This window comes from Indicator indicator, chromosome 6, assembly GCF_027791375.1.
Source record: "Indicator indicator isolate 239-I01 chromosome 6, UM_Iind_1.1, whole genome shotgun sequence".
NCBI classification, from domain to species: domain Eukaryota; kingdom Metazoa; phylum Chordata; class Aves; order Piciformes; family Indicatoridae; genus Indicator; species Indicator indicator.
Window position 1 is genome coordinate 17,787,176 of NC_072015.1, and position 72,089 is coordinate 17,859,264.

Here is a 72,089-nt window from a genome sequence, read left to right on the forward strand (position 1 = left end):
TGATGTGATAAAATTACTACAATGGATTATCTGTAATAATCAATTACTACTGCTTCCATAAAAATATACTAATTATACTAATGGATATACTAATATGCTTCCATCAAAAATATACTGAGCATCAGAGAATCCAGGGCAGGTTTGCATAGGCTTGATACAATAAAGCACCTAGTTACAGTATTCTACTAGCAGTTTCATGACTCCGTCGTTCATTCTAGCAGTTGTAAATTCAAACTATATTGAGTTGCTAATATATTCTTCACATGATTTGACCACTGGGTGATTCAGTTTTATACATGAAAAATGGGATTTAAAGTATCTTATTTGAATTAAGTGTCAATCTGTAATTCCAGTAATTCTTACATCTGTATCCTAAATTAGTTCCCTAAAGGTAGATGTGCAGCCTAATGTGTTTTAAGTTGGGGAACAAACAAGCAAACATTCATGAAATCTGGATTTCTGTTGTCATTCCTAATTCCTCAAAGCTGAGCAAGCTCTGAGCTTTTTTCTCACACAAAGGTAGCAGCACTAAGAAGAGTTGCCTTTCTTTGCCAAAAGTGTTAGAACATTTTGTGATGAACAGCTATGACAAGCATATGGTGAACGAATGTAATTAATATTAATTTGGTCAAAAGACTACTTGGAGATGCAGTTCAATATGTAGGAAAATCTAGGTCTCCATTGAGGGATTTTTTCCCCCATCTAGGAAATCTCATAAATAAAATATAATTTATTTTTACTTATAATTAATTTAAGAAAAGCAATACTATGATTAACATAGTACCACAATGAAAAATTCAAATAAACCAAAAAAGTTAAGGACATTGTAGTTATTGGATACTCACAATATTGTTGCACACTCACAATAATATACCATAATATAATAATAAATAGATCTGAGGAGTTTTATCTCAGTTTTGATGAAAAACATTGCATTCTAAATCATTTTTCCTGAGGGCATTGTCATTCAGTAAATATTCAGTCTTACTAAAATTTTGAGGATACTTCAGTGTTGATGAAAGTTGTGTCCTTTTCCATCAAATAGAAGATGCAAACTCAAATCAGATCTTCAGATCTCAGGGTTAGTAATCAGTGCAACATGTGTGGGAACACACTGGATGAAGGAATGATCCATCAGTCATCAGTGTGTGATGGTTTGAAACTGTCTTTTTTAATTTTTCTTTGCAAAGTTCAAACAGAGAAAGTGAAGGAGTGTAAATAAGTCACTATTGGGTGTAAGAAAGCAAAATACTGATTGTTCTAAGCACTTCCATTGGATAGATAGAAATGTTTAAGAACTATTACCCAAAACAAAGTGGGGCACTCTGCACACTCTGCATTCTGCAGTCGGGGCAGTTGCTGGGCTGTCTGGCTGCTGTTTTCTTCTTCTCTTCTGGCAGAAGATAACACGAGTCGAGTGACAGTGTGAGGCTAGATGTATGAATGAGTATTCACTACCATGCTGCCATCATGCCAACTTCAAAGTGAAAGTGCTGGCTGGAGCAGGGTACCATGGGGCTTGAAGCTCACATTGTAACATAAGAGGCTTCCTGTTTCTGATTACTGATTCTGTTTTCTGGATTTGGGGTGTTGGTCTTTGCCACTGGGTTTGGGAGGTGAGGCAGTTGTTTTATCACTGGCTTCTGCTGCTCTTTCTGCTTTTTGCTGTGCTTTTTCTGTGAAATAAGCTAAGGTAATTGTATGTTGTATTATCTTAATTAAACTCTTTATCTCAACCACAGGACTTTTTAGTGTGTTACTTTCTCTCCGATGTTTTGGTGGGGTTGGCTATCCAGGAGTGCAGAAGGGTTGACATAATGAGAATAGAGATAACAAGAAGATTCAATTAAGGTTCATTAAAAGAATTTTGTATATGTTGGTTGTTTTTCCTTTGTCCTGTGGTATGTTCATCATGTTGACATGTTCACTTTCCAGGGGTGGCTGGGGCTGATGTGCTGTGTCCTGGCCCTGGTTACATTACACAAAATCTTATGTACTTGTACTGTGTGTTCTCTTTCTGGTGGTGCTTATCACCTTAGGGAAATGGAGTAGTGTTATCAAATTTTATTTACCTTATATTTGCTTTGATATGTTCACCATAGTAAGGTGTTCAAGACATTCACTTTTCTGGTTACATTACATAAGACATTATACATGTACTCCATGTGTCCTCTGTGGTGCTGTTTGTCACCTTGGGGAAATGGCTTAAAGGCTATGGTGATACCGTGCTGTTTAACCTTTCCCGATTCCCTGAGTAGCAAGCTACATATATGTGGCTATCCAGCCCCAGTGTATGAAGAATACAGGGCAATTCTGGAATGTAACCCTTATGAACAGTGAATTCTACTTAGTTTAATGCTTTCATCTCAGATGACTGCATTGTAAGAACTGTTGAGTTTTGGTTGTGGAGGTTTTATGTTTGTTTATTTATTTTGTGGGGTTTTGGTGTGGGTTTTTTGTTGTTTGGATTTTTTTGAGTGTCAAACATGCCTTGGTTTTATTTTTCCTTCTTTTCCTTAATTAGATGCCTGCTTGTATGTAGAAATAAATTATCTCTCCTGTCTTGATAACAGTTTACACATAACATGTGTAACTTCAAAGTGTCACAAAATAATATGTGTCAATGGTCAATAAAAAGTTATTCTTTTCCTACAAGCCTTTCTTTCAATAACTTATTCCCAATGAGTTTTTTGCACATTCTTTCACAGTCAGACATGCATCTCTAAGTAAAGAGAGAATTTGGGAAGTAGTCGTGCACCTTTTCATGTGTCATCTCCTGTAAAGTCAGAAATTAGTCATCTTTGCAGAATTAGACCTGAAAACTACATCAGTAATAACAAGCTTGTAAACTGGATTAAGACTGTATGACTGGACAGATTGATTACATTGCCTGAAATGTCATATATACAGGAAAAAAATTAAATTTAGTATCAGGATCCAGCAACAACAGCTACTGTTTTAAAACTTGTTAAAAGAAACTAATTATGAAATCTTGTAAAAAGAGTACAGTTTTTGTAGTTGGCATGTTTGTTCATGTTTGTTTGGTTTGTTCTTTTTTTTTTTTGCCCTAGAAAACCAAACTTTCCTCAAAATCTAATATGGACAGAATGTCTACACAGTGCCTTATGGAAAACAGCTTTCCTGGGACATCTAATTTTTTCTGTAGGCCAAACTTTAGGCTGTATTATAACTTCTATAGTGCAGTGCTTGCCTTTCTGGATGAAGAGACCAGACTGAATCCTGGAATATGTCTCAGGTGAGAACCACGCCAAAAGGTGGGCTCCAGGCCCAAGGTACATGCACAGAACTGTTGACTCACCACATCAAAAACACTGAGTACAAACTACAAGTAATTTGGGTAACACCCTTCAGTACTTTTCTCACTACTTTTGTAAAATGAGAAGTGGCTTGACCAGCTTTTTTCACTCTTCAAAGTTGCACACCAAAATAATTATCAACAGATGGAACTACATTTCTCTTCAGGTGTTTTCTCTAACAGGAAAGGACACTTAGCTTAGCACTAGGTGTTAGGGGACATCAGGTATCAAGAATGAATTATTTTCTATAAAGAACTACAACCACTCATGAATTTTTAATTTAAATACTGTAAATACAGTTACATGTTCAATATTTTAATTTTTTAAAAATCAACTCAACAAGTAGAAATTTATGTAAACTAGTAATAATAAATTCTATGAGAAAATCTTACATATCTTTGAAAATGGAAGAAAACAGTACTACATGGAAGAACTGTTGAAAAGCCAAAAATTTTTCATGTTAGTAACAAATATGGCAAGTCAAAACATGGTTAAATATGTTTCATTGACATTTGTCTATAGTAAAATAATAAAAAAGATTCTCTGAAATAAAATAAACATATTATTTTAATCCCTGGATTTCCTTAACATTCTTGTGTAAGTTTCCTTCAGTTACTGGTCATGTATTAGCTCCAACCCATTTAGATAAACATAAGCAGCAGCCAATTCTGATATCCTCAGAGGTTCTTCTCACCTTTTAATTTTTTTTTTTTAAGTTCTGTATAAAAAGTTCTGTAAAGAAATTTAGCTTTAAACATAGACTCCAGGATATATCATATTTTAAATTGCAAAACTATAAAAGCTTAAGCACAGCATAGGAAAAATGCCTGGAAATACATTATTTAACAAAATGCGCAGTTATAAGTGAATAGTATTTCCTGATAATAATGTCATACTAAAATTCTAGATCCTTGAGTTTCAGATAGATTATAAATCACCATCTTTTTATGTATACGTATCAACTATATGGGCTGCCTAGGTGTTCCTCTGCTCCCTATATACTAGCTGAAGTTAACATGCTTGTCTTTTCAATGAGAGCATATAGAAAATATTAGATATAGGCAGCCCAGGTGTTCCTCTGCTCACTACTAGCTGAAATTAACATACTTGTCTTTTCTATGAGAGCATATAGAAAATATTAGATAGAGGCAGTATATTTTAAACTCCTTATAAGCAACAATCTACTGTTTTTCAACTCCTGACAATAATGCCAAAATGTAGTGTTTTACATTCCTCAAAATAAAATGTAACTACAGGTAAACTGACCAAGATGTATCCACAGACAAGGAGAGGAGATTAATTCAAATAACTCATCATGATTTTTTTCAGGGAATGAACACAGCAATCTGGAAGCAGCAAAGTCTGCCCCCTGCAGCTAAATCACACAAATCCCATAATTTCTCATATTTGAAGCTACAAGAAATTTATGGTGATGTCAGCATAGATATATGCTTACATATGCTGATATACACTAGAGATACCACCACAGGAACGATATCATATTCACTATCAGACACTCAGAAAGATAGGAGATACTATTTAAGCAGGCTTATTGGTATCTGCACACACATCTAAAAAGTCTGTGACAAAAAGAAATAATTTAAGAGCCCTGGAAGCTTGTGTCTGGACAAAGACAGATGCATTTAGAGAAAACACTGGAGAGTGATAACCACTTTCCTGGAGAAGGATAATTTTTCTGCTCTTCTTTGTGTGTAGATAGGTATATAGAGAAAGCTAGATTTTAATGTTACATGAACAAGTGAAAATAGAAAACCTAGGCTGAGAAAGAAAATACTTGAAATACTTTTTACCATTTATCTTTCAACTAGCACATAATGTGCTTTGCCATGAAACACATTTGTTACTCAAAGAACCTCTGCCTTTGCTAGTCCAGGAAAAGTTGTACCCTTCAGCATATGGCTGTTCCCCAAAAGTCTTTGCTAAAGGAAAAAAAGAATCCTTTCATTTTTTTCCAGATGAGTTTGATATGAACTTAATGATGTTTATTGACCTCCGGTGCTTCTTTTCATGTGCCAGCTCTGCACCTCATTTGACCTCAGGCTTGCAGAAACTAATTAAATAAGAGCACACAGGCAACTTAAAAGCTCAGGAGAGCCAAGACAGATAAAAAAACCCCAATTTCTCCACTTTTTGTCCTATTTCTTCCATAGGCGTTCTATATTCTTAGTAAAATCTACAGATTGTCCTAGTTAATAAGATCATCTGGGATCAATTACAACCAGGCATCATGGTTCTTTACCATATTTGAGAATGAGATAGCTGTATATATCTGTAGAAAATGAATATTGGCATTCACCTTAACATTTTAGTCTTGCATCATTTTCATATATACTTATTTGGAGGGCCTTCAGTTCCCTATGTTTCTCCTGAAGGGGACAATTAGGGAGGCAAATCAGCTTGCATAGAGTAGTTCTCCATTAAAAAAAAAAAAAAAAGGCACTTTATTCTACATATGTTGTTAAGAACCCCACCAACTGATCACAGACACAGAAGTCTGTGTAGCAGGCATCTTTGTTTCCTCATCTTCTGCTTGCAGCTGCTAGAAACACAATTAATTTGCACATCCCTGGTCTAATGCACTGGGCTTTGTGTATTTCAGAGTATACAGAATTACAGAATCACAGAATATATCTAGTTGGAAGAGATCTCCAGTATCATCCAGTCCAACCCTCAGCCCACCATGTCCGTAAGCATCAGGTCCGCATGCTGCTCAAACACCCTGAGGGATGGTGACTCCACCACTGCCCTGGGCAGTGCCCTTTGTGCCCTACTTCTTCCTTTCAGTGAAGTATTTCCTAATACCCAGCCTAAACCTCCCCTGGTGCAGCTTGTAACCATTTCCTCTGTTCCTGTTGCTTGTCATCAAGGAGAAGAGACTGCCCCCTCCTCCCTCCAACCCCCTTCAGGTAGCTGTAGAGAGCAATAAGGTCTCCTCTCAGCCTCCTCTTCCCTAGACTGAACTATCCCAGCTCCTTCAGATGCTCCTCATAGGTCATGTGCTCCAGGCCCTTCACAAACCTCAGTGCCCTTCTCTGGACACGCTCCAGCACCTCAGTGTCCTTCCTGTAGTGAGGGGCCCAGAACTGAACACAATAGTCAAGGTGTGGCCTCATCAGTGCTGAGAACAGGGGGATGATCACCTTTCTATTGCTGCTGGCCACAGTGTTCCTAATACAAGCCAGGATGTCACTGGCTTTCTTGGCCACCTGGACACACTGCTGACTCAGATTCAGTCGACTATCAATCAATAGCACCAGATCCCTCTCAAAGTCGTGGCTTTCCAACCACACATTCCCAAGTCTGTAGATTATCATGAAGTGGTTGTGACCCAGAAAGTGACCCGGACTTGAAAGTGTCTCTTGAAATGTATCAGATGGTGGATATTATCCCAACAGCTGTAAATATTTCTGCAATTGTACAACTGACTATCCATACAGGTAGGTATCTGAACCACTGGAAAGGCCTAAGAATTGGCTATAAATAATTTCCTTGAATTAGCTGAACAGCAGAGGCTGACTTACAATATTTTCTCACTTGTTATACAGGTGGTAGAACCATAGAATATTTTGGATTGGGAAGGACCTTTAAAGGTCATCTACTCCAATCCCCCTGCAGTCAGCAGGGACATCTTGAACAACATCAGGTTGCTTGGGGCCCCATCCAACCTGACCTTGAGCGTTTCCACCTCTCTGGGAAACTTGTGCCAGTGTTTCACCACTCTCACTACAAAATATTTCTTCCTTACAAGTAGTCTAAATCTACTCTCCCTTTAATTTAAAATCATTACCCCTCCCCTTGTCCTGTCACAACAGGTCCTACTAAAATGACTGTCCCCATCTTTCTAATAACCCCCCTTTAAACACTGGGAAGTTGCAATAAAGTCTCCCCAGAGTCTTCTCTTTTCAGACTGAACAACCCCAACTATCTCAGTGTTTCTTCATCACTCTGATCATTTCCATGGCTATCCCCTGGAACCACTCCAATCGGTCCATGTATTTCTTGTGCTGAGGACCTGAACTGGACTCAGTACTGCAGATGGGATCTCAGCAGAGTGAGTAGAAGGTGAGAATTAACTCCCTTGACCTGCTTAGACTATGCTTTGTTAGATACAGTTCACAATTTGGTTGTCCTTCCAGGACACATTGCCAGCTCATATCTCTATTTTCATCTATTAGTACCTCAAAGTCTTTCTCTGCAGGGCTGCTCTAAATACCTTCATCCCCCAACTGTGAGTGATACCAGGTCTTGCTTTGACCCATGAGGTTCACACAGTTCCACCTCTGAAACTTTTTCTATCCTTCAAGTGTGTCAACTGCACCACTCAGCTTGGTTTGGTCTGCAGACTTGGCTGAAGGAGCACTCAACCCACTATGTCATTGATTAAGGTACTAAACAGCACTGGTCCCAGTAACAGTGTACATGGGAAAATGTTACCTGTTGGAATACATCCAATTCCCCAGACTGAATGAATTAAGAATAGGCTATCCTACTACAAAACTACTTACTATAAATGCATTAGTTTTGGAGTGTCAGGATGAAAATGTTGTCAGTCCCAAACAGTCTTCTATTGTACAAGAAATCCATTCGGTCATACACATTGTCTACTTTTAATCCTCTGCTTGGAAGCTGCAATATCTCCCTTAGAGCCAGCAGGTGGAGAAAAGCTTCCATTAAAAACAAAAACAAGTGAGAAAAGACAAGTTCAGCAGCAATTGAGGGAACACAGCTGCACTTTCGAAATCTATTCCTTCCTCACAAACAAAAAAAAACTTTAACAGTCTTAGTTTCCTGGGTAACCTCGGGGTGGAGGGGGGGAGGGGGGAGGAAGTAGTAGAGACCGGAGGACGTAAAAGATAGGCATCATTTCAAGTTCATCTTCACAAAATAAGAAATATCAGCTTTGATAGGATTCAGAAATTTAGATTTTTTAATTTTTTTTTTCTACACAATAGCTTGGATATGACACTCCCATTTCCACCCCATGGCTTCTAATGATTTAGTAAGATACCAGAGTATTTAATTTTTTTTTTTTTTAAGAATGCATATCCTGGCCTGTCCTAGTTATTGTAGTTGGCACATAATACTTTTCTTGATCTCTTGTGCTAAATACAAGCATGGAGATGGATACTAGGGAATACAAGCATTCACACAATCAGTACTGAGGAAGCCTGTTCAGAAAACAGCCTGCAGCTGACACACATTGCTGGAGCACATAGACTCAAGCTGATTAAAGATGCTGAGACAGCCAGTGGAAACTCCCTTCCCACATTTCTTTATCTAGTGTCTTTCTAGAAGAAAAGCCACAGTGTACTGGAATAGAATTGCATTTAACATGTACACAAAACTGTAAATGTAAATCAATACCAGTCACATTCTGTTACATAAAATTAAATTTCTTGCCCTTCGTAATCACACCATCCACTAATATCCATCTGTCTCAAAAACATGGGGACAGATTCTGAAAAAACTCTGGATGAAGAGGGGCTATAAACCAAGTCAAAAGCAGAACTGTGTGCTGGTTTTATTTGCAAATTTATATGCATTTAATTTTTGGTCATTTTCAGAGCATGAATGGAATTGAAATATAGAAAGAAAATATCCATATCCTTCGGCAAAGCAGATCCATGTATTTCAACACAGCACTACATGTAAAAACAGGACTTGGCCAATAAAGTGGACTAATATGTTGGTAAAGCTGGTGATTATATACAAGATCTCTAGATAACTATCAATCTTAAGAGTTCCAGCATTAACTAGAATTACCATTTCTATTGTGGTTTTTTCAACTGTATCCTATATTTGGAAGATAAAGATTCAAGTAAAAAAAAAATTGAGTATTGTTATACCTTTAGTATATCACAGAAACAGTCAAATGGAGATTTAAATTAAAACAATGAAAATTGCAAAGAAGTAGGGAATAATAATTAAAATTATTATTTAAAGAACATCTTTTAACTAGAGAACTTTTGGGTTTTTTTTTCAGATAGGCACAGGTACCAACATCCAGCTATAGCTGTGCCATCTCCAGCCTTTCAGATGGAGATCAAATTTCTCCCCTAAATTTTTCTGCATATTTAGTACAACTCAGCCTTGTGTACTGGCAAATTTAGCTGAATCCACAAAAGAATCTGGCTTAACCACTCACTGATATAGTTCCTGGAGATACAGTTCCTACAAGATGTGTAGTTTTAACAGTGTTCATCCACAGTTAAAAGATGTTTCACAATCAGTACTTAGTCATAGTATGCATTTTAATGCCCCGGGTACTCAAAAAACAATTGTGAAATACCCAAAATCCTTAGAAATTTATACAATGCAATTGCTTTTAGAAAAACAAGCAACCAGATTTCTAGGGAGTACAAGAGAGCTGCTCAACTGGTGCTGCTTTTAAGTCTCACATAGCAGATTTTCATTTCACAAATCAAAAAGCTCATTAAGATGCATTAAGGTGCATTTTATTTGTAGGAAATAAAAGGCACCTAACATGCAGACTTTCTCTACAAAGCTTCAGATCAGCTAAGATTATTCAGAGATGAAACTATCTGTGATGCCTTACCTTCCATGTTATTTCAGCAATTTGAGGAGTTTCTGACATGCTTATGACTACAGAGATCTGTAAACCTTCCACTGTGTGCTCTATGTCAGTGTCTGCAGCAAGTGGTGCTGAAGGAAGGCTATATTTGGTATATCTGCAATGCCTTGGTAACCTAGGGGACCAACCATTCCACAATTTAGAAGTCCAGCTGAAACTTTAATGTATTTTGTATAGGCAGGTGCAGGCAGAAATAAGCATAATTAAGCCTGTGCCTTGAACAAACTTGTCAGGGTGGCTGTAATCTAGAAGCCCAAGACAGCCAGGAACTACATCTGAATTCATGAGCCCTGTCATGGCCATGGACTATACATCTTACACCAGCTGTCAGCCAGGTCTGTGGTTTTCTTCTGATGTGTCCCCAAGTAGACATGCTTTCAAATCGTGAATTAGAGGCGTTGATCACATAACAGATAGCTCCTTTCTAGGTAAAAGATTCTCAGCAGTACTGAGATTTAATTGGTTTATGTATTTTTGTGGTTTTTTTTTCTAAATATAGAGAAAATAAACCTTAGCTTCTGTAAAGTTACCATAGCAACTGTAAGGTATTATGGCACTTATCTGAGACCAAACAAAGGAATACAGTATTTTCTATGTATAAAACTAATGTTCGAATAATCTTTTACATATGAAAATAACTTTTTTTTTTTTTTTAACCTGTTTTACAGGTGACCATTCAGTGGAAATAAATGAGCAAAAACTTCATAAAATACTGTTAGAATCACACAAGCATGGAATTATTTAAGGTGGAAAAGACTTAATGATTATCAAGTGCTAGCAGAGTCATGAAGTGCTAGCAAGGGGTCTCAATTTCATGCCCTGAAGCAAGCCAAGGATGAAGCATTTGGACACCCAAGGGAATCAAGGGGATTCACCTAAGAGGGTGCCACAGCCAGCCCAGCTGAAGTGCCTCTATGCAAATGCACACAGCTTGGGCAACAAACAGGACAAATTAAGAGCTACTGTGCTGCTGGAATGCTATGACATAGTGCCTATTACTGAAACTTGGTGGGATGATTCCCATGACTGAACGTAGGGATAGATGGGTACAAGCTCTTTAGGAAGGACAGGCAGGGTGGGAGGGGAGGAGGTGTTGCTCTCTGTATCAGTGACCAGCTGGAATCAGTGGAGTTCCACCTGAGGAAGGATGATGAGCTGTTTGAGAGTGTATGGCTAAAGATTAAAGGGAAGACAGGGAAAGGTGATGTTACTGTAGGCATCTGCTAAAGGCCACCTGACCAGCAGAACCAAGCAGATGAGGCCCTCCACAGGCAAATAGAAGTGGCTTCATGTGCACAAGCCCTGGTCCTCGTGGGGGATTTCAACCACCCTGACATCTGCTGCAGGGACAACTCAGCTAGGTACCAGCATTCCAGGATGTTCCTGGAATGCATAGATGACAACTTCCTCCTCCAAATGGTAGAGGAACCAACGAGAAAAGATGCTATGCTGGACCTTGTTCTCACCAATAGGGCAGGGCTAGTGACCAATGTGAGCCTCAGAAATAACATTGGGTGCAGTGACCATGAAGCAATAGAATTTCAGATCCTCAGGGCAACTAGGAGGATGTATCCCAGGCTTAAAACCCTGGATTTTAGGCATGCAGACTTTGATCGCTTCAGGGATCTGCTTGACAAAGTATTGTGGGACAAAGCCCTAGAGGGAAAAGGGGCCCAGGAGAGCTGGTCAGTGTTCAAGGATCACCTTCTTTGTGCCCAGGAGTAAAGTATCCCCACAAAGAGGAAAGCAGGAAAGAATGCTAGGAGACCTGTCAGTACCTGTTCCAAGCATTAATAATCTAATATGTAGTCAGATCTTGCTTTTCCACGTCAAACACCTGTCTCTGTGGTGGTGATAGAGGGTGATAGGGTTCTTTTAATGAGGATAAACAAGAAGGAACAAAGAGAGTCACCACCATGGATCCAGTGACATCTTACAGGTCCTACGAGTTTTTCTTCTGCCTTATCTTGGTGGGGGAAGCTTCCAAACTTCTAGCAGTTGCTTTTGCAGTTTTATAGCCTTTCCAATACCAAAAGTGGTCACAATTCCTTAACTGGTTGACATAGTTACATAGCACATTAGACTTTCTCAATCACCATCCTGAAGCTTTTTTGCATGCTGTCTGGCTCTAAATTGCACCTCTCCTGGTCATATATGGGGACTCTTTCCATCTGAGGACTCTTTAATAACCAACTGTTCCATAACCCCTGGGTGCAATTGCACAGTAAGTGCCAGCTTGCATTACAACACTCTTGAACGTGGAACTTGCAGTTTTGCACAGTAAGCTCTAGTTTGCACTACAAGAACTTGCTGCTTTTTCAGGTTATCAGTTGTCATAGTTGCAGAGCAAAACTTAGAACAAGACATCCTGTTCATCCATTTTGGTTGCTATCATCGTAGAACAATATTGAGACAAATATGTTGGTTCGGTTCTCCCCAACAAACCTAACTGGAAATAACTTTTTTCTTCTCTAACTCCGTCATGCAAATCAAATGCAGTTCCTACTAATGATTCATCCTAAGAAATTAAACTACTATAAATTGTATTGATTTTAGCAGCAGCGATTACATGTATCCAAACTAGCTAGGACTGTAGGAAAACAAAACAAAACAAAATAAACCCAAAACAAAAACAAACTCCACAAAAGCAAAACCAGCAACAACAAAAGCAACAACACAAACAAAACACACAAACCAAACCAAACCTAAAGATTTATGTCAATGATTAATTACTATTTCACTCTAATTGCTTTACCAGCAATTTATCTTCTTAAGCTTTAATTTTTCCAATAGAGTGATTTCCCTTTCAATTCCAAAGCTACCTGTCTACACAGAAATTTTAATCAGCTTGAAGAACATGCACAGGAGAAATTAAGGGGAAAATTAAATGACAGTTTCACATAATTTCCAGCCTATTCAGATGAATAAAAATCTATTAGTAATAAAGCCAGAAGATACACTTCTGGTATTCAGAAACATGTCCAAGCTTCCTTTACCAGAGATAATAAATAAAGACAGACATACATGGAGAATTAAAGATACACGAAATGAAGTGATAATATTATGAAAAACGGGAACAAAATTTGAGGCACTTAGCCCTTTAGATAATAGGAAAAGACAACTTCACTTTACATACAAATTTGGAATAATTGCTCATGGTTAACAGTTAGATGATAAAATACACTAAAGAACTTGTCTGGTTTCTAATGAAATCAGTTGGCTATTCTGCAAGCCATGCTGCATCCTAAGACCACAACAGTTAAAATAACACTACTGAAGTATTACTTATGCACCTTTTCTTACTAGAATTTATTACTGTTGAGGAAGGTGTGATGAGTGTAGTTTTAAATCTGGAGAAGGTATTGGTGATGCTTGGGTTGCTTGAACCAAGAAATATACAGTAGAAAGAGAAATAATAGCCATCTCAAAATGAGAGGCCAAACTATACAGAGAAAACTTGCAAAGCCTCTTGGAGATGTAGCTTGGTTTTAGTGATGTCTCATGTCTCACTCAAATTTCATTCTTACAATATATTGATGCAATTAATACTTTTCTGCATTAATTTTAGCCCAGGTTTGCTAAGAGAGGAGTTATGCTCCAATTAAATATCACCTACCATTTTTTCTGCTACCTTGTTTGAAGTCTCGAGTTACACTTCTGAGTCTTGTCAGAGGCTTAAAGGGTAGTCTGCTGTTGGCCTCAGATGCACCAAAACCATGTGATACAGTCAGACTTTTCATTGGATATCATTTACATGAAGTCTTTTCTCCCTTTATGATTAATTTGGTCTATAATTAATGTTTGACATTTTTAAAATTAATACTATAATTGAAGAGATATATAACCATTCTGCTGCATATCTGACTCCATAATTAATTTTCAGCATTTTTAATTCCCTGTAATTAACTGATTTATTACATTATCTGTTTATAAGCCTAACTTATTCACTTCATTAATAATTTTCTACTTTAAAAAGTTTTACACATTGCTCCTCTGCATAATTATTTCAAGATTCAATCAGTTTTGGGTATTTTTTTATCAATCTCAATAGAATAATTTCCCAGAGGACTTGGTTGCTGTACCACTCCAGCTACTAAATTCTTTCATTCCTGCTATTCCCTTAATTTAATTATATTCTCATACTTGCAACACTTTACTTCTTCCCAGATTTAGAACTTTCAGATTCTTGCATTATTCAATAGCAGGATTCCTAATGAAGCAATCCTATCACACCCACAAAAATCTGCTTTTACCAGACTCTCTCCAGATGTACTCCTCCACAAGATAGTCCTTACCCACTCCAGGTATGAAAGATTTCTTCTTTGCTACATTTCTATGTTCATATTCTATATTCATAAATGACCAAAACTTTTATCTCCTTTCTACAAAACACAGCCATCAGTTTTGTAGGCTCTTTGTTCCCTCCCTTGAATTTTTATGTTGAATAAATTCCCAAAGCTTGCATCTGTGAATATACAAAAGAACCCACAAGAAGCCTCATATAAAACACCATATTACAAATATTAGAATCATAGAATTATTTATATATATTGCTTATATATAAAGCCATGGTGGATTTTTTGATTCTGTACCCCCAAATCCTTCTCCACAGGACTGTTTTCAATCCCATCATTCCTCGGATGATATTGATAATAAGGATTACCTTAACCCAGGTGCAAGGCTTTGCTAGTGGCCTTCTAGTACCTGAAGACCAGCCTACAAGAAGGCTGGAGAAGGACTGTTTACAAAGGCCTGTAGTGATAGGATGAGGGGCAATGGTTTTAAAATAGAGAAGAACAGATTTAGATTGGATGTTAGGAATAATCTCTTTGCTATCTGGGTGATGGAACGCTGAAACTGCTTGCCCAGGGAGGCAGTTGAGGCCCCATCCCTGGAGACACTGTAGATTAGGCTCAACAAGGCTCTGAGCAAGCTGATCTAGTAGAGGATACCCCTGCTCACTGCAAGGGGGCTGGACTAGATGATCTCAGGTTGGACAAGATGACCTTTGGAGGTTCCTTCCAACCCAAACCATTCTATGACCTGAAAACTTGCTGAGGGTGCACTGGATCCCTCTATGTCATTGATGAAGATATTGAACAGTACTAGTCCCAGCATGGACCCTTGAGAGACACCACTTGCCATGGATCTCTATCTGGAAATCAAGCCATTAAATACAACTCTCTGGATCTGACCACCCAACAAATTCTTTATCCACCAAACAGTCCATGCATCAAATCCCTATCTCTCCAATTTACAGAGAAGGATGTTATGGGGGATCATGTACTGAGGTGTGTCTATTTTAAGAGTCTAGTCAATCTTGCTTCTACACTACACAAAGAGAAGTATTTCCAAAAGCGCAGGGAAAGAAAAACCAGCACACAACATGAAAAGCCTTTAAAAATGTTCTGACTAGCTTTGCTACAAGCATCTTCCCTGGCCTGCAGTAGAGTCACTCATTTTGGAACCTAATGCTCTGACACATAAAAGACATAATTCATGTGAATGAAGAATGCAAATTCTACTTGAAATACACTTTCCTAAATCTTGCAATTGCTTCCTCATAGAGAATGCAGAATGCTGGTTCAGAAAAGATTAAGCAGCTCCTCTAGCCTACTAATTCTTATGCTGATTACTAGGGGTAAATTCTCACTGTTGCAGTTTGCTTTAAAAAATCCTTGTACTTTGAAGAGATACCTAATAATCTTCTCTTCATGCATGCATATAGACCACTGAATGAAGAGCATAATATCTTGCATTTGGTTTATAAAATATAATCAAACTTGCAAACACTGTGTGTGTGCTTACAGAAGAAGGACAAATACAAATAGCCTTAACATCATAGCAGCTGACAGTTTTATTAGTTGTAAGGAAGACATTTGAAACAAGCAAACATTAAAAACTACTAGTACATTAGTGTTTAACATTATAAGGAGAGTCTGTTTACAAAGGCCTGCAGTAACAGGATGAGGGGCAATGGCTTTAAGCTGGAGAAGAGCAGATCTAGATTGGATGGTAGGAAAAAATTCTTTACTATGAGGGTAGTAGAACACTGGAACAAGTTGCCCAGGGAGAGGGTTGAGGCCCTGGAAATATTCAACGTGAGGCTCAACGAGGCCCTGGGCCACCTGGTTTAGTTGGGGATGTCCATCCCATCTGTGGGGAGATTGGACTAGATGACCTTTGGAGGTCCCTTCCAGCCCAGCCCGTTCCATGATTCTTAGAAAAATGACATATACCTGACAGCATGTATTTTGGGCAGGACCTCAGTTCCTGCTTGTGAGTTTTCTTCATGTTCTTGAAGAAATTCCTTACCTGCACTGTTCTTCAGACGCCACCTCTAAAAAGCAGCTAATATAATTCCACCCTCCCCCTCCTTTTTTTTTTTTTTTTCCTGGTTTTCTTCCCCCTGTATTGTTTGGCTCACCAACATCTAAACTTCTGTGATTTTTGTATCGATTGGCAAATCAATTATTGCAGGAACTGACCTGTGATCATCTAAATATCACCTTTCTCTTCTACATGCTCAGAGCACAAAGAAACTCTAGCTTCCTGCAAACGCTTCATTACTATAGCACTTTGCAGGCTTTTTTAGATTAACAGAACAATATTTTAACTGTTTTTCATATTTAACAGATTCTAAACCACAAAGTTGTAAGACAGCCACGCAAACAAACAAAAAACAAACCACAGAAGGTTTTCTTATCTATAGGAAATACTGTGCATAGTATAGGCTGCTAATGCAGGAGCCAGGTATTGGTTTAGAGAACACTTTTTCTTCAGAACGTTTTTAACTTTTCTTAATGTGAGATAGCTATAAAGCAGCTTATTTCAATATTTTCTTGAAAATCATTTTATTTCTAATAGAAGACTCTGATATGGGATACAAATCAAAACCCACAGCTAACAAGTGAATAGGTGTCCATGTATTGGGACTAAAATCCTTTTCATTCTTGTAAATAACCAATCCTCTACAGATAAGGCAGAACTAGATCTTTTAGGGAAAAGGCACATATATTTTCATACTGTAAGTTGTTGCATTTCTTTTTTCTGTCTTTGATTTTTAAAGCCAGAAATATACACAGAAATTGGTTGGCTTTGAATAAATTCCAAAGTTTTGTGCGTGGGGTTGTTTTGGTTGTTGTGGGATTTTTTTGGTTTTGTTTTGGTTTGGTTTGGTTTTGTTATTTTTATTACTGTTTTGTTTGGGGTTTTGGTTTTTTTTTTGCTGTTGTTGTCTTTGGTGGGGGAGGGTTGGTTGGTTGGGTTTAGTTTTTTGGTTTTTTTTTCCTTTGTTTTGCCTTTTTTTTTTTTTTTGTAAGAGGCTAAAAAATCTCATTTAGGCCTTTAGCTAATAAAATGTTCATATTGTCACAACAGCTTATGGATCAATTTAGTGACTACTACAGAAATTATCACTAAAGCAATTATAAAGCCATTAAGAATAAAAAAAAAGACTTTGTTGGAAGCATTACTAATTCTCAAAACATTGCAAGGTTTTCAATGGAATATCTTCTAAATTTAATCAATTTAATCACAATCCAACAGAACAAAACCAAACAAAACTTCTAAGATCAATTCTGCAGGCAGAAAAATTAAATCACTACCACAATCAAATCCACATTGGGAGACAGGAAATAAATGTGCTAGTCCAATAGCCATAAAAATTTGTTTGAAGAAGTTCATTGAATAAAACTTTTCTGTTTATGGTAAAATTTCAGACAGATTTTCTCTTCAAACAAACCCTTCTAGTCAAAACAGTTATCTTTGGTGGTTCAAATTGTAACTTGATAGTTTTCCTGTTCTGGCTGCTGCTTTATGTTTCCAGGTTTGGGGTGTTGGTCTTTTTCGCAGGGCATATTGCAGTTCAGGGATAAGAGAGGTCTGTGTCTTCTGCTGCTTCTGCATTTTACTGCACTTTATGCAAATAGGGTAAGGTAACTGTGCATCTGATCATCACTACTTTTGATTCAGGCATTTGTGGGATTTTTCTCCTTTTTTTCCCCTTTTTCCCCTTTTGTCTCCAAATTGATGCTTTCTCTTACAACAGGTACAAAGTTTACAATTACGGTTCACTGACAAATACGAGAGAAAAAGGAAGCAACAGGTTTGGTCAGCCATTTAGTTGGCAAGAAATGGTAGCACAGGTGTGGATATCCAGTCCAGTTTTCCAGTCTTGTGGATAATCACTAGATTTATTTCTCTAAACATATAAACATGTATTTCAGCACAGAAAAAGGGAGGAGCATAAGCCTGTATTAGCCTGTATTAGCACTAACTAATGACTTCAGTTGTTACGGCATTCCACTGCATGACACTAAAATTCAGAAATAAAAGTGATCTAAGCAAAGGTTTAATTTCAAAATTATATTTAAAAATAATATAGATACCTAATTCCAAAATACAGTTTTTTACAAAAATCATAATTTTATACTACAGCTGCTTTGCTTTGTCACAAACATGCTTTTCACACTGAGCAAACACTTGTGAAGTTCCTCATACTATAATATATCATTGTACAGAGAGACTTGGAGAGTATAGTTGTTCATTTACTTATTTACACAAGTAAAGAAAGAAGGCTATAAATTAGTAATGATGGATGTATTCTATATCCTGATATACATTACATAAGAAGCAGTTATGTAATGGACAGTCTCCATAACCTGACAGAATGAGGTCAGAGTTTGAACTTACTGTATTCTTGCCATTGAAGCCATGCACATAATTTGAACTCCAGAAGTTTCAGTAAGATCAAACCAGCAGGTCAACCCTTTGTTTACTTTGTTTTTTGTTATAAAATATATGCATTTGAAATGAGAATTTACCAATTGCTATATAACAGAGCAATAAATACTATTGGATTAAGAACAATACCTGAATCATCTACAGAATTACATCTGAGTCAAGGTGAGAAAGAACTTTCTCACCAAAATAATCTTAAAAATAAAAATCCCCAATTGTTGTTTCCTTCATACCAACTACTCAGTACAAAAACACCCATGCATTACAGATCATTTCCAAATAATGCAAGAATCAATACCTAACACAGACACCTAAAGTAATTATAAACTTGGATATAGATTAGCCAAAAAGAGAAGCTGTATTTACTATCTTAGTTTTCTTCACAATCTGTGAATATGCAAGTATGGACACCTAAAGTCACCACTGCCAGCCGCAGCCCCTGCTATCAGTAAGTAAAATTAGAAATGTAAGGAATATTTCCTTAGAATTAAACAAGTGCCAGTAAATGAAAGTTGCTGTGATAGCAAGATCACTAACATCGAAATTTTAAATACAGTGTAGGTATTCTAAGATCCATAGCTCTGTCAAATGCACTTCCTTCCCAGCCTACTCATACTGATTTCTTGAAATAAATGACACAGCTAACTTGTGTGCAGCTCTTGCCTCTATAAATTATTCAACTGTTACAGTAAATAATTAGTGTTGTACCCCTTTATTATAAGGGGAATATATTTTTCTACTCCTTATCAATACCTCTGGAGGCAGATAATGAGGTGAAATATGCAGCCCATGTTATTATTGCCAATATTTAAGTCTCAGACATGATACTTGCCTCATAATACTTTGCAGCCCCTGGGACTGTGAGAATAATTATTTTTTGTGGGGATTATTATTTTGTGAGGATCATTTCTGTTCAAAATATTTCTACAGTATTAAACACAAAGGTAGATTTCTTAAATACCAAACCTCACAAGGTCAGCCCTCCATTTGTGACATCAGACCACACTCTGTCGAGAGCTGCTTTATGAAGAGAAAGAAGAATCTTCCTCCAATTGTAGAAATACCTTTAGTACTGCATAAGCCAGCAAGAACAGGCTGGAACTTGATTTTTCTGCCCTAAGTTACCCAAGTTAAAACATGCTTTCCTAGTGGGACACTGCTGCTCTACACTGCATCTATGTGCATCTTATGAAGAGTGACTGAAGGAGTTAGGGCTGTTTAGTTTGAAAAACAGGAGGCTGAGGGGAGACCTCATTGCTCTCTACAACTACCTGAAAGGTGATTGTGGAGAGGCTGGTGCTGGTCTCTTCTCACAGGTAATTAGTGCTAGAAGAAGAGGGAATGGCCTCAAGCTGTGACTGGGTAGGTTTAGAATGGACATTAGGAAAAAAAAATTCACAGAAAGAGTGGTCAGGCGTTGGAATGTGCTGCCCAGGGAGGTGGTTGAGTCACCAACCCTGGATGTGTTTAAAGGGCATTTGGCTGTGGTGCTTGGGGATATGGTTTAGAGGTGAACATTGTAGAGTAGGGTTCTGGGTTGGACTTGGTGATCCCGAGGGTCTTTTCCAACCTGAATGTTTCTGTGATTCTGTTATTCTGTGATGACACAAAAATAAGTGGGGAAGTTGACAACCCAGAAGGGAGAGCTACCCTCCAGGAAGATCTTGACAGGCTGGTCGAGTGGGCAAGAAGGAACTGTATGATTTTAATGAGGCCAAGTGTAGGGCCTTGCAACTGGGAACACATAACCCAAGAATGCAGCTTAGATTGGGAGCCACCTGGCTTGGGAGCAGCACTGTGAGGAGGGATCTGGGGGTCTTGGTGGCTTAACATGAGTGAAGAGTGTGCTGTGGTGGCCAAGAAAGCCAGCAGGATGCTGAGCTGCATTAATAAGGGTATTGCAAGCAGGGATAAAGACATCATTCTCTCACATTACTCAGCACTGGTCAGACAGCACCTCGAGTATTGTATACTGTTTTGGTCCCTGCTATGCAAAGATGTGGACAGGCTTGAAAGGGTCCAGAGAAAGGCCACAAGAATGATCAGAGGACTGGAAGACCTGTTCTATGAAAGAGGGCTGAGAGAACTGGGTTTGTTTAGCCTTGAGAAGAGAAGGCATGGGGGAGACCTCATAACCATGTACAAGTATACAAAAGGCAGCTCTCATGAGGAGGGAGACTCCCTTTTACAAAAAGTCATATAGTATAGACAAGGGCTAATGTGTAGAAGTTGCTACTGGGGAGATTCAGACTGGATGCCAGAAAAAAAAAAAATCACCATTAGAAAATATTAGGCATTGGAATAAACTCCCAAGAGAGGCAGACTCCCTAGATTACACTGCTTCAAGGCCCAGCTTGACAGGGTGCTGGGCTATCTCATTTATACTATATCCTTACCCTGAAAGCCTGGATCTTTGAGGACCCTTCCAACCCCGTATTCTATGAATCTATGAACATATGAATCTGTCCCTTTTTTTTTTTTAATGTATTTGGTTTGAGAGCATCCCATCATAAAGTTACTTACTGTAAATGTACTATAACTTTAGTCACATTGCAAAGAATTTAAGTAGATTATTTCTTCTTGGGGTGACATCTTTACAAAGATACTGGGAAAGGATTTCCTCATGTCTTTCAATCTTCCTCTCACTGTATTAATCATTTGTCTTCACTTGTAGCCATAAGAAATGTATACACCAAGGAAAATATGCATCAATATGCAAAATAAATGAGCGTAACAGATATGTGAACCACTCAAGAACTCCATGGGGTCGTTTATCTCTGTGCTGAACCCATATTTGTGGAAATTCCAGCTTCACAGAAATAGTATGTCCTCTGTGAAAACATATCTGGTCAACACACTGCTGAAAAGACTGTTTTCAGGGAGCAATAAGAAACAGCTGCGAAAGAAAGAACTACAAAACTAATTTAAAGCCTGTCGTTAGCATTCTGGGTACATTATATCAGAAACAGCACAGCACATATCTGCAATCCTTACTCATTAGGATAGATATTTGCAAGCCCAGTTGAACAAAATTGCACATCTGAAACTTTCATGAACTAACTGAGAGAGAGGTCAGACAACATTTTACAGCATTAAAGAGGACTGAAACTACAATGGTTCAGAGAGCCACTGCTTTGTCTCGTTTTGGTAGAGGGAGCTTGCCTTCAAAAGTCTACATTGCAAAGCTCTTGATCTGGAGTACTCCCTGAATTAACACTTGAAGCACTTTCATATCTGTGATTTTGTAACTCAGATGGCTTTTTGTCTCCTCTCATGGGATAACACTACTCCTTCAAATTCATACTGCCCATCACACTTCCCATCCCTTAGACCATCTGTCCCTACATCTGCTACTACCCATGCATCAGCTGAAAAGCCACTGCTCAGACTTCTCTCCCTTCTGGCTCCTCTTACAGCCAACAGATCACCAGTAATTACTTCTTAGACCAAAAGTACATACAGTGGTCAATAGACAAGATGATCTAACAGAAGTTACTATGCTTACCCACACTTCGCCTTGATTAGAAAATGAACTCAAGTCTCTGTAGAAACTCTTCCAAATACATAATGACTTCTGAACATGCGTGGGCAATGTGTATTTATGCCACTCATAGAAAAAAGTGACAAAAAAATCCAATCAGTTAGAAACAAATGCAGTCTCTCCAAGGAGTCATTCTCTGTATACATCACACTATATTAAAACTACAGAGCAAGATACTGTTCTTTTTCTGAATTAAAACCAGGTTGAATTACCTCAGAAATTAATAAATATGCATTGCATAATACAAGCCTTCCTAGAAGAGGTTTGGTTCCTTTGTTAAAAATGCTGGAAATGTGAGTAAGGTAAAGAAGATAGCTACACAAAAGGAAACAGCTCATAGGAAAAATGCTTTCAGTGTTGCCTCATAGGTCTGGTGACAGAATTTCAGTTATGAATTTTCACAAGTGGTCAGTAAATGGCATGTTTCTAACACCCTGCCACTGAGACTGTGAGTTTCAGGTTCCTGAAATGCTAAATACTCATTGCTATATCTGAGGTTAATGAGTGATAGACTTTAAAAGCAAAAAGTGGAATAAAATTAAAAGTACTCTAGAAATTAATGCCTTCATAGTCCTGAATCACCCTGAAGGTATATGATTTGCTTCTGTGTTAAAGTCAACAGAACTGATTGCCACAAGTCCAAAAGATTAATGGAACCCTGCAAGCTGCTGGAGTAGCAGGTATTGTATGTCCTGTTTGCCCAGCTGGCACTCTGAAGCCCTCTGCAATCATTGATAAGAATAAGGCACTCACCTCACTTCAGAAAGATAGGTGAGTAAGACACTGCTGCAAAGAACTGTGTCTGTGCACACACGCACATGCATGAAAAACAGGCCTCGTTTGATGGGAATGTCAAACAATTAAAACACATTCTTGTAATAGAACAGAGGTTGTTACAGGGAGGCAACTTTTCAACTTAGCAGAAAAGCATTTTTCAACTAAAAAAGTAGAATTCACAGGGAACAACAATTACAGACCATGACTGCAGTATCTAATCTCTGTTTAAGAAGGTCAGACATGAATTTTTGCATTTGACTATACTGAGAATATCTTCTCTGTGCTAAACAACCCCAGGTCCCTCAGTCATTTCTCATAAAACTTGTGCTTTAGACCCTTCACCAACTTTGTTGACCTTCTTTGGACACACTCCAGCATATCAGTGTCTTTCTCATAGTGAGGAGCCCAAAACTGAACAATGCTGAACACAGAATTCGAGGTGCAGCCTCACCAGTTCTAAGTAGAGGAGGACAGTCTTTTCCCTACTCCTGCTGGCTACAGGATTTCTGATACAAGCCAGGATGTTATTTGCCTTCTTGGTCACCTGGGCACACTGCTGGCTCATATTCAGCCAGCTGTCAACCAACACCCTCAGGTCACGTTCTGCCAGGCAGTCTTTCCAGCCACTCTTCTCCAAGCCTATAACATTGCATGGAGTTGTTTTGACCCAAGTACAGGACTTGGTACTTGGTCTTGTTGACCGTTATACTATTGACCTTGGTCCATTGATCCAGCCTGTCCAGATCCTCCCCCTCTACTCTGCCCTGGTGAGACCTCACCTGGAGTATTGCATCGAGTTTTGGGCTCCCCAGTTCAAGAGGGACAGGGATCTACTCAAGAGAGTCCAACAGAGGGCTACCAAGATGATGAAGGGATTGGAGTACATGCCCTATGAGGAAAGGCTGAGAGACCTGGGGTTGTTCATTCTGGAGAAGAGAAGAGTAAGAGGGGATTTAAAAAATGTTCATAAATATCTGAGGGCTAGGTATCAAGAAGGAGGGGACAGACTTTTCTTCTTTGAACCCTGTGATAGGACAAGGGGCAATGGATATAAACTACAGCACAGGAGGTTCCACCTCAATATGAGGAGGAACTTTGTTACTTGTGGGAGTCACAGAGCACTGGAACAGGCTCCCCAGAGAGGTGTGGAGTCTCCTTCTCTGAAGACTTTCAAAACCCATCTGGATGATTTCGTGTACAACCTGTGCTAGATTCTATGGTCCTGCTCTGGCAGGGGGGTTGAACTCGATGATCTCCTGAGGTCCCTTCCAACCCCTAACATTCTGTGATCCTTCCATATAGCCTCCCTTCCCTCAAGCAGATCAACACTCCCACCCATCTTGGTGTCATGTGCAAATACACTGAGGGAGCCCTCAAACTCCTTGTCCAGATTATTGATAAAGATACTAGAGAGAACTGAGCCCAATTGAGTCTGGGGGAGATCACTTGTGAATAGATACCAAAAGGTATTTGTATTGAACAGGGGGAAAAAAGGGGTTAAAAACATTCTGAATTTTTATGTCAGAGAAACAAAAATCTTTAATCAATGCTTTCATTTCTCCTCTTACAAGTGTAAACATAAAATATTGGGACAGCAAATTAGAATGCAATTGATAAACCCAGTTCTTTCCTCACCAGTATAATCTCAGAGATTTCAGAAGAAATCACTTTAATTGCCAACAACAGAATCAGAAATTCTGAAGCGAAGCACAGACTTAAAAGCATTTAGATCTTGTACTTCTCCATGTTCATCCATTATGTATAATACAAAGTGACACTGTGAGCCAGAAAAGGAGCTTCTTTCACCTTCTGCCCTACCATGCTTATATCCCCAGGCACTCTGCTGAGTCACTGTTCTTCCCAACCTACGTAGGCAATTTCAAGCCCTGCCTTCGGGTAGGCGACATCCCCCTCCTTTGATTCAAGTCTTCTGTTTTTTCTTCTCCTTTGCATTTGAATTTTCTTTCTATAACCTCATCAGGCCCAATATCTTGATATCACAGTTTGTAAATATTTTGAGAGACATTCCTCAACCCCTACCAGAACTATGGCTCACAGCTCTTGTGTGCCAGCCAGAACCATGCTTTTTCTTTCAACAGCAACTGAAAAACTGGAAGAAGGCATGTTCCTTAAATCTGATAACTTGCATGACCACATAGCATGATAGTCAATGGCTGTTGAAGCAAAAGCATTAAAAAGTAATCAATTTCCTGTGTTCAAAGAGGTAAAAAGATATTCTTATCATGGTATTATAAAACAACTATCAGCTGTTCCATGAGGGAGGAGGGCCCCACTGGGGAGGCTCACCCCACTGTATTACTGACTACAGTTGTTGATTTGATTTTAATAATTGATGTCTGAAAACACAATCTTGCAGCTAAGAGGTATGATTTTCTGACATTGCCTAGCAACCTGTACAAATATAGAACTGCAGATGCAAAACTACTGACCTTTCTTTCATGGTTGCTTTCCAGTGCTTATTACTTCTCTCCTAAACAGCAAAACCCAACCAACCAACCAACCAAACCCCAACCAAACCAAACCAAACCAAACCAAACCAAACCAAACCAAACCAAACCAAACCGAACCAAATCAAACCAAACCAACAACAAAAAACCCCAAGCAACCAACCAACAAAAAACCCCCACAAACAAACAAACAAACAAAAAATCCCAACAAACTAAAAACAGAAAAGGGATTTCAAGGACTGAACTCTTCAGTGTATATCTAACATTTCAGATAAGAAATTAATAATAATACCTTTGCTTAACAGAAAAGGAAAAACTGTTTTATTTTCCTGAGTTTAAAATATCACAGACTGGATATTGTCTCACTGAGCTTTCAACATGTACAGAATGGTCACTCACCCTATAATATCTGCAGCTCTTAGGAGTAGCTGTCCATGCAGATTCCTTTCCTAGTGCCTATGTACAGCATGTGGAAGGATTATTTTTCAGACCAAGAGTATCCATTGAATCTATTCTGGCATTTAAGAACACCTGTACTCAGCCTTAGGGATTGGGTTGAGCTACTCATTTCTTCTCTTGGTAAAGAAGAAATAGGATTATTCAGCAAATGGAAAGATTAGATTTAAAATCATAGAATCACAGAATGGTCCAGGCTGGAAGGTCATCTAGTCTGACCTCCCTGCAGTCAACAGAGACATCCCTAACTAGACCAGGCTGCCCAGGGGTTCGTCCAGTCTTACCTTGAATATCTCCAGGGAAGGGGCCTCAACCACCTACCTGGGCAACCTGTTCCAGTGTTCCACCACCCTCATAGTAAAGAACTTCTTTCTGATATCCAGTCTAAATCTGCCCTTCTCTAGTTTGAAGCCATTGCCCCTTGTCCTACACTGCACTGTAAACAATCTCTCCTCATCCCTCCTGTAGGCCCCCTTCAGGTACTGGAAGGCTGCTATAAGGTGTCCCCAGAGCCTCCTCTTCTCGAAGCTGAACCACCCCAGCTCCCTCAGCCAAGACCAGGCTGCAAGTTATTGAAGCAATATCAAGTATAAGGGAAATTTTCATTTATTCTTGTCATAAATTAAAAGGATTTTCATGTGTGTGTTTGGCAGCTAGACATGTGGAGGAAGGGGACCAGTGGGGCTAGGAGGGGAGATCTGGCACAAAGATGTCTTGTCACTGGTAATAATATTTCTGGTTTTCCCTTACCCATTTTGTACATACAGAATGCATAGAAACAAATTTAATTTGAGAGCCAAGGTAAAAGTTTTATTCAATTCTTTATCACAACGCCTTTGAGCATTAAACATATGCAAAAACATAGTATATAATGGCTTCCTAGCCAGGTCATATAATTCTGCAACAAGAATAATAATTAGCCTTGAGTGTAGTTTGAGAAGTCTGTAAGCAAAGGAAAATAAGTGTTACAAAGTGCACGTGTATGCAAGGAATGACACCAGGCTATGTTCCTTAAACATTTGTGCAGCTGCTATTACCTTTCAGGGTGGGAAAAAACATATGTGAAGATCTTCCTCTCACCAAAATCCTGGATCTGATTAGAAGTATGTTTATGCTGCAGACTTTTCAGAAGTAATTGCAGTGTGAGGCAATTGTCTAATTTGTACTCTTTTGCAGCAGACAGAAATACAAACTAGCACAGAGGAGCTTCAACACAACACAGAGAATAATATAGTCATATTTTCTCTACCAGAAAGTTAGAAATGCTATGTAAAAAGTTACTACTATAAAAAATCAACCAACCAAACAAAAAAGACCCCTGAGTTTTCTCACTATTTCCTTGTATTTTTCCATCCTCCATGAAAACTAAGGAATAGAAGCCACATATGTAATCTAACCTAGAACATGCCAAGAACTCTAACAACCTCTTTCTTACCTCTTCCTAGTTTTGCAGGTATTTGTTGTAACTGACATCGCACCTATCTTGAACTATTAGCAACAGAATTGAATAATATTTTGTTTAATATTTTGTTAATTAACAATAGTCCTTAATTTCTGCCTTTCTTTACTTTAGACTCTTCATGTTTATTTTATTCTATAGTCTTTACTATTCCAAGACAAAATTTATTCAAGCATGATTGAATTGGTAAAAAAAAGATTCCTGAAAAGACTTTAAAAAACAAAAGTAAACAAAAATTCATTTTATGCTGTACTTTGAATTATTTCACTATAAGATTTTTTGCTTTTCCAAAACATGGATAAGAAAAATTGAAAATTCCTTGTGATGTTGTACAGTGATGGTTTCTTTGTTTATGTATTTGTAGGACATGATAAATCTGGCTAATTAAATAATTATTTTAAATTACTCCAGGATTTGTGAAAAGGCTCTTTATTGGTACTTGAACCAAAAATCTCAAATCCAAAGACAGATTTTATTTTTTTTTTTTACATCAGGATATGGCAAGATGTATATTTTCCTTTCCAGCCTTTCTATCCTAAACAGGCTAAGCTGTAAAGTCGCTGACACGATTTCAGAACTCTACATCATAATGGTCCTCTTCTAAGCATGCCTTTGAATTAAGGCATACACTACAAGAGCACTATAGGAGTCCTGGGACTGTAGAAGCAGCACTTTAGCAGCATGTTGCCCATATTCTCATGCTGTGAAAATATTCATAGCAGCTCCATGAAAGTCCCTGGGCTGCTGGTATGGCATCTGTTCACAATCAACAAAGCCTTGGATATTGTGCATGAATCTGTTTTCCATTCATCACCTGCCTTTTTACAAATACAGGACTTCTTTTGCAACAGAAGGAATTTTTTATCTAGGTTTTTTTCATGTCTATACACAAACACACTCATTTTAAAATATGTATCTTTATCTTATTATCAGATACTTATCAGGCTTCAGATAGTCTCAGAACAAATAAGGACTCTTAGGCTTAGATGTCATCCATATGCAAAAATGTATACATACTTCAAAACACATTAAAAATAAATCATAATCTTGGAACAAATTGCCTTTCATCCAGCATAACTGAGTCACTAACGTCCCTCTTCTCCAAGATGTAATTACATGTCAATTCACAGTTCAAAACAGATGAACTGAACTTGACATTTACCATCTCAGACCTTGACCAATGCTGAAGGGTATTGATTTGATACACAAATTCAGCTCTTAGTTCCTGCTATTATCAGACAGATATGTAGACCCATCAGCTTCAGTAGCATATTTATTCCCAACGAACAACTTTAACAAGAATTGTCCCATGGTGCTACTTGAGCTGAGTATATCATTTACTACAAATCATTCGGTTGTATTTGTGTTTGGATGTGCTTACTTTATTGATTAGGCCCACTTTATGGGATGGTTGAGGCAGGACTACAGTCAGCTGACTGCATTACAAACCCTCTAACTCTCTTCTAAGGTCTCTTATGAGTAAAAGCAACCTGGAGCAAGCTAATCCATCTCCTCCAAACATGTGACTTGAGCACAACTGACATGGCTGTGTGTATGCCAGGATCACCTCCACACAGACAGGATGGAGGCAAACAGGACAAGTCTGGTTTCCTCTCCTGGGAAGAGCCTCAAAACAATTTAAAAATACTTTAAATATTATCTTGAAATGAAATGAAATGAAATAATGAAATGAAATTAAATGAAATGAAATTAAATGAAATGAAAATGGGTGGCTGCACATATTTTTTTCGCTGATTGTAGAGCTGTAGAATAAAAAGGCTTCACAGGTAAAAAACCCAACATCTACACACCCATATACACATGATGCACACAAGTATATGCATACATATGTTCCAGTACCTGAAGGGGGCCTACAGGAAAGCTGGAGGAAATTTTTTAACGGCCCATGGTGACAGGACAAGGGGCGACAGTTTTAAACTAGAGAAAGGTAAATATTAGGAAGAAGTTCTGTCTGGTGAGACACTGAAATGGGTTGCCTGGAGAACTTGTGGACACCTCACCTCTGGAAGTGTTTTAAGACAAGACTGCATGAGACTTTGAGCAACCTGGATTGGTAGGAGATGTTCCTGTCCATGGCAGGGCGTTTGGAACTAGATGATCATTAAGGTCCCTTCCAACTCAACCCATTCTATGATTCTGTGAAACACAGAATTGGAATCAAAGATTGTCCAGCCTAACCCTTGACCCAGCACTGAAGGGTCAACACTAAACCATGTCCCTAAGTGCCAGGTCCACAAGCTGCTTGAACAGCCCCAGGGATGGTGACTCCGCCACTGCCGTGGGCAGACCATTCCAGTGTTTGATAACCCTCTCAGTGAAGAAGTACTTCCTAATAACCTAAACCTCTCCCGACACAGCTTGCAACCATTTCCCCTAGTCCTATAACTTGCCCTTAAGAAGATACTGGCCCCCTTCTTGCTCCAACTTCCCTTCAGGTAATTGTAGAGTGATAAGGTCTCCCCTCAGCCTCTTACTCCCCCAACTGAACAACCCCAGCTCCGTCAGATGCTCTTCATAGGTCATGTACTCCAGGCCCTTCAAGAGCCTCATTGTCCTTCTCTGGACCTCAATATCCTTCCTATAGTGAGGGCCCAGAACTAACCACAGTACTCAAGGTGTGACCCCACCAGTGCTGAGTATACAGGGAGACGATCACGTCCCTGTTCCTGCTGGCCACTGTTTCTAATACAAGCCAGAATGCCACTGGCTTTCTTGGCCACATAGGCCCACTGTTGACTCACATTCAGTCAGTTATCAACCAGTATCCCCAGGATCCTCTCCAAGCTGCAGCTTTCCAAACACACATCCCCAAGACTGTAGTTTACCATGGGGTTGTTTAGGCACAGGTGGAGGACCCAGCACTTGGCTCTGCTAAACCTCATAAAATTGGCCTTGGCCCATCAGTTCAACCTGTCCAAATCCCACTGTAAAGCTTCCCTACCCTCCAGCACATCAACAAAGCCACCCAGCTTGGTGTCATCTGCAGACTTAGTGAGGGTATATGTAGTATATTAAGGGCACAGACTCCCCAAGATATCAATGACGACCTGAAGACATCTGTAGATAGCTCAGAAATTATTAGAATCAGAATCATAGAATCATAGAATCAGTCAGGGTTGGAAGGGACCACAAGGATCATCTAGTTCCAACCCCCCTACCAAGGGCAGGGACACCTCACACTACATCAGGCTGGCCAGAGCCTCATCCAGCCTCGCCTTAAACACCTCCAGGGATGGGGCCTCAACCACCTCCCTGGACAACCCATTCCAGGCTCTCACCACTCTCATGGTGAAGAACTTCTTCCTCAAATCCAGCTTGAATCTCCCCACTTCCAGCATTACTCCATTCCCCCTAGTCTTATCACTACCTGATATCCTAAAAAGTCCTCCCCAGCTTTCTTGTAGGCCCCCTTCAGATACTGGAAGGCCACAATAAGGTCACCTTGGAGCCTTCTCTTCTCCAGACTGAACAGCCCCAACTCCTTCAGTCTCTCCTCATAGGAGAGGTGCTCCAGCCCTCTGATCATCCTGGTGGCCCTTCTCTGGACACATTCCAGCATGTCCATATCCCTCTTGTAATAGGGGCTCCAGAACTGGACGCAGTACTCCAGGTGGGGTCTCACCAGAGCTGAGTGACCTGCTGGCCACACTTCTCTTGATGCAGCCTAGGATCTAGTTGGCTTTCTGAGCTGCAAGTGCACACTGACAGCTCATGTTGAGCTTCTCGTCCAAGAACACACAAACCTTATATACTCTTAGCAGCAGTTGAAATCCCTTCATCCAGATCACTAATAAAGATATTAAAGAGGACATGCCTCAGTACTGAACCCTAGGGGACAACACTAGTGGTGGGGCATCAGGGGATTTAACTCCATTCACCACCGTTCTTTGCACCCAGCCATCCAGACAGTCTTTCATCCAGTGCAGAGTGCACTTACCCAAGCCTTGTGCCATGAGTTTCTGAAGGGGAATACTGTGAGAGACAGTGTTAAAGGCTTTACTAAAGTCCAGGTAGACAATGTCCATGGCCCTTCCCTCTTCCACTAGGTGGGTTACCTTATTGTAGGCAATCAGATTAGTCAGACAGGATTTGCCTTTCATAAGTTCCAGCTGTCTGGGTGTGATTGCTTGGTTGTCTTGTCTGTGCCGCATGGTGGTACTCAGGATGACCTGCTCCACAACCTTTCCTGGCACTCAGGTCAGACTTACTGATATAGAATAAAAATAAGGCACTCTAGAACACACACTAATGAATTCAGTGTCGTCACATCTTTTTTACATGCATACCCTTAACTTGCTCACCCTCTGCTATTGCTCAAATACAAAGATTTTCCCATATTAAATTGGTGAACCAAGCCTGAAAAATACCAAGTAAACTGTGGGCTTGTATTATTCTGTTACAATCTATTTTGGCACAATCACATACCAAGAAGCAGTCTAAAAATGTAATTTAATCCTTAGACTAAATGCATTCATTGATATTTCGTTGCAGGCATCACCTTTTTTCACTGATGAAGCATGATGAGAAGAAAGTAATTTCCAAACATGTGAGAGCCTTTGGCTGCTCTGAAGCAGATCAGGTTGCCATAGCAACTGCTACACCATCCTCTGTTCCAAGCAAATGGCATATCCCAGTGCAGCTGCAGTATCAGTGGAATCTATTTCTGCCAATATAAAACTCAGCTACACACCTCAGCTGCTATTGTTGCCATGTAGACTGGAAATCAATGTATAAAATGATTTAAAAAAACCCTTAAAATAAGCCTCATTAAAATATTAAAAAACAGAGTATATATACAGTAGCAATTTCATTTTCTGTAAGGCACATGATGTTTGTCATGACGACCTTGACATTCAATTTTATAATTTCCCCTTGGGTAAGAGAATTTGCAAGGGCATATTCTCGCTAGGTTCAACATCTTCCATTTTCAAATGGGATTTTTCTTATCAAAAGCAGCAGTAAATCAAATTCTGTGTTTCATCAGAGCTGCTTGTGTGCATTTACATGATTATTGATTTGAAATTCTAACATTTGCAAAATTAGCCAGTTAAGCCTAAGAAAGGCTTTACAGATCAGCTGGTCTCCCCTGTTGTATGCAACCTAGTGGTACTTACCCACACAACTGTGAACTAGACTGGAAAAATGAGAAATGTCTGTCATCATTAATAATGTCATTATCACATACATTTTAAAAATAGTATTTGTAACTTGACTAGGTATCTATAGTTATCAGTGGTCATTTTAGAATTTATTTACACGATGCAAAGACACCATCTCCTCCTTTTTCAGCCCATCACTTCTTAAAATCAACATCTAGAAAGAGATAAATTTTTTTATTAGACCAAATGGTACAGTAGAAAAAAAGGGGAAAGTAAACCCCTAAGGTTTTTGGGAAAAAAATAATTCCCAAACTCAAATTTAGACTTTTGGGAGATTAGTTATCTTACTAATATGTATAACATTACAGGATAAGTGAAATTCTATCCAAATGTATGGATGATTTTGATAGTCCACTAGAATTTCCTTCCTATCTTACATGTTTCAAATTCCTCATCATTTTTGCATGCTATTTATAGCTCAAATGTGCTGGAAGCAGCACCCGTTTATAGATAAGCATGAACACAGGCATTCTTTCCCTTGCTGTCTTCCTAGTTGTTGTTTATTATTATTATTATTATCTACATTTCCTGTCTAATTAATATAATTCAGTGACATACAGAGCAATTACCAGCCACTTAGTTCAATGATTGCTCTGTTCTTATCAGGCCTGAAAAAAGGCTTGAGAATGTCAACATTCTGCTCTTTTAAAACTTTATCAGGTTGCCTGTCTTACAACCTTGGCTATCACAGCTACATAATGCTGCTATTAAGTTTGATATGTCATTTCAAGTAAATAAAGATGTTCACTGTGCAGCAGAAAAACCATTATTCCATTAAAAAAAAAAAAAAGAGAGAGAGAGAAAAGGAAAAGAAATATAAGTATAAATTATTTTTATTGCTGTACATCATTTCAGATCCTTCCTCAATGATTTTCAATATAATGGTAGAAAGAATTTTGGAAATTCAATGCTTTCCAGTTAGTTAGGATTAAAATATAGAATGTCTACAGATCTGCATAAATTAAAATTAAGAAAATTCTACAAGCCAGACTGTTATTTCAAAATACTAGGAGTCTGGGTGGGAAAAAATAAATAAAAATCATCATATTATATCTTAAACTGAATTTCATATCTAGAACATCCATGAGATGTCAGCAAAACACATGAAGTTTGGCAGAGCAGCATATAAAATCAGATGTCTCACTCTGAAAACTCTTTATGTATTGTTGTGTATTTGCAACTAAAAACAACATGAACTGAAAGTTTACCATCCAGATGTGGTGCAGTATTTTCCTTTTAGTCTTAAGGTTCTCTGTCTTAGGCTGAATTCTCTAAGAGCTTTGTGAAATCTTATTAATATTGTTAGAATGTGGTCTCAGGAGGAAAGAAGATCACATTTCAACAATATTTGTTAAAAAAGAATCCTACTTTGACAATTTCTGAACAGAGTACTTCAATGCTGCTAATAAAATTTAAGATATGTTATACAAATATAAATGATCCCTCCTTTTTTACTGGGAAAAAACAATGTAGGATCCCACTGAAGATGAAGACCTTTGCATGAAAAACAAAGACAACTGCAGAAATTTGTTCATGACAGGTATAGAAAATGCTTTATTTCCAGTTGAAAAAATGGGCTCAGGGAGCTTGCTGTAAGGTCAGATTTCTTTATATCCAAGAATTAAGCAAGAAAAATGGGATTTGCTTGATTCTGGGGGAGCAAACCACTTCCATTTATTTCAGTAAATCAGACCAGGTAGAGTCTTTCCTGCTGTTAACAAAGATACATCTTACTGAGATATCAAAGCTATACTGTAATTCTGAGAATCATTTAGCATATCCTAGCAGAGGTTGAAGGTTGAGTATGGAATTTGGCTGCTCTATGTGGGGAACAGAGATTGTAGGATTGGGTACTGTGCTGGACCTGATTATAATGAGTCAAGAGAGATCTGAAAACAAAGGTTTTTTAAAGCAGGAAGCTTACCAATACATTGTAGTGGCAGCCAAGACAGAAGGAGAAAACATTATCTCAAACTTCAAATGGATGTTTGATTTGTTTCACCTGGAAATTCTGCTTAATTTTATTCAGATTACTACAGTAGTATTCTGTAGTCATTCCCTGATTCCTTCAGAATATCTGAATATATCTGTATATATACTCTAAATAAGTTATTAATATTTTTAATATTAGTAAATAAATATTATTTCATATTTAATAGCTATAACAGAGGCTGACTGTGAAAAGAAACAGGTATTTAGGCAAAAATACAGCCACAGCCTCATGTAGGAAAAAAAGCTTGAAACTTTAAAAGTGTTTCTAATAATTAGAGGAATAACCTTCTTTAGTAGGCTGCTACCATGAGAGATGTTGGAAAGAAGATGACATCATTTCTCAAAGACAGCTACAAAGTTTCTCTGGATGGGCTGTGATGGGGCTGTCTCTAGTAAGAGAAAGCTAAAACCAGTAGTGTAGAAGGTCCTTTTCACACCAAAATTGCTAAAACAATCACAGTGATCAAAAAATTGAATTGTTTTCTAATACAGGGCATATTTATGCAGCGTGTACAGAAGGTGTACTTGACAAATCAATTAGCCTAATACTCTAGATTATTAGTTTTTTGAAACATCAGTATCCATCTTTCCTAGTATTTTTCCATAAAGTCCAGCAAAAACAGGTTTTATGAAGTGCTTTAAAAATCACTCCATCATATAGTTTCATAAGGGTACAACTAGATTTAGAACTGCTTTTAAGCTTTTTGATGCCATAAATGACCAAATGTTTAACATGACAAAATTTTCAATAGGAAACCAAGAATATTATTTTAGCTTGACCAAGCAAGAACCTGTGGACATATATGTGTCACAAGTGCTTTAAAATTGCAATGATTTCTTAGAAAGCAAGATGTGCAGAGAAACAACAAATCTTATGCTGCATTATTAGCATACATGTGAAGACAACTTCTCTATTTTATTACAGTGGTTTCAGGAGACAAAAAAAAAAAAAGTGGTTTAGTAAGGAAGTGATAAAAATGGGAAGCAAGGCTTCATAAGGAAATGTCAATTTATCTTGAAACAGGAAGAAAAACTACAATATGCATGGTAGTGATCAAGAAAACAATGAAGAACAGGAAAGACAAAGTATGCAATTTTATTCACTAGAATTGTGTACAAGATATATTTTTCTAGTATGTTTTATTGCAGAGCATAATTTAATTTTGTTACCAGTCAAAATATAGGACCTGCTAAGCCCTCCTTAAGAACAACTGATTTACTGAAATGCCCAGTGGCCATTTTAGTAGAGATGAAATGCTGGAGGCACACACTCAGACATACATGGAGTGCTTATCTTAATATGCACCTGGGAAATTAAATTTCCCCAGACAGAAATAAAACCAAGCTTCCTGACTCACTTAAAAAATGAGATATAATTCACTGAGGCAGAGCCTGAAGGAGAAGGGAACACTACTGACGACCTAGGCAGTTCTGGTTACATCAGCAGGCTCAAGTGCCTCACCCCATCTAAGTGAAGTGCCCTGCATCCTGAGTATATCAGCTCCACAGGAAAAGTGGTTGTACATAGACCACAGTGTGTACAAAATCAAAGGGAAATTGATCTGCAAAACTTTTACTTGGAAGAACGTCACTCAAGGACTCCTGCAGACGGTCACAGCTCAGTCTTGAGTTTCCAGTAACAGGAAACAATACTCTTATTCTCTCATCACCAAATGGTTGTATTTATTTTATTGCAAAGAATGTTCATTAAAATTGTGCATCAATCAAAACCATTGAAGATTTGAGGCACATTAAATACAGCAAGTCACACTTGCAAGCTGTATACTTTATTACAGAGTACACTATGTTAATTTTAAAAATATCATGTGATAGAGAATTTCCAAGTATTGAGACCTTCCATATTCAGAAACACTGAGACCTAGCACATTCCAAAGTCTCTATATTTAACATAGTATGGTTATGAGAAACTTCATTAACATAGCTTTACCATTGTATTTTTCTTTGGGTTTATACGTATAAAGAGAATTACTCAGTTTTTTCGGCTCAGTCATGAAAACCAAGCAAATTGTTCAAATGAATCATTATATCTTGGTGCTTTAACCACTAAGCACTAGCTAAAACAGGAAAGTATTATTGCAACTGATAAGTTTAAATGCATTTTGTCTACACTGACAAATGGACTTCTTTAAAGAAGAGATGAAAAAATTTACAGTGGAGATGTTCATTTATCAAGATTTGTTTGTTTGAAAATGTTTTAAAAAGGCTTGCTGAGAAGGGCAAGAGTGAAATCTATCTAGCCTTGGGCCATACTTGTGCATTACCCATTTCAGTCTGTACAACATCAGCAGTGAACGCAGAGAAGTCGTGTTCCTAAGTACAAGGAATACAAAGCCCCCAGAAGTGGTCTGATTCTTCTTGGTCCACCAGGCACATGTGGTAGGAGGGAAGAAACTGCCCACACATTTCTCCTTTGTCTTTCCACACTGACGGCAGAATTACACAATCAGATAAGAAGCATTCCAGCAATCCAGTAGTTATAATTCAGATTCACCAAGTAGGGAGGGAAACCAGCAGAAAAGGACCTAACCAAAACCAAATGGGAACTGGAAGTGATTTAGGAAGAAAACTTTTGAGCGCTCTAGAACGTTTTTCACAATGTTAAGTTTGCCACTTGCCTTGGCATGTAAGATCAACAAGAAAAAAACAAAACAAAACAAAACAAAGAGGAATTTGTGTTAGTAATGCTTAATCTACCCCTCAAGAGTGTATTTCATATCTGTAACAAGGTAAAACTGAGCTTCTAGGATCTCTGATCCTGACCAGTAGCTGGAACTGGTACATTGCTATAAAACCAGTCACGGTCAGTATTTGAACCTTTCAGAAGTTGAAGACTTGGGTTTTGAGCAGCTGTAAGCATTGCAAAGAATCATAATTTAATCTTTCAAATATTACAGACTTAACCTTTAGACATTTTACTGAATGTTTGTTTCTGCAGTTCAACCTGTAATAGGATACCTGTGTGACACTTCCTGCATGTGTCCCAATGCTATCTGTTAAGATTAAAGCCTTAAGTAGTTGCTTGTTAAAGTTTATTCTTAAGTAATATCAAGTATATAGTGACCTTTTTGTAGGACATCTATTACAAATGGCAGTTAAAATATTTAAAGCACCTTCTGTGTAAAAATTGAGAGAAAAATCTAAGGAAGGAGTTCTGCCACCAAAACTGATGATCTAACTATCCTCAGTGTATAACACCGATTTTTTTTTTTTTTTTTTTTTTTTTTTTTTTTTAGCTTTGAACTCTTCCATTAGAAAAAGTATTTTCAGAGCAACAGAGGACTATTCACTGGAAGTGAATTGCCTGTGGAAGACAGTTGCACAAAAGCCAAAGAGTTAGCTCGAACCACCTGATCCTCCTTCAGGTTAACATAAAGGGGAAGGAGCAACAGATTCACTGCATGCTCTGAAGCTTGCTGCCACTGCACATCCCTGATTTGTGTCTGTGGGACATAGAAGGGAGAGAAACTTCAACTGTGACTCCTTATTAGAGGCAGAAGCAAACAGGAATGATTTTAACTGACACCCCTGAGCAAATGAAGATTAGTTGTGGGAAGCAGCGTGAGACAGAAAAGTAGCAAGTCAACATCCAGCAGACTGAGGTTTAGACACAAGAGTCTAGGCTGTGACTTTTTACACCTTCCTCAGTTGTTTCCCAGAAACATCTTTTAGGCTTTTTCTCTAGTTCAATATCAAAAATTTATAAAAGAGAAGAAACATTAAACTCAACTGCCAGATCAGTCAACTCTCAATTATAAAGCACACAACAAAACAACTTCCCTAGAATTTTAAGCCACAGTGACTAAGGGTTGGAAATGAAGCATGAGAGAAAACCAGGGAACACAGTACAACTGATGGATAAAAAATACTAAATTAGTAAAAATTACAGTAAACATTTGCAAATTTTAGTACATGTATCCCAAGAGAAACAGAACAGATGCTTAATTGAAGCTAAAATTAATGAAAAATAATTCCCTTTTCCCCAAAAGCATAAACCCCAATCTTTAGCATTATTAGTATGTCATTTTGAACCATTATTTTCATAAAAAGCGGAGTTCTGATGGATTTTCCAGTTTATTGTAAACCACTTGTTTACCACATCAGTGTTAAACGTTAGGTGTGTCGTTATTTATCTTGCTCTACAACAAGCAAGCCCATGTATTTTCAGGCTCCACTAAGTTTTGCCTGCTGCTGTATCAAGAAAAGATTTTTTAAATTCATTCTGGCTTTCCTCCATTTCTAAAATGCTCCTTATGAGTCATTTTTTTATGCTCACAGTTAAGTCAAGCTTCATAGATGTTTGAAACATTTTAAGGGCAAATCTTTTGAAGGGCAGACTGGCTAGATAGTAAGGATAAAGGAACACAAATCACGTGCAATTACATTGTGGCAATTCTAGGCTGGCCTAGGAAATTTTCCACAGATCTTGAGTAGAAAGTGATAGAAGGTACATAAATTACCATTGGATGCAAGAGAAAAATAGTGATAAGGTCTAAGTAATCCCATTGGTCTCATAATTAACATAAAGGTAGTTGTATAAACGATTTCTGTCTCTTTCTTGGCTTCTTTGCTCTAGCTGATACTAGCTGGTAGTTTTCACTTGGCTCTTGCTGACCTTGGCTTCGTTCTTGTTGTGGCTAAGTACTAGCAAGCTACTCTCTGCTTTTCTCTTTTCTCTTTTCCCTTGTACAGGAGGGGAAGGGGATGGAGAAGGGGAAGCTATTGGTAACCCCCTGGTTTTGTCCAGGGTTTTTTTTGTGTTTATAAATTATAAATATATGTAAATATTGTATGTTTTGTACATATTAATCTCATTTTGTATTTCTAGATTTTAGTTTGCTTGTAAATACAGCTTCATTTGCTTCCAACTGAGCTGGTCTGGGAATTTTATTTTGGGGGTAAATCTCCAAATTAGTTGGTGGTTAATTTCAACCCACCACACACATAAAGCTAGCTAACAAAGTACTGCCTGTCAGGTGGCCACAGTAACAGTCAGCTTTTACTGTCTTTTTGCCAGCTCTCTGCAAATTAAGGCATGTTGAGGCAAACCCTTACTGAAGTGTACTCTCTCTCAACAGCAACAATGCCAAGCTCACATGTGCAAATGACATTTTCCAACTCCTTTCCCTTCTGGAGCAATTTACTCTGTATTTTCAAAAATTATTAGAGATGTAGAGGAATAGAAACTTGGCTGAAAAGTTCCTCAGAGCAGCTTTTCCACAAAATTACAGATACAACCACAGGTGTAATTGGGATGGCCCTGAGCCCTCCTAGGTAAGACAGAAAAATTATAGGTTCTAACTTTACACTCTTGCCCATTGGTTACTGGCCATTATCACCATCTCCTAAAGAACCTATCAAAAGGAAGACCAGAGTCATGTCTCAGGTACTGGCTGATAGTCTATTCTGCTTTTGAATTTTTAGGGTTGGTTTCCAGGTGCCCTTACTATACTAAGACAGCTACAAACAAGCCCTTTTTATTTCTGTTTGTCAGACAGCCAGTATTTGAAATCAGTATTTCCTGAAGAATGATACTTTGGGGATTATTGACAGGTCAGCACATGCTGGTTTTACTCAAGAAATGTATGTGGGTAGATGAGGCTCACAGCCTGTTCTCCTTGCTTCCCATTGCTTATTAACCAAATTTAGACACCACTCTCTGCAGTCAATACAAATGTTTCCTGGTCAAATGAAATAGGAGGGCAGAGAGGATTGTGCCTCTTATCCACCCAGAAAGTTATAGGATCATAGAACAGAACTGTAGAACCACTGAGTTTGGAAGAGACCTTTCAGATCATCAAGTCCAACCACTTGCCTAGGATTCAGATCTCACCATTACTGCTAAGCACTATCACTAAACCTACTACCATTAAAGATGTTTCTTTACTGTTTGTGCCTATAATAATGTATTTCTTTGTCATTACTCTTAAATTCATCCAAGATGTATGCAAGTTCAGCAACACAGGCCAGTCTTTTTCACATAGTCTCATACTAAATGGTGTGAGAAGCATCTTTAGCCTCTGAGCCCACTAGGAAAAATTTAACCTCTACTCTGTTCTGATTAATTTTCAGTAAAATCAAACCCACATACTTTTCTAAATAAATTCTGCCTAAAGTACAATTAGTCTTTCACTTAGTTTCCTATCATGTCTTTTTTGAAACCAAAATAGGACATACAATGTCTAGATTGAAGTTTATCCCATTAGTACTTCCATGACCATCTTATATCCTTGATTATCTGCACAACTTCACTGCAAGTGTAGCTGCTGTGTAAGATCTGGGCTAGGTTCCATGTGATAAACCCCAGTGACACCTTCTGCTATGGGATCCTGAGCTATGCAAGGCACAGCTCTGGAGACACATGCAGGCAGCCTTCTTGTTACTTCAAACTGATTGATGATAATCTCTAACAGTTTGTTCTAGAAGAAACCTCTTTAGACAAACGTGACCAAACTGATTGCAGATTCCTCTTTGTTCACTTGGTGAAGTGCTTTCCAGAAGAGATCCAAATCAACACATCAAAACTCTACCTGTTCTTTACTTTGTTTTGTAGTTAAGGTGGTAGGGACTTGACTTGTCAATAGTGCAGGACTTGTCTGTTTGCTTGTAAATACATAACGTGGAGCAAGAATCTACCGGAGTATGAGTGAGACAAAACCTTCTACACAGCATTGGCAAAACTTGTTCTCTGTGCCGCAGGACTTTGACTCTTGAGTAGCCATGGATCCAATCTAGTCCATACTCTAGTCAGGGTTTGAGTATATCCAAAGATAGAGACTCCACAACCTCTCTGCATGATCTGTTCTTGTGTATGATCATGCTCAAAAAAAAAATTTTTTTCATATGTTCAAACAGAACGTATTGGATTTAGTTGGTGCCCTTTGCTTCTTATCTTGTTGATGGACATGCATATTGATCTGTCGACACCAATTGCAATATGCAGGTGACTAAGAAATAAATATAGAAATCAATGAAAGATTTAATGTGGGATCTCATAGACTTTAATAGTTGCAGTTTACAGAACGGGTTGTTTGCTCCCTTATTCAGAATGCCAAAAATATAGTTATGAGGAAAAAAAGCCCTGATTCTGGAAAAACTGGTAATTGACTCTTAAGGTTAAGGCACTGTTTCTTCACTGATAAGGAAATTAATTAAAATAGTAAAAGCAATCCTGTTAGCTTAAGTGCTTGCAGTCTTTGAATCTGGACCACAAAGACATCAACTCTTGCCTTGATCTTCTAGGTGTAAGATTGTACAAAAAGTCACTGTAAGCAGATTTCTAAACAAAGAATACTGAGATTATTACATTAATAACATTTTTATTGCTATATACATTTAGCATGTATTTAAAAGAGTGGAAAATTGATGTTGTGTTCTCACATTTGTGTAATTTGAAGGTTCATAGTGATTTTGTGTTGTTCTGGATTAAAGTACATTAAGTAACACTGTAAATACCAAGCATCAGTTTCTGCAGTAATCAGTGTAGTTGTTCTCATACAGATTGCTGATTACATCATCTTAATTTTCTGGTCTTCTAGCTGCATTAAATTAAGTTGAATGTCACCTATGGTTAGTGTTCATGACTGTTACAGTTTAGAGCTAGTGCCTAGCTTAATGTCTCAATTGTAAATAAGAATAAGAATTTTCCAGAGACTTCGAGTCTAGAGAATAAACAATTTTAGGGATTGGACACAGAATAATGCAAGATAAGTTTATATCATCCCTTTGGTTTGTTGATAATCTTACATTTTGTACCACAGATAGTTCTTTCTCCCTGTGGCTTCTTGCTTGCTTGCTACTTGCCTCTCTCTGTGACTTTGCTCCTGCTGGAATAATCTCTTGTTTTGGTTGTGTGTGTGCAGTACTGGGGGCAGGGTGGGGGAAAAGCAGGTTAGCTGTGTGCAGCCTCCTTTGGGGCTTTTGTGTCCAGAGTGGGTGGTGGGGAAAGAGTTGAATTACTGTATAAGGGATATTTCTGATGTCGTTGAACTGCGAATATATACCCTGTATACATATATTTCCTTTTATAATCTTATATTTAGTCCATTTTTGTAAATACAACAGCATTTTGCTTCCAAAATTCTGAGTTAGTGTGGCAAATTTATTTTGGGGATATATCTCTGATATGTTTGGGGCCAAATCCAACCTACAGCATTCCAATGTGAGGCTAACTCGATTGACTAATTATCAGAATAAGGAAGTTCAAAATGAAGATATTTTTATTCCTCTGGCCTTTGATTGTTCCAATTGTGTCTTTATTCCTCTATCACTTCCTGGTTTCCTCAGTGTATTCTTATATCTGTGGATTTTTTTCCAGAAGGCTGTGGAATTGGAGCAGATATTCCTGAAGGCTTTGCTAAACTGTGCTGAAAATGAATAAGAGGTGATTGGTGGCAACCAGCATGGATTCACCAAGGGCAAATCACACCTGATGAAATTGGCGGCTTTCTGTGATGGAGTTACAGTGTCAGTGACAAGGGAAGAGCAACTGATGTCATCTACCAGGACTTCTGTAAAGAGTTTAATACTGTCCCACATGACTTCCTGGTGACCAAATTAGGAAAACATCAGCTTGAGGTATCACTTGCTGGATAAGGAATTGGTTGGAGTTGTGGTCAATGGCTCAGTGTCCAGATGGAGACCAGTGACAAGTGGTGTCCCTCAGGGGTTGATACCGGGACCAGTGTTGTTCAACATCTTTGTTGATAATACGGACAGTCGAACTGAATGCACTCAGGATGTTTTCAACTGGCACCAAACTGTGTGGTCCAGCTGACATGCTGGAGAAAAGGAATGCCATCCAGAGGAAAGGTTTGAAAGGGGGAACCATGCCAACCTCGTGAACCTTAACAAGGCCAAGCATGAGGTCCTACACCTGGGTCAGGGCAATCCCAAACACAAATGTAAGCTGGACAAGGAGTATCTCAAGAGTGGTCATGAGAGAAGAGGGACTTGGAGATGTTGGCTGGTGGAAAAACAAAAGCCAGAAATGTGTGGTTGCAACCCAGAAGGCAAACCACATCCTGGGCTGCATCAGAAGAAGTGTGACCAGCCAAGTCTTTTCCCACTCTGTCAAAAATACGCAGCAGAGCACCATGGAAAGGGTTTATTCAGGAGAATGAAATAATCTGCCATCACACATGAAAATTTTGGCAATTAGCAGTCAAGTCATCTGCAATGAGGACAGAAAAAGTACAGAGAGAGAGCACTCTTATGTCCATAATACCTGCATCACCTAAAGACGTGTTTGTGAGGAATCTGAGTTTTGGCAACATGTGCTGCTCCCAGCGGATTGTATGTAAGGCACACAACTGTTGACACACTTGAAATACTCTTTTCCTTACTGAGACTGTGTTGATCTCAGAGTTTTTGCCTTTTTGCTCTACCTTACTCTAGCTAGCCAGGGTCTTATCTTTAAGTGGAGCTTATCTCTGAGATTATCTATTAATGAAACAAACCAAACCAAACCAAACAAAAAAACCCCAACAAAAACCCAAAAAACCAACTGATGGCTTGAAAATTTGTATTTTTCACGTGAAGCATAGCTTTACAAGTTTAAGGTAGACTAAAAATAATTGAAAACTGAAGCAAGTAGTTATACTATGATGAATTTAATTAGAGAGACACTGAAATTCTTGGTATAGAGAAGCTTTTGAATTTGTCAGCCTGATTTATAACAGGGCATGAAATAAGTAAAAACCCTAAAATTTTAGTGGAGGACAAGAACTAGTTTTCCTATGAGTGTTGTTATAAAGTACCAGATAATGATATAATGTTGGAACTATGCTGACAGAGTGGACCAATGGACAAGTTTTGACTATTGTGTTTATATATATATTTTTTAATATATATCTATGCACACATTCATATATATAGTTCATACATTATATTTGCACAGTATTTTAAATATCAGGTTTATTAAAATTACATCAAGAGCAAGTAATTGTTTTATGTAAAGAAAGTTATGTACTTCAAGTATGTAAGTGTGGTGGGTTTTTTTGTGTTAAGATTGTTACTGGAATCCTGGCAAGCCCCCAACGCTGTCCATCACACCTGCAGCAGAAAATAGGTAGTATCAAGAAAGAAGCTGATGGGTGCTCCTTGCACTTCTTTTTAACAGTATCATAGCCAGACCAGTGACATGCCTTGGCTAGTAGGTCTTTGTCATGCTGGTGCTCTGCCTGTGGTCTGCACATGTTGGATACTATTACTTCTTTCAGTCTTCCAGAGCTGGAGATCTCTCCTCTACTCCTGTTCTTGGCTGCAAAAAGGGGAGCCTGCAGAAGGCCATGGTGCCTAAAAAAGCATGCACATAAGCTATCAGGATGTGCCTAAGTGGGACTGGTTGCTCCAGGCATGCAAAACCCCAACCCCAGCTTGCACAGAGCATGACAGAACACCACATGGGGCACTGCCTGTATGGGCAGCTTTTACAGAACCATTATGGATGCCTTATTTAGGTGTTGCAATGTCTCAGAGGGGATGACAGGGACTGGGCAGTGCATCCACCCAAGGGCTTTGGTCAGTCTGGACTGCTGAAGTGCAGAAGAGATCAAAAAAAAAAAAAAAAAAAAGGAAAAGAACACTTCAGTATTTCCTTCTCATACATTTTGTCTTTTAAATGAACGTTTTCAGTCTTAATCTCTTTTCCCACTGTTTCACTCTTGCTCTCTAACTCACTAGACCGCACATCTGTCTATCACATCCACAGGATAATGCACAGAGTGCTCTGTCAGCAGAGCCACAAAAATGATGGAGTGGAACATCTTCCTTATGAGGAGAGACTGAGGGAGCTGGGGCTATTTAGGTTGGAGAGGAGGAGACTAAGGGGTGACCTCATTCATGTTTATAAATTCATAAAGGGCGAGTGCCAAGAGGATAGAGTCAGGCTCTTCTCAGTGATGCCCAATGACAGGACAGGGGGTAATGAATGGAAGTTGAGGCATAGGAAGCTCCATGGAAACAGGAAGAATTATTTCACTGTGAGGGTGACAGAACACTGGAACAGGCTGTCCCAGGGGGTTGTGGAGTCTCCCTCTCTGGAGATATTCAAGACCCACCTGGATGAGTTCCCATGTGACCTGGTATAGGTGATCCTGCTTTGGCAGGGGGGTTTAGACTAGATGACTTCTCAAGGTCCCTTCCAGACCCTAACATTCTGTGATTTTGTGATCTAGAGGTTATTACTGATTCCTGCAGATTTTGCACACCCTTGCAAATCCTATGTGTGATATATAAATTAATTTATGATTACAGCAGAATAAGTGACCTACATCCTTGTACAGCACTATTACATATGAATAAATGAAAAATACTAATAGTGTCCCATACTGATTGAAAATTATACAGAGAAGAGTGGTGAGAGATGTATTAGCTCTCTTATGTCACAGTCTCCTTAGGCAGGTCTCCTCCTACTTGTGTGATAAGTATTTTCCATTGTAGTTATGCAATCAAATAGAAAATCATCATTAATTATGAATGCATTTCTGGATCTACTCAGAGTAAAGGAAACAAAGGACTTACGGTGCCAAGCAGCACAGATAGGCTTCTTAAAGAAGGCATTTATTTGATTTCATTGTTACAGTGATTACATCATTCCAACAGGAAGGCCAGAAAGATCTGCTCCCTCTGGGGTACAGAAGGGTGAGTGAGCATTCAGCATCTACCGATAGCAAATTGGAGCTTAGATATTTCTTATTGTTAGCTGTTGCTGGTGGCCCTGCACTGTTGCAGTATAGCCACATGTTGAAGATGCCCTCTGCTCTTTCTTCCCAGAGTGAAGGAGTAGGGTTCACAATCTTAAAGATGATATTTCTGAGAAGATATTTCTAGCTTCAAGATTCAAGCTGTGAAGATCGATTTCAGTACAAAGCAGGCTCTCTCTCTTCTCAAGACATTACACAACCACTGGTTTTATTTTTCACATTCACCAAAAGGTGCCCCCATGAAAACAATTCACAAAAGGATATAGAAGTCAATATATCAAGGACTGTATTTTATTTCTCCTCATTTTTATTCCTTCTCTTGTTTTTCCTTCCTACATATAGGTGTCCAGAAAAAGATGTTTATAATTAGATTTGTGATTATATGTGTCCAGGTTTCATTTCATCAGGATGGGCTCACAAGACAGGGGGGAAGGGCTACCACTGCTGAGCTGATGTGGGACATAAATGCACCACAGTGAGCAGAGCCTGGCAGATGGTGGAGGGAGGGTCTGCAGCTGCCAGCAGGTTTCAGTTGAAAGAGTACATCAATCAAGACAGCCAGCTGAACCAGATAATGGGTATTCAATACCATGCTGACATCATGCCTGATATGTAAAGAAAGGGCTGGCTGGAGCTAAGGATAATGGGGTTTGTAGTTCAGACTGTCACGTGAGACGTTTCCTCTTTCCAGGGGCTTCTTCTTCTTTCAGATTTTGGGAGGTTGGTCACATCCACTTTGCTGGCTGCTGGCTTGGGGTGTCATTTGCTGGGTGGCTTTCTTCTGCTCTTGCCGAGCTTATTTCTTGCTACGAAACACGGTACCTTTATTTTTTGTATTGTTCCATTAAACTCTCCTTATCTCCATCCACAGGGCTTTTGGGGTTTTGTGGGTTTTTTTTTCTGGTTTTCTTTTTCCCACGTGGGAGCTTGTGTGAGCAGACTGTTGGAACTCAGCCACTGTAACAATACATCTCACAAGTCTCACTTCAAGTACAGTAATGCAATAAAGTTGTGATTCATAACCAGGGATTAAAAAATCATAGAACTACAGAATGGTTTGGGTTGGAAGGGACCTTAAAGATCATCTAGCTCCAAGCCCCTACTATGGGCAAGAACACATTCTACTAGACAAGGCTGATCAAAGCTCCCTCCAACCTGGCTTTGAACACTTCCAGGATTAGACCCTCCACAGCTTCTCCAGGCAACCTGTTCCAGTGTCTCACCACCCTCATGGCTAAGGAATTTCCTACTAATGTCTAATCTAAATCTAGCTTTTTCCGGTTTGAAGCCATTATCCTACTTTCTCAGTTTAGCTGCAAGGGTGCTGCGAGAGACAGTGCCAAATGCTTTCCTGAGATCAAGATCAACCACATTTACTGCACTACCATCATCTATCCACCTGCTTATATGCTCATGAAAGGCCATCTGGTTGGTTAAACGTGACTTTCCTTTGCTAAAACCATGCTGACTGCTCCCAATGACCTTCTTATCCTTGATAGCCCTATTAAGAGAGCCAAGGATAAGTTGATTCATCGCTTTTCCAGGGATGGAGGTGAGGCTGAGTGGTCTATAGTTACCTGAGTCTTCCTTCTTGCCCTTTTTGAAGACTAGAGTGACATTTGCTTTCCTCCAGTCCTTAGGCACAGTTTAACACTGTCATTTAACTTCTGATGGTCTGGGAATATATTTGGCATTTCAAAAAAGACATTCACAGACTGCATTGGGTTGGAAGGGATCCTCAAAGGTCATCTTGTTGAACCCAAAGGTAGTGAGCAGGGGCTCTTCCAACTAGATCAGGCTGCCCAGGACCACATCAAGTCCGATCTTGAATGTCTCCTCAAACGCATCCCTGGGCAGCCTGTTCCAATATTTTACCACTCTCATTATAAAGAACTTCTTCCTTATGTTCAAACTAAATCTACCCTGCTCCAGTTTAAAGTCATTGACCCTCGTGCTGTCGCTACAAGTGATTCTAAACAATTGTTCCCCAGCCATCTTGTGGGTCCCCTTCAGATACTGAAATGCAGCTATCAGTTCTCTCTGGATCCTTCTCTTCTCGAGGCTGAACAGGCACAAATCTTTCAGCCTGTCTTCACAGGAGAGTTGTTCCAGTCCTCTGATCATCTTTGTGGCCCTCTTCTGGACCTGCTCCAGGAGCTCAGTAAGTTTGCAGATGACACCAGGCTGAGTAGCTCTGTTGGTCTGCTGGAGGGTAGGGAAGCTTTACAGCAGGATCTGGATAAGTGAGACCGATGGCTCAAATCTAACTGTATGACCAAGTGCCAGGTCCAGCACTTGGGTCACAACACCCCCATGGTAAGTTACAGGCTCAGGGATTTGTGTTTGGAAAGCTGAAACTTGGAGAAGAACCTGAGGGTATTGGCTGACAGTTGGTTGAATATGAGTCAGCAGTGGGCCCAGGTGACCAAGAAAACCAATGACATCCTGGTTTGTGTTACAAACACTGTGGTCAGCAGCATCAGGAACGTGATCATTCTCCTGTACTCAGCATTGATGAGTACACACTTCCAGTATTGTGTTTAGCTCTGGCACCTCATTATAGGAAGGACATTGAGGTGCTGGAGCATCAAGAGAAGGGCAAGGAGGCTTGTGAAGGGCCTGGAGCACATGGTCTATGAGAAGCATCTGAGAGAGCTGGGGTTGTTCAGTCTGGAGAAGAGGAGGCTGAGGGGAGACCTTATTGCTATCTACAACTAACTGAAAGGAGGCTGGAGTGAGGAGAGGGTCAGCCTCTTCTCCTTGATAACAAGCAATAGGACTAGATGAAATGGTTACAAGCTGCACCAGGGGAGGTTTAGGTTGGATATTAGAAAATACTTGTTCACTGGAAGGGTTATCAAACATAGGAATAGTCTGCCCAGGGCAGTGGTGGAGTCACCACCCCTGGGGCTTTTCAAGCAGCACGTGGACCTGGCACTTAGGGACATGGTTTAATGTTGAGTTTTCAGTGCTGGGTTGAAGCTTGGGACTGGATGATCCTTGAGGTCTCTTCCAACCAGGCATACTCTGTGATTCTGTGATTCTTGTGCTGGGGGCTCCAGAGCTGAACACACTACTCCAGGTGAGGTCTCACCAGAGCAGAGTGTTATCACAGAATCACAGAACATGTGTCATGTTACGTTATTTTATGTTATGTTATTATATATAGTTATATATTGTTACATTGAAACACATTGCCAAGTAAACCCCTGCTCAAAAATCAAACAGAATGAAGGCCTTTTTATCATACAGTTGAGATGTTGTTGTGAATACCACAGGTATGCAGGGCTTCGCTGAACACTTTAAAAGATGAGAGTTTTTGAGGAGGAATAGGGGAGAGCTGCATCTTTGCATGATATTAACTGGTATCTGCCTTAGCCCTACAAGATGCCCATGTATCAGAATTCACATAAACTCATAGTCAAGCTTTCCAAGTGGAAGGTTTAAAAATTATTCAGATGAATTCCATCTGTAATAGCTATATGAGAGGTGTTTTCAGTTCAGAGCTGGTTACTACCCAAAAAAAGGTTAGAAAAGGGGAAATCTCCCTTGAGATTTCGTGTCAAGTTCTCTTTTGTTGTAATTCCACAGGACAGAATATATATACAAAGTTGAATAACCTGATCCCTAGAAGATACCACATAAGTATGATTCATCTTAAATAAGGTGTAAGGGGCAAGGAGGCCTCTCACTGGGCTCCACAGTAGACTGATAACACTAAAGTATGTGGATTTTCTTCCTAACTGGGAACTGCAGCACATAGAACAGCAAAGCTTACACCAGATGTCACTGTATCATGCATAATGAATATCACATCTTCATTACAGTCTTTCTCTGCTAAAATCTGTATATATGATGTTGCAGCAAAAAGCATCACCTAACATTCAGTAAATAAATTTCTGCAAGTTCTGATTAGGAAAGCAAATTTTCTTATGCCTAAAGAAACTGCTAGCATCCCTCTTTCCTCCCATCTGTGCAAGATACTATTGTTTTTTAGAAGGGGTTGCAAACTAAAAATGTGAAGCTGGTTGCGTCATGGTTATTTCTGTTTTTACCTAGAGAAACAAAATTTTACATCCTCTTTTCTTTCACTTGTCTTCTCCCTCTCACACAGGGAAAGCCATACACTCGCAGTCACAAAACTGGACATGCATTCTTGATTTACAAAGGGCTTAATTTAGTCTTTGAGCATGCACAGAAATCCTCCCTGCAGCAAAGTGATGTCAGACTATGTGTACCCCTGCAGTATATGGAAATCCTGGTTACCATGAGAACCAGACTGCTGCTTCGATGAGGTTTCTGCACACTGCTATGAATACATGCCTCCATTTTGCCACATTGAATTCAGCTCAGCTGCAGGATGCTCTGTGCCAGGCTGGGTGGCCCTGACACTGCTACCCTCCTGCCAGTGGTCCTCAGCAAGCTCCAGCTCTGCTACTGGAATGAATGTGTACAAGTGTCAGAAAATCAGGATTACATTTCTGAAGCTATATCCTTCCCAACTATATTTCTTCTCCTCCTCTGCCCTCCACCCTGGAAAATAAAATAAGGAAATTCTTGAACTGGAGGCAGCAGTTCACACAATATTTTATTGTATGAGTTAAAAATGGAATCAATGCTACCACAGTGAGATCTCAGTGGAGATTTATGGCTCCAATCAGCCATTTTTCCAAATGCTGCTGCATACACATATATAATTTCTGAATATAATTAGAACAAAGCAACTTTGTGGTCCTGAGATAAAAGGAAATGTTGTTTCTTCCCTTTTTACTTCTTTTCTAGGGATACAAAATCAGCTTCTTCTGATACAGAACTGTTTAAAGTTGATCAGTGAAAAAGAAAAATGCTATATTTTTTCCTAGTCATGTATGATCTCTAGAAAAAAATCCTTGTGGCAAGACATTGAACTGCATAATATGCTTAATCTACAATGAATGAAAAGCTTTATCACATTCTGTAATTAAGAGAAATGTAGTATTGCAACAGGTAAGTTAACATTCATTAGAGGAAAGTACTATGAGGGTAGTAGTTGTGCATATTTTTGCTGGCTAACAGAGATCTAACAAAACGGGCAACCAAAATTAAATTGAAGCATAATGCACCCTAAGTACCATACATCAATCTAAGCTATAAAAAGCCAGGTTTAAATGACCTAATTTCAGCATTTATTTTTTCCTGAGCACTCTGGAGAGCATTTGGGAGCCACAGAGAGGCTCTTTCCACTTTCACAGATAGCTGGGACCTCATGTGTCTGCCACTGCAGCCCTGTTATCTGAATGTACCAGCGTTCTGTTTTTTTCTGAGGAAGGCAATCAATTAGCAGTTGGGTTAATTGCAGATTACCTCTTTTTAAAATATGTTTTACTTCCATGTTTCAACTCTTTTTTTTCAGTTACAATGAAGGCTTTTGTACCTGAAATCTTGGTCATTTCTTCTAACCATACCAGCTAGCCTAGGAAAAGATATTATCTCACTCTTATAAACACATCAACTGATAAAATAATTTTCATTTTAACATTATGGAGGATGAACATAAAACAGCCATGAGCATGGCTGGCTCAGGGCTAGTTTTCAAATTTGAATAAATGGCACAGAATTTTTGCCCTCCTTGCCCACTTTTATTCAACATGGAACAGCACAGTTCTAGATTCAACCAGTAAAGACAGTGGCAAATATACACATTATCAAGCCTGTCACTCATCTTTTATATATATCAAGAAACTTCTCAGTATAAAGTACTGTGTTTCTTGACATCCCAAAAGTCAGTTCACATTTTTGAAACCTATGCATGACAAAGGAATACAGATTATAAAGAATCCACAGAATAAATGTATAAAATTGTACTTTGTGTATGTGGACTGTATTTCTTACTTATTCAGAGCACTACTTGGGTCTCACTCAAAGATCTTGACTTGATTTTTGTTCAAAAAAAAATCTAAGTGTTTCCTAAACAAAAGACAGACCTGTGCTGCAAATCCAAAAAGGATTTGCTTATGCCAGAAATGTAGGACAGGCCCCTCAGTGTGATTATCTCCGCTCTTTAATAAGTCCAAGGAAGCAATAAAGTTGCACAAAAGTTCTCAGAACTTCAGCCTGCATCAGGAGCAGTTCCACAACCCACACTTTCAGGAACAAGTCATAAAAGAATTCTGATCTAATCACTTTTCAGAAAAAATACTGTAGTTGCTTTCTTTATCTGCCTTCATCCAGACTCTGTATAACAGTTTTAAGAAAAGCCATTGGGATTTCTTGTGCAAGTACATCTGTACTTAAAGACCCTGGACTGTGAATTCACTAAGATAAAGACTATGGCTTTTTTATTAGCATGTAGAAAACATTCTGCCTTTATCACCAAAAAAAAAAAAAAAAAGAAAACTAAAAACCCCAATGAACCAACAAAACCCTTACAACAACCAAACACCAACAGAAAACTCCCATAAACAAACAAAACAAACACCCACCCCCAAACTTAGCTTTATGATCCATAAACCATGACAGAGCTATAGCATCTTATTGATAATGGCAAAACATTATGACCTTGTGTTCTGAGGTGGTTTTTGTAGTCTTTTTTCTTGCCACTTTAATGCCATACTAAGTAGCATACAACTGAGTTTAAAGCTTTACTTGATTTCACAACACAGAGTACACCGGCAGAATATTTTGTGTTTCCCTCACTTAAAGAATAAATGCCTATAGAGTATATAGTCTGTATGAACCAGAAACAGCATTTAAATCTTTATGTAAACTGCTTTGCATATCATGTTACATTTTCAAAGTGACATTCTACAATCTGAGGCTAGCAGATAACCAGTGTCTCCCACAGTCCAGTCTCTTTAGATTCATCTGCAGCAATACAAATCACTTATTAATAAACGCTTAAAGAGTGCTTGTTTACACAGGAAGATGACCAGGAAACAATTTCTAGAAATATAAATAGACAAGACTTCACTCCTAGAAGTGTTTAATCAATAAATATGTTCAAACACTTCTCCATGCAAATACCTAGCTCATATTCTGATCCTTCAGAGAATTTAAAAAATCTCTATATTCTATATACTGAGAGTTCTGATTGATATTTTCTTTTCAGGAAATAGAATATTCACCAGGTACAGAAATAAATTACCCTGTGGTTTACTTCCATATGTATTTGCATTGTGAAATTTTGCATTATTTTGCTATTTGATTCTTCCCAAATCAGTAAGAGTTATAGGATCAACTGTAATTGCAGGAATAGGGGCCTCACAGCAAGTGTGGATCAAAACCTAAGTATCACAGGGCCTACAGAGTGTCTTAAGTCCCAGAGGTCTTAGAATTATGTCAGAATCTGAAATTGCCTTTTAAAAAATGCATGCATCTCAAGATTTCAGCACTGCAGAGTTAAAGAGAGTGCAGCTAACTCAGTAGCACTAAGTGAGCCTGCAGAGAGTCTAAATGAATCAATCTCGGTGTGGTGACCTACCACCAGCATCTCCCATCCATGTCTAGTTGCTCCAGGCACTTCTGTCAGCAGCAGACTGAATGGTTGGATGGGCTTGTCTCACAAAAGAGCAGTGCACCTACACATATTAATTTGGTCCCAGTGGAGTCTGTCATAACAGTGAGTTTAAAAGTGTCCAGATGACCTCCAGATTAGTTTGTATTCTTGAAAGGTGTAGGTCATTGTGTGATTTTCAGTAACTTGGTTTCTTCACTAAATCACAGGGAAACTTTGCAATAGCTGAAATCTGTTTCGTATTCCTATTTTCCCCTCATCTAGCAATACTTAACAGACAATAGTCACTAGATGATACAGATTGTGCAGAAATTCTGCTTATGTCTGTACTAAATATCCATGTTTATATCTATAAATTAAGCATTTATGGGTTTGGATTATTGATATGAAAGGAAAAGCCTCTGGCATTGGTGCAGAAGTTGAGGAATGGCTACACTAGTTCTTCCCTGGTTTGTCCCATTGCTTCTCTGTACAGCAAGGCAATTGCCAAATGCTGATGATTGTTTATATATTGACCTACAGGAACAGAAAAAAAAGTATCTTACAGCTCATCTCTTTTTTCAGTTGACTGATGTGTGAAAGAAGGGCAGGGAGAGGAATCAAAATCAGTGCATTAGATTTTCTTCTCTTTCTACTTTATTACTAGAGAGTAAGGATGATTGCTTCTTGGAGCAAAAAGAAAGGGTTTAGTATCTTTATACCTTGAAAAAAAAATTAGCGAGTCTCTTTGTGAGAAGCAGGAGAAAAGGGGACTGCCTAGATGCAAAGATACACTTGCTCTGCCATCTGTTCTTGTGCACCGTCACCAGGCTGCTCTGCAGAGTAAGAAGCAGCTGCTCCCATTTCCCAGAGTTAGCGTGAAATATTGGAAAGAGAACACCCAGCCTCCAATTCTGACTGTGCCCATAAAGGTTCACAGCAATTAACTTTATAGTACCCATTTATTTGTGATGCAGACCCTGATATAATTCCTCTGACTGTGCTCTGCTGCCACATGACAGTGGGAAGCTGCATTTTCCTTTCAGGAGCAAATACAAGCAGATTATCACTATCACACTCTACTCCGTAGTCCTTGCTTTGCATGCATAACCCTCATTGTGTTTCATGTCAAAGATGATTCAGGAACTTGTCCTAAGTTCAGGAACAAAGATTACTGAAGCAGCTGCTTGAAGGAAGGAGATGAACAAAATCCCCATTTGTTAAAAGGAAAAATAAATAACAATCTGGATGTTAAGTGAAGGGAAGCGAGACCAATGAGGGATACAAAACTTAGAATACCACCTGCTAGAGTGTGAGCTGGGACTAGGGTTTGTCTTTGCCAGAGTGCAGTTCTGCAGCCTATGGACTGGGTCTTTGTTTTGCCATCACTGCATCAAAGCGTAAATGCTCCTTTTTTTTTAAACAGAATTTAAAGAAAGTCCATTGAATCCTATTTATTTTGAAGTCTTTGTACCTGTCACTTTCTACCAGCTTGATTGTCTCTAATTGCTGAGATTTTCTTCCAGGAGTAATCAAGATTTATTGGAATCACAATCCAAGAATTTAGTGTGCTGTTGCTGGACTAGATCTGGTTTGCTTTATAATATTTCTGTTGATAAGTAGGTTTTTTTTTCTCTAAGATGTCTGGATGAGATGACACTTCTTAAAGAAAAGGGTCAGCTCCTTCTTCTGGAGATCAGCTGAGACTGCATAAAGAAAAGATGGCTTCAGAAACAATATGCTGCAGGAGGCAAGAAAGCGTTTCCAGTAGTCAGGAACCTTGTATTGGGTGATAAAGTTTTGGTAACCTGGCCAGCCGGGTGGTGGGGCTGAGTGTGACATGGTGGGAAGAGCTGTAGAGATGGTTTCTGGGAAAAGACACCAGAAACCACCCCCATATCAGACAGAACCAGTTCCAGCTGGTTCCAAGATGAACCCAGTCTGGCCTGTAGTAGTGCACCCAAGCACCTTCTTTCCCCCTTCTGCTTGCAGAGTCGGGATGGGGGAAAGAGAAAAGCACAGGAAAGTGGCAGGGAAAGGCACCTTTCGCTCCTAGGGCCATGGTCAGTGGACACATGGACCCTTACCCAAGCCATGTGTCAGAACCCCATGCTGGGACAACCCTGGGGTGCTGTAGGCTGAGCTTCCTGCCTTTTGGTGATGTTACTACAGCAATTAGTTGGGGGATATTGAAAAGGAGTGAGCCAAAAAGTGTGCCCTCCCTCGCTGCAAAGTGCTCTCTCACTCTATTGTCTGGCTTTTGCATCACAGATGTCGACTATAAGCAGCAGTTCTGGAAGGCTTTTCCAAGAACTGGAGACATACGAGGAATTCTCACAGTTACCAACTCTGCCTTATGAGTAAAACTGGGATATTTCCTAGAGTCTCTGGGAAATTCCTGTCTCTTGTTAGTGGGGAATATTCACTACTTGTGGATTTATCTTTTCCAAATACTGTTTCTCAAACTGTTTTGTTGCTGTTTATATATATATATATATTGTGAAGACATTTCCAATTGAACACTGAATCTGTATAGTTTTCGTAACTTTGTATATAGTTATGTGGGTGGCAGGGTTTAGATTAATAAATCATTTGCATTTTTATAAATTCCCTGCCTCCGTCCTCTTTATTTCATAACATGCCCAAAACTAATCTCATCAGTGATCTCACACCAGAGAAAGCAGATGTGCCCTGAAGGAAGCTGCAGACAGTGGAGAGCCCACCCTGGAGCAGGCTTCTTTCAGGGATTATGGCTCAGGGAGAAGAGCCCAAGCAAGAGACCATAACCAATCCACTTCCATGCTTGGAGGACCTAGACCCATCCCAGCTGTCCAGCTCTGCCACACTGATCAGTTGTGGGCATCATTGGTGGGGGTGTGTGGTTCTGCTCCTGAATTAGAGCTGTGCATCCCCCCCCCCCTTCTTGAACACTTTAAAACTAGAGTTCCTGTGACACCTAAATATTTGTGTTTTGACACTTTACTCTTCTAATAATTTGACAGAAACCAAAGGTTCATAGAAATTTACAGCTAATTTAAAAACTGGTTCCCCCCACACATAGCTACACATTCACTTCATGAATTTCACTGACAGGAAAACAGACTGTAAGGTACTTCTCAAATAATCATACCTGGGATACAGATCCTCCTCATTTACACCACTTCAGGCCATCACCAAAACTCCTGGTAGGAGTCTGCAGTTGAAGTTCAAGTGCTTCTATCAAAATATTTGAGGTTGAAAACAAATGCTTTTAAGTAGAGCCCAGAAATGCCTTCTCCCTTCATGTGGAATTCTCTGTCTATCATCAAATATCAGTGCCTTCCTTTCTTGGTCAGGAAAGTGCATAAGCATATGACGAAAGATGCATGCAGTCTCATGTGAATGACTGGAAAGGCTTTCTCTCACAAGAGGCAAACAAGATTTATCACATTCACTTAGATCAGGATGTTGTCCATGTAGCCGAGATGGGAATCATGAGGTTTTTTCTATTTTTCTAACAAGAAGGAAATGAGCATATTCCATTTGCACAATCCTGACTGGAGAAAGCAATTATATTTGTACCCATGTGTACCTGTATTATGCCATAGATTGCAGTAGGAAAGGCACATGCAGAAAAATATTCTTTCTGTGTGCATATTCAGTTCTGGATGATGATGTCTGGGAAAGGGATTTCCATGAAATTGCTGAAAATTATTATTTTTACTAACACAGACCTACAACAATAGGTCATTAATACTAATTAATAATTATAATTGGATTCAATGATCTTAAAGGTCTTTTTCAATCTAGGCAATTCTTGATTTTGTAATCATAACTCTGTTCTCTTTTTCAATCCATAAGAAGACGTGTTTTAGTGAATTCAGGGATGAGAAGGCTTGGCTTCTAAATGCAAACCTTACAAATATATAGAGATGCTGATAGGTTGTCACCATGTGGAATTTGCCAGCCAACATTCAGAATAACCCAGTGTATTTCTAATACATCTGTTTTCCTTCCATGTTATTTCAAGTGAATAGGAATTTATTTTGCAATTGTTTCTGTGTATCCCAAAGCCTGGTTTAATTTATGTAATTGCATATAAAGATATGTGTGTGTGTGCATGCATCTGCATTATTTCTCCCTACAAATCTCTCTCTTGTATCATGAAATCATTAGCCTCCAACACTGAGCCACACACTCTTATCTGGGTTGTTTTGCATGTTAAAACCTAATTTGTATAGCTATTTGTTTCCAGAAGCATATTACTTTCCCTTGGCGGTTGTCCTGTACCGCTGCAATTTCTGGTAGTGTGTGACACACGCTGGCAGTAACATTTGAACTGATCTCAGAGTGCTTGTCTCAGCAATATCCATTGACTTATACCTATAAATAAGGTTTCTTTTAAAAGATCTGGCCTGGTTTACATCCCTATTTCTGTCCAAGTGAATACATAAGGGAAACTGAGCACTTTGGTGCACAATCACTGATACACTTCAATTTAGTGACATATTCTGGGACTCGAACCAATGTAGAAATGTAATTAGATGTTTAGTTCAAGATTTATTCAAACTGTTTCATTAATCAACAAACCTGCTTGTTCTCATGAATCTGAAACATACTGGAAATATCTAAGTAATTCAAAATTGCATTTTATGATTGTCATGTGAAAGTGCTTAAACATAACTCATGAAAATACTAATTTTGTACTTCTCTTCAACCCATACAAGCTTTCACATAGTCTCATCTGCATCAGAAGTGTGGCACCTGTCCTTTGCATTTAATTTATATTCTGCTGGAGTTTAGTCTGTGAACTGTAGCCAACCCACCCCTAAATTCTGGTCTTTTGTACAACTGTCATTACTTTATCACATTGTAACATTTTTTTCTGTATGGTCCATGTGAGAGACTGCTTCCTAATTTTGTCTCAAGTTGGTGCACCTACACTACCACCCTGACCATGAAGCTAATGTGAACCAAACCACGAGATGGGAGGCTGCTTGTTTTCTGAAGGTGATGCTCATTTCAACCCTACCACAGGACTGGAGGGTTCCTGTTTTCTGACTGTGGAGTTATTTCCAAGAAATCAGGCCTAAGAGAGGGGCTCAAAGACCACTGGTGACCACCAGAGACTCCCCCAGTGACAGTACTGAGCATATGCATCACCACCAGGTGGTGGGTGTGGTTAAGCAAAACCGTTCTCAAAATATGCTAAATGATTCTCAGAAGAATATGAATATAAAATGAGGCAGCCAGATAAAAGGACCATCAACACTGGATGGAATGTTTCCCCACAAACCTGGATAATGACAAGGACTGGAGAGATGCCCCCAGACCCATGGTGATAGCTATCCCCACTTTTCTTTCTTGCATTTCCTTCTTTTCTATACTGCTAACCCTTTCCTTAACGAACACACAATTAAAGTGGTTTTCTCAGCTAAATGTTTAGTTTTATCTTTGTTTCATTCAAGAAATCTCTCGAAGAACCTACTCTCCCACCACAGTGAGTTGAAACAGTCCATACCTCAGAATTTGTATCCTCTCATCTTTCTTCTCGCTGGCTGTGCTAATGTTCCACATCAGATAATCAGGAATGAGCTTTTTCATTTTTGATTGTCTGACTCCATAGATGTTTTATCCTTTATTGAGTAACATTAATACCATCATATACTTCTGCTGTACATATAACTTTTGCCTTCCATCTGTACTATTCCTAGTTCATTTGAGTATGACTTACATCCCCTATATCTTACATTTGTTTCCTGCTGCTTCTCCCCATCTCCCACACTCGCTTCTCCCCATCTCCCACACTCCCATCTCCCATTCACCTGTTTTATAAACCTTCATATTCCCTTTACCCTCAACATCTTTTGCTATCTGGCCATCTGATCATACATTATCTGCCTACTCTAGTCACCCAAGAAATTTTCCCTTTTCATTCCTCATGCTTTTATGAAGGACATGTTCTTTCTTGCTTCTTACGAAGGGCTGGACTCAGATTTTCTAAACAGGCGATCAGACTTTTTCAGTGAAACTTAAAAGGTCAAATTCATCTATAATGGGTAACATCTCATTTCAAAGGGAAGAATTTGTTCCCAAATACTTTTAAGCAACAGGATCTAAAGCATCTTTTGGTAAGTAACTTACCTTTATCCATATTTTTTTATTAAAAAGACAGGTCTGAAGGACAATGTGACAAACTGAAGACCATGACCTGGTTCAGTAGGTGATGATGTTGTTACTTTTAAAATATTAGCTTTATGTGATCTTTTTAAGGAAATTTAGATTGCCAACCCCTGGCCAATTCCACCCCCACCTCCCCTTTTTTTTTTTTTTTTTTTTTTTTTACTGTTCAGTGTGACATCATATGGTATGGAATATCCTTTTGGCTAGTTTGGATCACCTGTTCTGACTGTGTACTCTCCCACTTTCTTATGTACCTCCAGCCTCCACCATCAGGGCAGTATGAGAAGCTGAAAATCCTTGGCTTAGTGTAAGCATCGCTCAGAAACAACTGAAAACATAGGAGAATTATCAACAGTATTCTCACACTAAATCCAAAACACAGTACTATACCAGCTATAAGGAAGAAAATCAACTCTATTCCAGTCAAAACCGGAACAGCCATGTATTGATGAAAAATTTCCCTTTTCTTTTTTTGGTCATAACAGTGTCCCTGTAAATTTTATGCCCATAAACAATTTTGTTTGAGCTTCATGTTTGGAATAACATGGGGATTGTAGATATAGGCAAATCAAAATCTTTTTTAAATTCTGCTTGCAAGTGGTGATTCCACATGGTTTTGGAGTCTCTACAGCTTTTGAGCCTGTGCAATTTTGGAGCTGCAACTAGCTTTCTGGTTGCTGTTTATGAACATAGAATTAGGCAACTATATAACACTTGTTTTAAGCTCTGATTGAAAGATTTTTTTCAAGCCAAGCTTATTGCAGGCTTGAGGTGAACATGGAAATGTTCACCACGCTGTTCTGTCTCATTGAGAAAATGAATATAGCTGTCTCTCTTCAAGTGTTTGTGGTCTAGGGATTATGAGGGAGTCTGGGCCATTCTTTTATTTTTGCATCTCAAAAGCTCTTTTGAACTTTGTTAATCATGTTCTTTGAGAGATAAATAGAAGAAACTGGACTCATTCACTACTCTTAGCAGCAGCAAAGGGACACATGTGAAGTTTCCCAGACCCTTGATTGCAACTCCCCTTCTGGAAACAGACACCTAAAAATCACCTGGTTTGTTGCCAGATCCTGGTTTCCAGCCTCTTCCAGAGGAGGCCTTCTATCATGCTAGGCTCTGAAAATGCCAAATTTGAAAACTCATCTACGAAATTAAATAAAGGAGCCTTCCCTGTCCCTTAATACTGTGTCCCTTATTACATTAATCAGAGATGGTATAGGGTAACTAAAGTGGGCTGATTCTTCTTCTGGGCATGACAGGTAATTCTACCCCATTACAAGATGTTTTCAGGTCTATGGTCTCCCAAAGGAATGGGAAAAGCTATGTCCCACTCCCCACTTTTCCCAGAGTCCTGTTCTCATTGCCAGCTAGATCCAAATGAAGAATGTAATACATTCTTCCATACACTCCAAAACTTGAGATTACTTTCCTTTAATATCTGCATAGTTAACTTATTATTTACCTCAAAAAAATCACTTATTCTCCAATCCAAATAAAAAAAAAAAAAAAAGAGACAATGACATGGTAACTAAAGTACTGTTTTACCTGCCACAGCCTATCTTATCTACCACTATAATTTTAATGTCTTTTCTTTTACTTTATATGAGGCAAATCTGAGACTTTCTTCTTGTGTCCGTTTAGCACCCACTATAATAGTATCTCATCCCACAGCAAGGGTTTGCAGAGGAAACAGAAATACAGAGGTCTTATGGAATAATTTGCTAAAAAGGCTACAGAGACATCATTACCCCATTGTAGGAACAAAGTAGTAGTGGCAGAAGAGTTACAGTGGAAGGCCTTACTCCAAAACCTCTGACTATGGCACAGTGTTTGTTTGTTCCCCTCAGAAATTATACAGAAAAGTGTCAATGAGGAGAAATCAGGAAAGTCCAAAACCTCTCTCATTTCTCAGTTAGTTGTGTGCTTCAGCTTTCAATAATGTATTAATTTCTAACTTGAGTAATGGTTTGTCATTTATAATTTCTTTTTACAATTACTCTGCTCTATTACTTTTGATTTTGTCTAAATTAAGTCTGTATAAATCTGACTCTCTTTTCCCCACCTTCAATCCACCTAAGATGTGTGTTTTCTAATATTTCCAGCCTCTCATGCATGGCAAATATGGTGTTTCACATGTTTTTGCATAGTGGGAAGAAGAGAGATGATTAGCATGGCATAAACCAGAAGCATTCAGAGCATTGTATTAGCTAAGGTGCAAACATGTAAGGATTTGCTAGTAAACGTGCTAACAGAAAGGACTAGAGAGTGAAACAGCCTGGATTGACAAAAATCTCTTCTTTACATTTTATCTTGTGTGAAAGGAAAATTAAAGAGGAACAGAAATGCGAGTAAGTAAAGCAATTGTAACATTTTATAGTTATGAACTGCATTTGTCCTTATAAACAGTTAGAGTGTAAGATTTATTTTTTCCTGGAAAGGTGGCAATAACATTATGCTAAGAATTAAGCAGGTTTTATGCTATCATTTACATTAAATTAACATGTACTGAAACTAGAAAAAAACAGCCTTCTGCTAGTTTTAATGATAAGTCCTATCTACTTATAGGCATAAACACTGGAATTGTGCATATTATTCAGAATAAAAAAGATAACAATGAGTTTGCCTATTTTTAAATCTACAAAGGCTTCATCCCCATTTCTAACATAGAAAACCGTACTAGGAATTCTCTCTTCTGGGTAATAAAAATTATTCAAAAGGATAAATCGAACATTTAACATGTTATGTTGTATTGTATCAAGAATCTGTTTTAATAAAAATTATTCAAAAGGATAAATTGAACATTTAACATGTTATGTTGTATTGTATCAAGAATCTGTTTGGAGATCACGGAGCAAGATCTATTTTGAAAAGAATGCATTATATGGATCTCAGATCTATCCTAAAGGCAGATGGAATCATTCCTACACTAGCCAAGATTTTGCATAAGGATTTGCAAAGTCATTTTTAAACCACTCCTCAAACGATATCTAAATATTCAATAAAGCAAAACCAAATTTCTATCATTAAAAAAATATTATATGGATAGTCATTTTAGATGACCTGTAATACTGATAGCTATGTGAGCAGTACAGCCAGGTTTTGTTTACATCAACACACATTTTACATACACTGTACCTAATAATATAGTCTTAGTCTCACCAATCAATGCCTTTCACATTTGCAGTCGAGTATTTTACATTAGCTTTTTCATGTAACACATGGTCATCTGCTTACAAAAAAAGTTTTTGCAGAACCTGCTGTCCTCTTGTCTCAGTCAACAGCTTTTGTGTTCAGGTGAGAAACTACTACCTTACCTTAGGGAGACTTCCTTTACCCAAGATCAACATGCACAGAATTTTGTGCCAAGGGTGCATACATTAGTGTAACTGTAAGTTTGGGTTTTTTCTCTTTCCTGGCATGTCAGGAACACCATTGCCAACAAAGATCTCCTTCAATAGTAGGACTGTCTCTGTTTAACAGTCTCTCACTTTGATATAGCAAACAGAATCATGGAATCATTTCATAGGGAAAAGACCATTAAGATCATCAAGTCCGACTGTTCCTTTACTTGAGTCTACTGCTAAACCATGCTTTGTAGCACCATATCTATGTATATTTTAAACACCTCCAGGGATGGGGATTCATCCCTGGTATTAGGCCTTATAAAACTACCACACATTTTCACAGACTACCAGCAAAGACAATGCTTCAGGCTTTTTTATCCACTTATCCTGAAGAATCAAGTCCTTTGAGTTCAGATCTCTCTGATCTCAGTTTGGATAATGAGATCTGTTTTATTCCTCAGTATTTTGCCCCTCACAACTGAGCCTATTTTCATCTGCTTTCTAAATACTGCTTGGTTGAGCACTACATTTTCCAGGTCTGTTACAAATCTGTTACCAAGAGCTAATAAACAAACTGCTGCAAGGTATAAGGTTTTCAGTACATCAATAGAATTATATTAACCTACCTATTGTTATTGTTTTGTATCCAATCCCTTATTATTTATCTCGTTAAATATCTCTGGAATTTTCCTAATTACAACTAGTATCCAAGCTAGAGACTATCTCAAATGATTACAGACGTCTTCAGATTTTCAACTGTCTGTGGGTGCTGGAGATTATTCATCAGTCAGCTGCTTTAATTAGACAACCTGAATACATATTTTCTCTAAGCATCACTGGAATGCTAGGATGGCTACAAGACTAGTGACATTTCCTTTTCTACAATTTTGATGAAACAATTTTAGAAAAAATAGAACCAGTATTTATTTTAGCCCCATGGGTTGAGATAAGGAGACTTTAATAGAACTACAGTGTATATGTCAACTAGATATATCAAAGAAATGTTTTACAATAAGGGTGGTGAAACACTGGAACATGTTGCCCAGAGAATTTCATCCCTGGAAACCTTCAAGGTCGTATTTGATGGGGCTCTGAGCAACCTGATCTTGTTAAAGATGCTCCTGATTACTGTGGGGAGGGTTGGACTAGATGAGCTTTGAAAAGTCCCTTCCAGCCCAAAGCATTCTAATGCTTCTATCATCTTAGTTTGGTAAAGTGGGTACTGTGACACTGACAAACCATTTGCAGATAATACAGCATTTTTGAGCGTTCAGAAAATATTTGGAAAATTTAGACACCTCTCAGTAATTTTCACATCTTTTCTTGTAGCACTTTTCCTGGGAGAAGAGCATGGTAGAGGAAGAACAACTGTTGTTTACAGCATGAGCGGCAGTTTCAGAAAGCATGACAATGGCTGCTGTAGTTTCTAACAATTTTTAGATAGTGAAAAAGTTTTGAAAGTGTAATGAAGTAAAATAAATTCTGCTGAAAGGGAAGAATCTTAGCATCACTGGACTGTAGGAATGTATTGGCTCACTGCTCAGTGTAGTCATGGAACAGACTTTTCAAACATAACAATGAAAACCTGGGGGATTGATGTCAGAGAGCTGAACATACACTTTTGAACACATTTGTGTCCCCAGTTAAACCCATCCCCTAATTCTAATCAAATATACTGCTCAGAGCTTTGTTTTGCCTTTTTACTAAGCCAGGTGGCTCTGCTCTGGCCACTGGTTACAAAAGTCTCACAACATTTAACAGTTGCCTTTGCCTTCAACTCCTCCCACATGGAGATGGAAGCTACAGGAAAGCTCATTTTCTCTAATGTACCAGGGGAATACCATATTGGAAGGTTGCTTGGTTGCCTGGTTCTTTTACTACAGCTTTCTGATCTTTCCTATTAATGTATTAATATTGAATTAGTACACATTTATATGGTGAGGAAAACTATTTCTGTAATTCAAATGAGTATTTTTAATCTGACTTCCGTAACAGTAAATTCAAATTCACCCGTGGCAAAAAGGTCCATGTTTTATCTTAAAAATAAGGTATTTGGTACTTCTGTTTGTGATTCTTGTATAGATTTTTGCTTTTTCACAAAAACAGAACAATGTTTATTTCAATAACTCATTTCATTAGATGATGCATCAATAAATGATGTTTTGGCATCAATTTAATGCCAACGACCCCCCAAAAAATTATCTAAGCTTAATTGTGGCTCTAGATCTCCTGAAATAGAGAGAAAAAAAGATTCTCCATGTTAGATTAAGAAGTATTAAATTATTGTGTCAGTATGGCCTATAATTTATGCAGCAAATCAGGAAATATCTGCCGAAAAACTTGTTTCTACATAGTCAAGCAATTTTACACAGCATGCTTATGCAGGTAGTCATGTACAAAGCTTATTAGTTTGAACTCCTTGTTCCATTACTTTAGTGAAGAATTCAGACTAAATTTGGGCCTCCTGAGCTCAGTCTGGGCAGATTGGACATGGAATAGTCTGTACCCACATATGTACACAGGCTGAGGTATTGAGCAGTTAATTTACTTATATATATTCCAGTTAATAGCCTCCTCAGGGCAGTGTGTCAAAAGCATTCGTTATTTGACATGTGCACTGCTTCCTTCACTGGCAGGAGACACATTTCAGTTCTTTCAGCACAAGGAGGTTGGGCTGTGGTGTTTATACACAAAATATCAGAAGTAACCATAAGCCTTAGCTGTATTTTATATCCACATTGGAAATTTTCACAGCCACGAGAATTAGTTCTAAATAGACAATTACATTGACTGATAAATACTTCAGCCAACATGCATATAGTGCTGGTGAGCATATTGTATTATGATAGGCTGAAATATATTTTAATTCTAAAATTACCATTTTAGAATCTTAATTTTAAGACAATTACTTTATTCTTGCCTCACGATCACTATGTGAGGTTAAACAAATACTCCCATCAATAATCAATTTCTGCAACTGTCATGTCAGATAAAAATAAGATAAGGAGGTGAAATAACCTAAAAAAAGAAGATAAATACCCAGAGCAGATTTGTTCCAGTATAATTTTACTTAGCTGCTTGTGTATCATAGCTTTCAACTGTGGTGACTAGTTAAAGCTGGATTTACATATTTTAGAATGATCCTGTGACTTCCCTGCAGTCGTTTATATCCCTTCTTCTTGTGACATAACCCTGTAGAATATTTGTATGGGTTCCCTTTTTTTTAGCACTTTCATTGCTCTTCATCTGGAAATTTTCTTCACAATCTCTCTCATGCTGGCATGGTTTCTTCAAGGCCAGTCACATGGAAGCTGCAGTCCTGAATACAGTGATTCTTAAATCTTCATGATCTCATCCTGTGTACGTAACACTGCACATTCATCATATCTCTTCTTGCTACCCTTCATAAAGTGTAAAAATCACACCAGCCTTAACAAACAACAAGGACCAACATATTTTTAATTCACTTAGAACAATCATACAAAAATTTAAAGATGAAGTAGGATTACAGCCAATAACATTTTAAAAACCTTCCTTGCCATCTGCCTCATTTACCCATTGCTTCCATGAATTAAGAATATTCCATTTCTTCCAGGTATAGATCTTCATGTGTCAAAGTATCTTGAATCTTTCTGGGATTTTATTCCTTTGATAGTGGGTTTCTCAAGTTTTTATTAAACAACTGTTTGCTGTATTTTTATTGGCAATATATATGGGAATCCTTATTCTTCCTGGTTCAGAGAACAGGCATAAATCAGACTATGTACAGCTCTCCTCTTAATTTTGTACTTCAAAATTATCCATAAAGCTTGTTTAAGAATAAAAGAGTTAGATTTTTACCACATAAAGCACAGTTTTGAAAGGTACTGACTAGTTTAAATTGTTGCTCCACAACTGAGCGGAGGGTGGGATGAAAAATATTGGTGAGCAACTAATTGCTTGCTACAGGTATCATTATGTCCAAGGGTTATTAATTGGTATGTTATATAGAGGAAATTAAAATAGATACAGATAACTAGGCCTGTCAAAATCTTACTTTATTACTATTTTTATAAATTTCCAACCATAAGTAAAAATGAAATTTACATTAAACAGATTTTAACATATTACAGATTGCATTTGAATATTTTCATGTAATTATAATTACATCTCTGCAACATGCATCCAGATTGGATGTTACTAACTGTAACAGCATTATTGAGATAGACTACCAAAAATATTCAGGCAGGAGAAATATTTTGGGTTTTTCATTTCCTCAGCACGAGTATTTTGAAGCATAGGAAAGGAAGCTCCATCATATGATTTTCATTGCCTGAATACTTTCCACTCTGAGAAGTTTCTTTCAATTTATATGCCTAGATCTATAGTTAGAAGCCTAAATTCACAATACCATGTGTGAAAACATCAGTACAAAACTCTCTTTTAGCAGAGAAGTGCAGTCTAATTGTTACTCAAGAAAATAACTACTGGATCTTTCTCAGGGAATTGTGTTATCCTCAATATTTAAAAATGTGCTTTTAATTAAAGCAACTATAGGAGCTAGAAAACATTGGTAAGTCTGAATAGATATTGTTGCCAAGAAGTCTTGCAACTAAACAGTTTGAATCCAGCCAGAGTCAATATATACCCAGAGCTGTTTGACAGCATTTCAGTATCCTTCCTAAAATCTGTTAACAGAAGTCATATTCCTCACAATCTAAGCCAATTGTCTGTGACCATGGCTACTCTGCATCTCATTCTCTGGCTTCTTTCTGCATATTTGAAATTATTTAGCTCTCTTGTGCCATTAGAGATATCATTTCAAGCAACAGTGATTGATAAGAGTTGTTACAGATAAAGCTAACTCAAGTGTCTAACTTGGTGATAATACTATGAACATATCTATCTGCAAATAACAATCTATTAACTAGTTTTGATTCTCTTATTGTTGGCACACAGAGGCCACAATTACTTCTATTTCTCAATGGTTCATATGAGCTTACCTTTGAGCGTTACACTGGTATTGATACAAGAGTTAAGCACTAAATAACTAACAGTGATTTTCAGTGATGTGCAAATGCCAACACTGATTTGAAAGACTGGCAGGTGTTTTTAAACAATTTCCTAAATAGTGTTAAAAGTAAAATATCACTTACAAATGTTACATTAGGATTGATTTGTAGTGGATCATACGCTACTTAAGACAGCAACAAAACCAAGGTTATTTTTAGGGAAACCTTCTATAACAGGGGCTGTAAACTACATTTCAGCTGTGAACTACAATACTGATGAAATCATTATACTTGCAAGGCCTCCTAATCAAAAGGTAAAACCAGCACAGTATAGAACCACAGATATTTTGTATAGCATACCTTACCATGCTGTTATTTTTCTGCATAGTCTCTAGCCACTTCTGTTTGAGACTCAAGGAAGGATGCAACAGATCCTCCCTCAGCCCCTGAATTTTAGTTTGTTGCCAGAAGCAATAGATATGCTAATGTGATGCTGTCAGTGCTTCACTGAAAACTTTGTATAAAAACAAAGCCTGAAAACTTTGAGAGCAATCTTCACAATGATCATAAATGCTGTGCAGACTTGGTCAGACAACGCAATTGGAAATGAGAGAAATCTAGGATTCTGAAAAATTTATTGTTACCACTCTGAAGTGGAAAAATAAGGATCATGTATGCTTACTAAGCTGGACATGGTTTAAATTTTATGGTTCCTGGGTATACTATTTGTAGCCTGAATCAAAGTACAGCATGCTGATTTAAATTCAAAGCTAAGATAATGTCCTTAGCAATCCTTCAGCTTTGCAGTTCATGGCATGGATATTTTGAACCCTTTGGCTCATGTAGTTGATGCTTCCAGGATGTTTGCAGTAAATTACAGTTATATTTGAAGTAGTTCATAACCATTTACAAATAGAATTTCAAAATCTCAGTGTATATATTGAGTTACTGTGTTCACCGAGCAGTTTTCTGACATGCACAGACTGAAGCAGATTACTACTAAATGTGACACATGGCTTCCTCAAAACACACCGGCACTTACCTTGAGACAGTGAAGTGAGATATTTTGCTAACCTTAGATATATGTAACCTTCAAAAACATCTTTCCCTTTTCTTAATCCATGCCACCAGCAGCTAAATTCTCAATAGCATAATATCCATATTTCATATCCAGTGATTTAAAACCATGTATGCTAACAGCAAATGCACTTTCATGCATGATGCAGATAATTGTTCTCAGTTTTACGGGTAAAGGCAACATTAAATGAAGTTTGATAGTTCCATGATTTTAATATGAGCACATGAGAGGCAGCAAAATGGAATGAGAAAACGAGCATTTTCCAAAGTAGTAGAAGAATATTAAACACCAACAAGCAGTCTCTTTCCTGCATATAAGTATGCAAATAATAATGTAGAGACTCTAAAATAAAAAGGGAATTCATGCAAACTTTAGGCTAGAATGTCTATCAAAGTTGCAGGTTGTAGCCAGCAATGTCTCCCAGTCAGGTAATCACCTATGTGTCATGAAAATAGCCTGCCAAGGAAGATCACATGGCCAGGTCACCCCATCCTCTTTCCCACAAGGAAGCTTACAAAACCTTTCTAATTAATTCCCAAGGAAACTCCATCTGAGTGCCAAAAGTCTTCTCTGTATGGACCTGCCTCTTTTTTTTTTTCATTATTACCCCTTTGAGTTTCTTATGCACAAAGAACCAATCTGTCTCCTCCCCATTAATTTCAGCTCAGTAACTTCCTGTCCAAATCTGCTGTGTAAAGCTGCTGTGTACTGCTAGATACCTGACAAGTAAAATAACCCTTAGGCATTTCCTTTCATATATGGTCTTTACTTTACAGAGCCTGCATAAGAAGTTTATCTGGACCCCTAAGACTAAAGTAGGATACCTCTCTCTATCAGAACTAAAAATAACAGAAAAAAAAGATAAACTGGTGTCAGTAAAAATCAGTATCTTACAACTGAAAAAAAAAAGGATCTAAGGATACCTGTAGAAGGAGAATACTAAATTTCACTGAAGAGAACAGAAGTAATGTGAGAAGTAGTATCAGAGCTGGTGAGTGAAACGGTGCCATCAAAACCCAGCTAAGATAAAAAAGTTCACTGCCTGACTCACAATATGAACACGAAAAATTTTATTTGTTCTAGAATTCTGTAGCATAGATCATATACTTGGGAAAGTGCTGGGCCTTGACTTTGGATTTTATAAATATATAATGAGTATTAAACTGTATATATGTTAACACTACAACTGATACTTTGTTCATGAATACTGGGAGAGAAATGCTGTTTCTACAGGATTGCACAAATGCTTGTGGGTTTTTCGACGTTTTCAGATTTCAGTGCTTCCCTGGCATCCTTAGATATTAGTATACAGGCAGTAATGTATGATAGCAGCTTCTCACCAAGGTACTCTACATGTGGGTGATTTGGTTTGGTAGGAGGTTTTTGTTTGTTTGTTTGTTGTTGGTTTGGTTTGGTTTGGTTTTGGTTGCAGGGTTTTTTTTCCCCAGACTGGGAGAGATGAAAAGCATTACTCTCAGTCAGCCATATGTCATTGCACTGTTCTCTAGTTTTGCTTTTTAAGCACTCTCCTCAAAGCATCAAGTATTGTGTCAGTTATTACTCCACAATCAAATATTTTAAAATAAAAATTAAAATTAGACATCAGATAAAATCCCAAAATGGTATTCTATAAATCTTTTTGACTGGGAAAGCAAGAACCACTGAAAGTCATTTCTCTTGTCCTGGGCTAACACAGTCAGATGCCACAAGCCTACCCTTCAGACACAGATGGAAGGGAAAGTAACAAAAAAAAAACCCTCTGGGTTGAGATAAGGAATGTAATGAAATACACTGTACAGTTACCCTAAGAAAAGCAGAAGCAGCAGCAGAAGCCAGCAATAAAACAAGCCCCCCCACCCAAGCATGCAGCAGCCAGCCCAGCACAAAAGACCAACACACCAAAACCAGAAACCAGAAACCAGAAACAGCAACCAGAAACAGGAAGCCTCTCATGGTATAATCTGAATTTCAAGCCCCATGATACTTTGTTCCACTTCAATTTTGAAGCTGGCATGATGCCAGCTTGTTATTGTATACACATCAGCAACTCAATTATGCCTAGCCAAATTCTGTAAAGGGTTGGAAACCTATGTATCATTTAATATTCCTCTGGGTGGACCTAGAATGCATTTTTCTCAGCAGGGTAAATAAACCAGCACAGATACGTATGCTAGTCTGCTTTTATCTCCCAAACTAGCAAGCCTAGCAACCAAGACAGACACCCCGAGGTTCCTCACAAAGACACCTGCATTTGATATGTATTTGATAAAAGAATACCAAATATCAAAATTATTACCACAATAAGCAAAAACGAGGCAGTCCAATACTAAAATGTCACTTACTGTTTACTGCATGGTACGCCTTTGTAAGTATGTGAAGAGTATGGTGGATAACTCCAGCAGGCAACAGCCCTCCCTAGCCTCCAGCACTCCTGAAATCCCTTCCAGTGCTTAGAAGCCTGATCTTGCAGGGGAGAGAGAAGGTAAAGGGGAAGCTGGAAGAGGACAGCTCTGCTTATCAGATCAAAATGAGGCTGAAATGTATATAATGAAATATAATACCAAAATAGCAATCTAGAACAGCAACAAGCACCTATGATGTGGAAGGTGAAAAATAGCATATATATATATATATATATATATATATATATATAGTGTAGAAAGAATTACCTAGCATGACTGCCACATACTTCTAGTGCAGATATCATTTATACTATCCAAATCATATTTTTGTGCCACTGCTTCTGTCAGTTCATCAAATTACATTAAACCT